Raw genomic sequence first — 72,089 nt, forward strand, 5'->3', positions numbered from 1 at the left:
CACTGAACATTTATTAATTTAATACACATCTTTGTTTTCATAGAGTTTGGTGGGTGATATGCTCAAGGAATTTTATATTGGTCTCTCATATGATTTTCTAATTATAAATTAGTGAATAATTAACAACATCTCATCCTGATTTGCATATTACATGTTCCCAATGCCAATACAAACAAAATTGGACAATTCATTTCATGCTAGAAACTTCTCAATATATGTAAAATTGTTCCTTACAAACTCAGCAGAGCACAAAACACAATCTAGGAGCAAATCAAAGTGGTGACCTCCGGCTTCCCAGTGCTTGACACTAGGTTCGAAACTTAGGGGGTTTCTTTCCTCCCAATGTAGCTACAAAAAAAAAAAAGGGAATGGGGGACTCTGAGGTCAGATTATAGAATACTACGGTAATACAGTCACGTGGTACATCTTGTACACGTGTATAATATAAGTGAATATTTATTGATTCTATTTTCTAAAAATGAGAAACTTTTCATGTGTACATTCTACCATAGTATTCTATAATTTCTCCAGATTTATGGGCAGCAAATCACATGCATGCTTAACATATAACCAAAACAAATTTAATGATTTCAAAATAAATGAAGAAATTTATTTCGGTTCCCACAGTGCTTACCATGGCTTTACTTAAATATTAAAATAAATTAAGAAAAAAAAAAGGAACCACAGTTTGATTTTTGACCAAGATTATGTTATGAATAATAAATATTAAAAATAAAAATGTTTTGTATTTAAAATTGGATTTCACATGCTTGATCTTGGTTTTACCAGATTACAATATTTATTCTTCATTCTTGTGGTCCTTGCAAAAGCTGTAGTCTCCTCCTGATTGAGCGTGGCAGGCAATGCGCTGTTGTTGTTGTTGTTGTCGCCTATGCACATAGTTTAGGGATTGCTTTTATTTATTTATTTATTTTAATTTTTATAAATAGGGATCCCTTTTTATTTGTTCAGTTGGTGAGAGGAATAAATGGACTCCGAAAAATATTTAAAATTAAAATTTAAAAAAAAAAACCACAACACAGGGTGGAAAGTGCTAGCAACGGATATGAAGATGTAACATTAACTGGAACTGTTTGAAATTACATAGCAACCCATAGCAAAATAAATAAATAAATAAATAAAAGAGTACTAGGAATTCATATTCTCCCCTTCTATATATATCACTCAAAAAAGGAAGACCTTAATTACATCCCCTAGATTTTGGATTTAAATTATTATTTGCAAAGGGGAGGCCCTAAGCACATGCGGGCAAGGCGGCCATCAATGGCCTCTGTTCGGTTCATTTTTACACATGATTTTTCATGTTATTCACCCACTATTTTGAGTTAGTTCTTGACATTTTATAGCTTTTTACTTCCTTTTTGTGTTTTCTTAGATTTTACCTTGGTTGGAATGAAAATGAGCTAAAAGTGCATTATTGGTTATAAATTCTGTTTTTGTTCATTTTCGTAGGTCAACTTCTTGGCCTGGGATCAACATGCTCTGGTGCTCGGATGAGGTCATGATCTTCATGAGACTTGTTCCAATGGATGTTAACTACAACATATCCAAATTTGAGCTCCATTGGACAAGTATTGCCTATCCATCCAATCCAACATGTTACCACAGCTCTGGAAATCCGGAATTGTCCAGCTTTTACCTCCATTGTGTCACTTGATTCTTCTTGTTACCATAACACTTGGTAACAAGAAATCACCTTAGTAAAAGAGATATTTTCTGAGGGATAGAGCATATTTTCTAGGACAAAGCTTCATAATGGCAAGGGGACAATGGGCAAAAGCTTTAAGGAAAGTATGAGTTTTATATTATATTTGTGAGCTGGAAATTGATGGGCAATGGAAAGTTAATTGCAATCTGAAGTGGGAGAGGTTTTGAACGTGGGAAAGGAATCCATTACAGAATTTACACAGAGGAGAGCAGATTTTGGAGAGCTTGGAGCTTGGAGAAAGCCAAGGTGCAGCCAAGCTAAGTGGAGAAGAAAGCTTCCACCATTGATGACCTTGAAGCTTTCATCATTTTCTCAAAATCTGTAAACTCTTTCTAATTTTATTTTGAGTTTGTATTTGGAATAAGTATGAGCAACTAAACTCCATAGCTAGGGCTTAGGTTGAAGCCCTAAACATGATTACCTTATTGTTTTGATACTTGAGTGTATGAATTTCTAGATATTGTTGATGAATTCCAATTCACCAAATTAATCTATCCTTGATGTGTGTTTTTCCTTGGTTGGCCATCTTTGAAAGCATGCTTCTTGAGATTGTTGGGATTATGTGTATCTTCATGTTTTCCTAAGCAATAAATGGATGGAGTAAGAACCATCCATGTGAATTGGTTTCTTGAATACCTAATGTAAACACCATGCTATTAGGATTCTTGTGATGTTCATATTCTCTTTGAACTTAATGGGTTCTCCTTGTAATTGAATCGAAGTACGAACCATACCTAGGTTCGGTTATGGGGAGGGCACAAGTATTGTAGCACGAACCATGCACTTTACGTATATTAGAGAGAATCAATGCGTCTTGAGCCACGACCCATGGTCTTGATTGCGAACATCTTCATTAACACGTTTAGAGTTCATCACTTGAGTATTCATGAACATATGTAGAATTGTTTAGGGTGGATTCCGAAACCCTAGTGTTTGTTACATTTTAATTTCACATTGTGATAATTCATCTCTGCCATTCTCATTTAAATTCAAAGTCCATTTACTTTCATGCAATAGAAATAGGTCACTTGAACCAAACCAAAACCCCCCCCCCCCCCCCCCCCCAATGTGTGTGTGAGTTGTGTGTTTGATACGTTGTGTGTCTTGTTTACTGAATTCTGTTTATTTTCATAACTGTTTTGGACTTTTGGTCCGCGCTGTGTTCTTTGTTTTTGTGTGCTGAATCCAACCGTATAAAGAACGTGAATTTTGGATAAACGGTTGGAAAGTTATAGGCAAAACACTGGACAGAGGTCGAAACTGGAAAAACAGAGAAACGAATCTGCCCAAAACGACCGGTCGTTACTGTTCAGGCGACCGGTCGCACATGAATCTGTCCAAAAACGACCGGTCGTCACTGTTCACGGCACTGTTCACTGTTCACGGCACTGTTCGCAGGTGATAAAGTGGTGATAAAATGGCGATAGAAAATGCTGTTTGTGTTTTTGTTTAGTTTTCTTGTGTTGTTTCATTTCTTTTACATTTCTTTACTCTTTTTTAGTTTCCAATTTTCATTTGTGCATTTGTGGTGTGTTAAATTAGTGTTCTTTACGTACTCAAATTAGAACTTATAGGAAGCCGACAAGTTCTTCGTGGGATCGACCCCGTACTTACATAATCTATACTTCATTAGATTCGTGCACTTGCGGGTATTTTTAATTGGTTGTTTGCACATTAATTTGTGTCCTCTTAGGAATGCAACAGCCTCCAAATTGAGAGAGCCCCTAATTTGGATAAACCTCTACTATATACATACATATATTACTTTAAAAAATTGTACTATATATATTAATATTAGGGAGCTTCACTAATGGGTGTTGAAATTATAAAAAAACCCCATATGGAAAACACTTTATAAACACACCCAAAACCCATTTATTAAATAACAAATTGGTATTGAAGTTACTATATATTACAAGGCTGCCACTTATAAGCCCAACAGAAAAAAACTCAAAAGACACCCAAAATCAACCCAACCCAAATTTATAAACAAGCCCAAACATTTTAACCATCTAGAAAACCGTAACTTTTATCCAAAAAAATGGAAAACAAAACCGTAACTTCCAGCAACTTCAATTAACCATCTTTGCCAAACGTCCCTTCAGTCATCGTCTTCATCAAAGCGTCTTCTTCATCTCTCGAAACCGAAACTCCATAACCACAACCAAGCTTGATATACTTTCAAAAACAAACACCACACACTGACCTCACCTACAAAACCAAGACAAAATTTCAGAGAATAATTTCAACAAGAAAACGATTCAAAGGTAAGACATTTACAAACCAAACCTATACTGAAATTTCAGACATTTACTATCATTATTTTAGTCGCTAGTTTACTGAAATTTCTGATTAATGGCTGTAAAGTTCCAATATAGGGTAATAACACTGCTTGTTTCCTCTGAAATCCTATTTCTGATGCACGTCTAGCACTGTAAAGTTCCAGTATAGGGTATTAATACTGCTTGTTTCCTCTGAAATCCTATTTGTAATGCATGTCTACCACTGTAGAGTTCCAGTATGTGGTAATAACACTAGTAGACGTGCATTAGAAATAGGATTTCATAGCAAACAAGCAGTGTTATTACCCTAGACTGGAACTTAACAGTGGTAGACGTGCATTACAAATACGATTTTATAGCAAAAAAGCAGTGTTATTACCCTATACTGGAACTTCACAGTGGTAGATATGCATTAGAAATAGGATTTCATAGCAAACAAGCAGTGTTATTACCCTATACTAGAACTTTACAGTGGTAGATATGCATTAGAAATAGGATTTCATAGCAAACAAGCAGTGTTATTACCCTATACTGGAACTTTACAGTGGTAGATATGCATTAGAAATAGGATTGTAAAGTGGTAGATATGCATTATAAATAGGATTTCATAGCAAAAAAACAGTGTTATTACCCTATACTGGAACTTTACAGTGGTAGATATGCATTAGAAATAGGATTTCATAGCAAACAAGCAGTGTTATTACCCTATACTGGAACTTTACAGTGGTAGACATGCATTAGAAATAGGATTTCATAGCAAACAAGCAGTGTTACTACCCTATACTGGAACTTTACACTGAAAAACAGAAAAAACACGAATATACTCAGATTCAACTGAAAAAGCATACCTCAATTAATATGAAAACCAAATCGAATATCACAAATTTCTAACCACAGCTCAAACAACAAATCCACAACCAAACCGAATATGAAATCAATCCAAATTATAAACAAAAAGAAACTAAAATCACAATTTAAAACTCAAACGAATATCTAAATACAAATTAGAACGAAATCATAAAATCCAATAGCTTGCCTCCAAATCGGCAATAACAAAAATAAACATATAAAATCAAGAAGAATTGGATCTACAATTGCATATACATAAACACCACAATCTAGGGTGTATTGATTAATTTCCAAAACTCCAAAATCTATCATAACCACATACATAAACAGCTAGAGCACGAAAAGTAGATGAAGTTTCATACCTCGATTGACGGAAACAACCGCCGAAGTCGCCGGAAATGACGTCGAAAAACTCGAAATCCACAGACCTTTCCGAGCTCGCAGCAGCGTCGTGAGTGGCTGATGTGGCTGGGCTTTAGCCCAGACTTGATCGTCGGCCCTGGCCGGTCCTTTTCTGACCAGTCTCACGGCTGGCTGTGGCCGGAGCACCAAGATCGCTGGAGAGAGACGGGAGCGAACGCAGAGAGACGAGAGCGAACAGAGAGAGATGAGAGAGAGAGCGCCCAAAATTTTTCAAATAAACTAATTTAATACTAAATGGGTAATAAAGGTATTTCATTTATCTAATTAAATTAAAAAAGGTAACAGCTGTCAGTTTTGGGTTTTTTTTGGGTGTGTTTATATATATTGAATGGTATAGGGTATATTTATAGTTTTATGTCTAGGAATGGGTATTTCACTAAATTTCTATTAATATTATGTTAGGCCGAGTATTGTATATAAAAACAAAAAGCCCAATTATGCACACAAAAACTTAAAAATGGAAACTCATTCACCTAGTTGAATGGCATAAATAAATAAAAAACCAAATTGGATGAGGTAATAAGAAATAAAATACAGGGATGATCTATTTAAGATAGATCGTATAGAGTTGAGGTTTCGACAAAGAAAAAAAAAACAAGTTGTTGAGGTTTCATGAAATCTAGCACTTATGACTCAGTATTAGTGCAAATACTTTCATTGCAACGTGTATGTGTGTGCTTAATATCATTGATGTTCATGATTATTTATATTTTCTATTGCCTCAGCAAAAGAAGCTTTTCAAAGTTGGAGTTGATCAAATCTAACCTTCGATCAACTATGTTATAAGAAAAATTGAATGGTTTAGCTATGTAGAAAACTTGTAGAAAAAGACATTGTAGAAAAACTTGATTATGTAAAATCAATTTATACTTTTGCATCGAAAAATGCAAGACAAGTGATACTTAAGTGATGTATTGATGTATTTTATAATGTTGTTATGTGAATTACATATTGTTAATTTTCTTTTTAAGTAACAATTGTGACTTTGAGTTCATATAATTTTTTTAACTTACCTAAAAAAATCACATAAATATACATAGAAGGTAGAATGCCACATTTTGGTGGTTCGCCTAGGGCCTCCAAAACATTATCCCAGTTAGTGGGAGCCAAAACATAAGTTGACATATCAATAGTAGTAAGACATTGTCGTTTTATTTATAAGCACAAGCCTTCATATCAGCCGAGGTGGTTTTTGGAAGGAATTTTTGGTCATTATTCTTCTCTTGAGTTGTGTAGGTGTGCCACCACCAAGCCACTAAATAGCTTGGAAGGAAAGGGTAAAAGGACTAACATGCAACCCACCAAAGTCATCTCAACAGAAGACACGTGAAACCCATCTCAATGAGCTGTAAAGTTATTCAACATATAAGCATGGTCTTGTCAGTATATTAAATTGTAAAGCTGTTAGACAAGATTAGTGCTTCAAGCTTCCATTTGCTTTCCACTATTATTTGTGTATAAATAGTCTACACTTTTATCAATGAAAAGATAACTTTCACATAATCTTTCGTGGTATCAGAGCCCATGCCTTACGGCAACTCTACTTTCAATTTCTCGATCCTGCTTTAATTTTTTTTTTTTACTCCTTCCTTTTCCTCCTTCTCGTTTCTGCTTCCTTTTTCTATTTCCTTACTCCAAACAATTTCATCATTCTATACACTCATCCATGGCTACCCCTCCCACTTCTCCTCCTACGACCACTGTGTCTTCTCCGTCTCCGACTTCACTTGCCTCTACAGCAGCCAATGTTTCCTCTAGCATGTTTTCTTCTGTCACTGTGCAGAATATTGGCAGTATGGTGCCCATCAAATTGAAACGTGATAATTATCTTCTTTGGAAATCACTCTTTGCTCCAATTTTTCGCCGTTACCGACTCTCCGGTATTGTTGATGGCACTGAGCCATGTCCCTCTGTTTCTATACCAGATTCCACCGGGTCCTCTACCATTCCAAATCTAGCATTTGATACCTGGTACGAAAAGGATCAGAATATTATCATCTGGATCAATTCCACACTCTCTGAAGATCTCATTCCATTTACTGTAGGTATTCAATCTGCTCGAGATTTGTGGCTTAATCTTGAAAAGAGATTTGCTGGTGTCTCTCGCTCTCATGTTCATCATCTCCGATCTAGATTGCAATCGATGCAAAAAGAAACTTCTTCTGTCTCTGAGTACTTACAGCAAATCAAACAACTCTCTGATGCTTTGGCTGCTGCTGGTGCCCCTATTGATGATTCAGACATCATTGCCATTATTCTGAATGGTCTCCCTTCTGAATTTGAATCCTTTATTGATTCTATTGAGCTTCGTCTCACTTCTACGTCTGTTGACGACCTTCATGGCCTTTTACTCAGCAAAGAACTTTCTTTAGCACGAAAGAAGCTTCAGTCTTCTAGTTCTCACTCTGAACCATTTAAAGCCTTTGCCTCTACACAAGGTGCCTCTGCCCCTCTGTTGTCCACTCCTCCCTCCTTTCAAGCTCCTCACACTTACAGTGGCTCTGGTCCTCATTAAGCCTTTGCTGCCACTCACTTTCGTTCTCGTGGTCGTGGCTCTCGACATTTTGGTTCTTCCAAATCTTCCTCTCAATTTCAGGCCCCTCCACGTAATTCATCCTCCACCTATGGTCAAGGTCGTGCACAATATCTCCCATCTCCTCATTATTCATCTGGAGGTAAAACAGTGTGTCAAATTTGCAACTCCTCTGGACATGCAGCAATTGATTGCTATAATCGCATGAATCATGCTTTCCACGGTCGAATTCCTCCTGCCAAATTGTCTGCTATGTGTGCCAATGCTACCTCTGCTCCGTCCTCCAGTACTTGGCTAGTTGACTCTGGTGCTAGCTCTCATATGACCCCTCACTACAATAATCTGCAAACTCCATCAGCTTATAATGGTCAAGAGCAAGTTTTTATTGGTGACGGTCAAGGTCTGCCTATTTCACACTCTGGCACTTCTATCTTGCGTACTAAAACTGCTCATTTTCAGCTTCATAATGTCCTACATATGCCTAAATTAGCCTACAATCTGTTGTCCGTACATAAGTTTGTCACTGATAATCATTGTTCACTAACCTTTCATCCTCATGGTTTTTTTGTTAAGGACCTCGCATCGGGGAGGATGCTTTTTCAGGGCCCTGCTAAGCACGGTCTGTATCACTTCAATCATATTCCGGCATTATTTCGCTCTTCCCATTCTGCTCATGTCGCTTCCACCGCTGCTTTTCCGATTTGGCATCAAAGACTTGGTCATCCCTCCTCTAAAATTTTCCGCAAGTTGCTGTCAGCCCAGCACATCAAGTTGACTGCTTCTGCTCCAAATCATTTCTTTTGTACTCATTGTGCTTTAGGCAAATGTGCACGGTTACCCTTTCCTACTTCAGTTAATGCTTCCTCTGCACCATTGTATTTGGTACACTCAGATGTCTGGGGACCATCAACAACTTCTTCTGTCAATGGCTATCGATACTATGTAATCTTTGTTGATGATCATACCAAGTATTCCTAGTTTTATCCAATTAAAGCAAAATCGGATGTCTTTTCTGTTTTTCAAAATTTTAAGTCTTATGCTGAAAATTTGTTGTCCACCAAAATCAAAATTCTCAGAAGTGATTCCGGGGGTGAATTTACCAGCCATGCTTTTAGTTCCTTTCTTGCTCACCATGGCATCTCTCATCAGTTCAGCTGTCCTCACACTCCTCAGCAAAATGGGTGTGCTGAAAGAAAACATAGGCATTTAGTTGAAACAGCTAGAACTCTTTTAGTTGCTTCACAGGTTCCTCACCAATTCTGGGTTGAAGCATTCTCCACTGCTATTTACCTTATCAACCGCATGCCTACTTCTTCTACCTCCCGCTCTCCTTGGGAATTACTTTTTACCAGACCCCCTGATTACTCTCAACTCAAAGTCTTTGGTTGTGCGTGCTTCCCATGGCTACAACCTTATGTCTCTTCCAAATTGGATCCAAAGAGTAAACCATGTGTCTTCTTAGGGTATAGTTTACAACATAAAGGGTATAGATGTCTTGACCCTTCCACCAACAGAATCTACATCTCCCGTCATGTTCTATTTCATGAAACAGATTTCCCTTTTCATTCTCTCTCTTCTACTTCTCCCTTACCCTCTCCTCCTTCTTCTTTCTCCTCCCCATTTTCCTTAACTTTTCCTACTCCCTTCCCTGCCAATCACACTCCATTATCCAATATTTCTCCTCCTCTCTCTTATCCTACCTTTTCATCCTCCTCGTCCCCTACTCCTGTCATTTCCTCTTCCCCTTCCCCTCCTCCCACTCCTCAATCTTTTCCTTCTTCTCCCTCTCCTGCGCCCCTTCCTCTACCTACTCATCCTATGATTACCAGATCTAAAAATGGTATTTACAAGCCTAAGGCTCTCTCTGCCACCAAACATCCTCTTTCCCCATCCTTAGTTTCAAATGCTGAATTTGTTCCTTCCACTTATACTCAGGCCTCTAAATATCCTCATTGGAGATTGGCAATGCAAGAGGAATTTAATGCCTTGCAAGCGACAGGAACTTGGAGCCTTGTCCCTTCTTCTCCTTCTCACAATCTGGTTGGCTGCAAATGGGTTTTTCGGATAAAAAAGAAGTCAGATGGCAGTATTGACAGGTACAAGGCCCGTCTAGTGGCCAAGGGATATCATCAACAGGCAGGTTTGGATTACTCTGAGACTTTTAGCCTAGTTGCCAAACCAGTCACTATTCGAATTTTGCTCACCTTGGCTGCTTCTCACAATTGGTTTCTAAATCAACTTGACGTTAGTAATGCCTTTCTCCATTGTTTTCTCACTGAGGACGTATTTATGGAACAACCACCTGGTTTTGTCGCTCCAGATAACTCATCTTATGTCTGCAAATTGCATAAGTCCCTCTATGGTCTGAAACAAGCACCCAGGGCCTGGTATGACCAGCTATATACCTCTCTGTTAGGATTCCAAGCCTGTCAATCTGATACTTCTCTTTTTATCCTCAAAGTGCCTCATTTGGTTTTAATTCTTGTATATGTCGATGATATTATCATCACTGGTCCCTCTTCTGCAGCTTGTCAAACAATCATTTCTAAACTTGGCACTCAATTTCCTATTAAGGACTTGGGACCCCTCCATTATTTTTTGGGTCTTGAAGTGCACCAAACTGATCATGGCATTTTCCTCTCTCAGCAAAAATATGCTTTGGAGTTACTCTCCAGGGCCAAGATGGAGGGTGCTAAACCTTGTGCAACTCCTGTTGGTTCTCTCAAGCTTGACCATACTGGTCCTTTATTACAAAATCCTGTGGAATACAGATCTTTGGCAGGTGCACTACAATACTTAACATGGACCAGACCAGATATTTCTTTTGCTGTGAATCAAGTGTGTCAATTCATGCACACTCCAAGGGAATCACATATGCAGGCTGTCAAAAGAATTCTTAGATACCTCAAAGGCACCATTACAGATGGTATGTGGTTCAAGAAAGGTCACTTGGATCTGGTCTCATACTCTGATGCTGACTGGGCAGGGTGCCATTTTGACAGACGATCTACCAGTGGGTATTGTGTGTTCCTTGGCCCAAATCTAATTAGTTGGAGTGCCAAGAAAGAACCCACTGTTGCTAGATCATCTACAGAGGCTGAATACAGATCATTAGCCATTACTGCTGCTGAGCTTACCTGGATATGCAAAGTACTCCTGATATTGGCTTATATTTGAATTCTACACCTCTCTTACGGTGTGATAATATTTCCGCCATCTCTCTCGCTTCCAATCCTGTTTTTCATGCAAGGACCAAACATGTTGAATTGGACTACCACTACATCAGAGAACTGGTTCTCAGTAAAGCTCTCACCGTACAGTATGTCTGCAGTCAAGATCAAATAGCTGATATTCACACTAAAGCTCTTCCTAAGGCACGTTTTCAGCTCTTACGGTCCAAGCTTTCTATTCGATCCCCTCCTCTCAGCTTGAGGGGGTGTAAAAGGACTAACATGCAACCCACCAAAGTCATCTCAACAGAAGACACGTGAAACCCATCTCAATGAGCTGTAAAGTTATTCAACATATAAGCATGGTCTTGTCAGTATATTAAATTGTAAAGCTGTTAGACAAGATTAGTGCTTCAAGCTTCCGTTTGCTTTCCACTATTATTTGTGTATAAATAGTCTACACTTTCATCAATGAAAAGATAACTTTCACATAATCTTTCAAAGGGTTGTATGAATATGTTGCGCTTCTGACTTCTAATCAAATAATTGATCAACTAAGCAAGAAACATCCTCTTGGCTTAGGTTCTTTCACTTCATCGGGCTCGAGAATGGTTAGACTTCGTATAGATGTTTTTGTGATTTTTAGGTTTTTTTTAGTAAGGATGATGCAATTAAATTAAAACATAATTAATTTAAACCATGTGTTTCTTGAAGTTGGTTAGGATGATGCCACGATATTGTTTTCCAAGCCTTGATAACATTCCATAGAGTGTTTCTTGAAGTTGGATCAAGTCCAGTACTTGGCTCATCCATGTAAACAACCTACATTGAATAAGTAACAATTAGATAAATGCAACAAGTAGCAGCAGACTTTTCTATGAAGTTAAACCAAAACATGTAGCCAAATTAAGTATCTTTGACAGAGATCTAGACATTCTATATGGGATTCCCTATCAGTGAAATTGCGGCGCTAAGCCTTCTCTTCATACCTCCACTATACGCCTTGCTTGTTTGCCAGCAACCCCACCACATGAAATAGATTCAGATTCTTCAATTATTCTTCCACTGCCTTTATCAACAAAATTGGGACATGAATTAGGAAAAAGAAAGCTCTTATTCACCAAGCGAATATTGCTAAAATATGAGAATTATGAGAGAATATTTTGTTTGTGGGAATTTTCTGTGTATTCTTCTTCTTATAGGAGGTTATATTTATAATACAACGAAACCTGAATGGGCAAGTAAATAATAAATTCCTAAATTTATTTACTGTAAGAAATCAGGAATAAAGTAAATTAATTACAATTATAATAGGATTTCTTGGTGTGTAAGGAAAGTAAGTCAATAGTCTACAAGTCACGCCAACACTCTCCATCACGTTGGTGCTGTTTGTGCCTAATAAATCACGGCCATGAATTGGCCGAAGGCGCCCCTTTCCTCGGCCTTTGCACTTACTCGTAAAAACTGGAACGCAGCGTTTCGTCAAGATGCTCGGCCTTCTTGAAAACAAAAGAAATAAAATGCTAAGGCATGATTATCTCGGCCTTGATGATAAGCCGAGGCCGAGGCCGAGCAAATTCGGGGCCAGAGGTGTTAAAGTCAAATCATCACGTGATAACAGGGTCCCATGCTTCATTTAATGAAGTAGTGCCTCTGTTTATTACAGCAAACCCATTGGCCACGAATAAATATTTAATGCACGAGAAGATGGGAAGTGACTGAAGTCAGGATTTGGTGATGGGAATCAGAGTGATTAGACGTAGACATTCTCACAAGAATTCTTGCAGCTTGAGAGATTAGGTCACCAGCTATCAGAACAATAAATGCATCTCCACGGCCACTTGCGCAGAAACCACGATCAAGGGCGGCGGCCGAGATTCACCAGGATTCATGGGGTCACACCACCATACTTCACGATCCCAAATGTCGATTAGACTACCCACTTGCTCTAATCAGACTCCACTAGGCAGGGTTTCAGCCTCGATTGCTCCTCCAGGGACTCTTTCTATAAATGCAAGGCTCAAGCTACATTCAAAGGGTTCAAACACCAAACCAAAGCCTCCCACGGAGCAACTTATATTTTTCCTGTAATGCACTTTCAATATTTTACTTGCTTTCCTAGGAGTAGCGTTAGTTTGTAAGGAAAATTCATTCATCAATATATCATACGACCCTTGATTTTCAAGGCGCCGGAGCACCATCCTTGTTATTCGCTCACTCACCCCATACATCATACGACCGTCGCTCACTGAGCAACGCGCCGGAGCACCGCCCTAAACCCACCATCAACACCACCATTCAACGGCCTTGTAGTTCAGGCCGTGAACCTGACGGCCGAGATTAGTTCCTCTCTCGGCCACAATCGTTTGATTAGAAGTCAAGTCCAAACAGGCGCACCATTTCATCACTTAACCATTCTATCCACATCAACCATCTCGACGCACGGTAGACCGTGCTGGCACGCCCGCGCACAACCGCACCGCATCCAAAAGCAGGAAGCCACTTGTTAATGCACATCCCCTCGGCCCGGAACTCCAGGCCGTGAGATTTGCGTGGTAGACAGGTGCAATGATGTTGCCAATGCCCAACTGATCCAATGAATTGTGGAATGCTTTACTGGAAATCGCCTTTGTCAAAATATCTGCCAATTGATCCTCGGATTTCACAAAAGGAAACTAAAATACTTTAGCCTCAAGCTTTTGTTTGATGAAGTGTCAATCCACCTTAACATGTTTAGTACGATAATGCTGAACCAGATTCTGTGCAATGGCTATAGTAGCCTTGTTGTCACAAAAGATATTCATTGTGGATGTAGGTTTATATCCAAGTTCGGTGAGTAACTTTCTTAACCACATAAGTTCACAAATCCCTTTAGTCATGCCTCTGAACTCGGCTTCTGCACTAGATAAAGCTACTACATTTTGTTTCTTGCTCCTCCATGTCACCAAATTACCTCCCACACGAATTTGAAGTAACTCGATGTGGATTTTCTATCTATTACACTACCTGCCCAATCTGCATCTGAATAACCATCAATATTCAGATGAACATGCTTTGAGAACATAAGTCCTTTTCCAGGTGCAGACTTCAAATATCTAAGTATCCGAAGAATTGCATTCATGTGGTCTTCACTTGGAGAGTGCATAAATTGACTGACAAAGCTCACTGCATAAGCAATGTCTAGTCGAGTATGTGACAAATAGATCAATCTTCCCACTAACCTTTGGTATCTTTCTTTGTTAGTTGGAACTTGATCCGGATATTCTCCAAGATGATGCATCTGAACAATAGGAGTGTCCCCAGGTTTGCAATCTAGCATTCCTGTGTCTGTCAACAAGTCCAAGACATATTTCCTTTGAGAGTGAAATATGCCTTGCTGTGATCGAGCCACCTCAATTCCCAAGAAATACTTGAGTCCACCTAGATCCTTCATCTCAAACTCAGTATCCAAAAAGTCTTGTAGTTGTGATATTTCTTGTTTATCATTCCCAGTAATAATCATATCATCAACATAGATTATTAATGCTGTTACCTTCCCTTTTCGATGTTTCAAGAACATAGTATGATTTGAGTTGCTCTGTTTGAAACCATTGTTCTTCATTGCCATGGTGAACCGTCCAAACCATGCACGTGGTAACTGTTTCAATCCATACAATGCTTTTCGTAACCTGCATACTGTTCCAGTCTGAGTAGTATTATATCCAGGAGGATTGTCCATGTACACCTCCTCCATGAGTTTGCCATGTAGAAAAGCATTCTTTACATCAAACTGGTGTAGTGGCCAATCCAAATTAGCTGCAAGGGATAATAAGACTCTGACAGTGTTCAACTTTGCAACTGGTGCAAAGGTTTCTTCATAGTCTATACCATAGGTCTGTGTGTACCCTTTTGCCACAAGTCTTGCCTTATATCGCTCGATAAATCCATCTGCATTGTGTTTTATAGTAAACATCCATCTACATCAAATAGTCTTTTTTCCTCGTGGTATAGTCTCCAATGTCCAAGTTTGATTTTTTTCCAAGAGCTTTCATCTCCTCTTTTATAGCTTGCACCCACTTAGGATCTTTCAATGCTTCAAAGGCCTTGGTTGGAATATAGATAGCGGACAACTGATGCACAAAAGCCTTGAGTGGTTCAGACAGCTTCTCAGTGGATACATAATTTGCAATTGGATACTTGGATGTCTTGCCAATATCAGGTGAATAACGGTTTGGTGGCTTCCCACGATTTTTCCTGAAAGGTAATTGATATCCAATAGATTTATCCTCTAAATGCACAAGTCTAGTAGGAGTAGTTACCTCAAAGATATTCTCAGGAGATTGGTCCGTTGGTACTGTTGAGTGAGAGGGGGGGGGGGGGGGGGGGGGGGTCCTCATCTTGTTGTTCTGGGTTGTCTGTAGGAGTATGACTTGAATCAAAAACAGTTTCGCAAGGGTTAGGCGATCGATCGTTGTTTGGCAGAGAGCATTCGCGCGTGGCAGACTCGGGATGATCAATTGTTATTGTTTCTTGGTCGAGAGCAATCTTCGTGCATAGATGAATATCTGATTCGAGGTTGGGGTCATTGTGGTAGGATCCTGATTTAGGATCGGGTTCAAGGTCTGAGTCTGCATCTTCATTAGTTGAGCCACTGATTGGTGCATAATTACATATCATTTTGTACCCTTCTAACTTATGATTTAGTTATGTTATTGAGTTAAACTTGTGCTTTTAATCCATTTTCTGTTTATCATTCAGTTCATTGGGCCTTAGGTAGCAATTGTGGCTTTGGATAGGAAAAGATGCAAAATGGTGCAAAAAATGAGTAGACTGAGTTAGCAATTTGTTTCGGCCTTAACTTCCTCTTGGCCCAATTAATATGTGGTTGGAAAGAAGAGATTCTAAACTGCAAGATGGACTGCTCAAACGTATCAATTGATGAAGCCAAGCCCAATCCGTGGGCCCATCAAAATGCACACCATGAGTCAATTCCAGTCTATTTTCGGCAGTCAACTTGCAAGGCCCAAAACGTACATTTGTACTACTCAGATGGGAATACATTCTTCATAAAAGTTGTTCCAATGGGTGTCTTTTATGACATATCCAAATTTGAGCCCCATTGGATACATATTGAAACTTCAGGCCTTCCTACACCAAGCCTGGTTCAGAAGAATCTTTTTTTCCAGCAACAAAAAAAAAACCCACATGGGTTGGCAGCAAAAGACAGCCACAATTGAACACCTTTGAAACCCATGTGAAGAAAGCTTGAGGTGCAGCAAAAGAAGTATGGGATGGAATTGATTCCAACCACACTAACATAGACAAGATGAAGTGGGAGTTATGGATTGTATTAAAAGAGGAATGGTGGTGTTGGATTTCATCATGGTGTTCCTCCCTCTTAGCCCTATAAATAGAGAAGTGTTCAAGCTTCAAAAAAACATCCCCAAAGGGGGGAGCTCTCAAACACTTCTCTAGAGCTCACCTCCCTTCTCTCCCTCAAATTCTCTTAGTTTCTCTTTCTAGTTTTCAATTGTTGTAATGAAATCTTTGTGCTAAAATTCTCCTTAAGTTTTTCTTAGTTCCACTTTACTTTTCATTGTTATGTAAATTCTTTTCTTTAGTTTCAAGTTTGATTAGTTTCCAAGTTTCAATTATGGTTTTTGTTCTTATTCATTATGCTTATAAGTTAATATGCTGGTTTGAATGATTGATCACCATTTAGGCTTGCATGTTAGCTATCTTGGTTTGAATTAAGAGTAGACACCATGCTTTAATTCGAATTGAACTATGAATAGGAAGAGTATGTATGGACATTCGACAACAGGGATTAGATACATACTTGGTTGTTTAAAATGTTCTTCTATGCTTAATGGATTCCTAATGCTTAGTTTAGGTTAGATAACAGATGATCAAATTAGGGAATTAGGAATACAAGGTTAGGACCAGACACCATGGCTTAATCATACTTTAGCTAGAATCAATCCATTAATCTAATTGAACTTGGGAACTTATCTGCTTGAGTTATTTTCTTTTCTTTCTTTCTTATTTTATTTATTTTCTTTCTTGTTTTTTTTTTCTGTTTTGTGTAGGAAAACTGAATTGGATTATTCAATCACCAATCCCTGTGGAATCGACCTTGCACTTACATATGCTATACTACCGAACGGCTCGTGCACTTGCGAGTATCACAAGTTGAGAATGCAGCTGAATCCATTTTGGTGCAGCTGAATCGACGCAACAGCCACCTAGGCACTCAACTCGGCTATGGTTGGTTGAGAAGGAGAGGAGGAAGCAGTGGTGCTACTGCCATAAGGATTAGAAGAGTCATCCTCCCCCATGGTGGCGGCTAGGGTTTAGAAACTAGAGGCAGCAATCCAAAGATCGCCGCTCTGATACCATGCTAAAATATGAGAATAGTGAGAGAATATTTGTTTGTGGGAATTTTCTGTGTATTCTTCTCCTTGTAGGAGTTATATTTATAATACAACAAAACCTGAATGGGCAAGTAAATAATAAATTCCTAAATCTATTTACAGTAGGAAATTAGGAATTAAAGTAAATCAATTACAATTATAATAGGATTTCTTGATGTGTAAGGAAAGTAAGTCAATAGTTCACAAGTCACGCCAACAAATATATTCTCTCACAAACACATATAAGAAGAGAACATGTATGTATGTATTGACTCATTGACAAAAGAACATGTATGAACTAACTTACATTCGTTAAGACATAAATTTGGACTTTCTTAAGTCTGCAATAAAACAGTAGGTGCTCCCTTCGTGTCGGGCTTTCCCATAGCATGCTAAAATTTGTCCGGAGAGCATGAAACTAATTAGGCTATAAAGATCTGAAAGAAAGAACCAACAAAAAGAGAAGGGAAAAATCTGCTTCCTAGGCACATCATGCAAGAACTATATCTCTATAGCTTACTCATATTGTGGACAAACTCCCATGCATGTATATATTTCATTCATCTGAGTTACAATGTCTAGGCCATTAACATATGATGTTCCAAAGGGTGGCTTTGTCAGACCAATTATCTATGGAAAGATAGAAGAAACTTTAATTAATAATATTTACATAAAGCAAAAGATAAAAGGTGATCAATTTCCTAACATACAAGAAACTGTATGTAATCATGATGTATCCAGTCAAAACTCGATCTGGGCTGGTCAAACATGTGAGAAACCAATGCTACAAAATTCCCAACCATGATGTATGTAATCAAATCAGTCATCCTACTAACAACATTGATTTTCAATTACCAGAATTCACCCAAACCTCAATTCCTAATTCCCAAATGAAAATACCAAATTTGTTTTTGTTTAGCACAAAACAACACCACAACCACAACTGTAAAGTCGGAATCCTAATTCTCGGATTAAAATACCAATTTTTTTTTTTTAGTGTGGGAGCAAATATTTTTATCTCCAATCACATCACGCCACATAGAAAAGAAGATTATCTCTGAAATTAATTAATTGAACCAATTTATTTGACCAATTAATTAATATGGATAATATCTTAATTATAGGATATTATTTTTATTTAATAAGCAAGGATTTTTGCGAGGATTTTTGCACAAGCATTTGATGATTTCATTGAGAGCACGAGTTATAGTCAACACGTGCTCAAGGAATCCGTTCCTCCTATTTTCCAATCCACTAAAGCCTTCCAAACAATCATGGTTGTAAGCAAGAAAACAAGGGGCAAGACTGCAGTGATGGCCCAATCCACGACGACCCATGTAGGGCCGTCCCTGAGATTTTGAGGGCCTTGTGTGAAACTTAAATTGGGGCCTCACAACCAACAGGAGTTGGTCCTAGTGGAAGGGGCTTGGATCCTTTAAACAAGAGGTCCTGGGTTCGATCCCAGGCGCTTGCGAATAGAGCAGACTTTGTTGGGAGAGGTCCCCGCTTTGCGCCCGACAGTACCTCGAGGGTTAGTCCCCGCAATCGCGCAGGGGATACCTTGGTTTTCACCAAAAAAAATTGGGGCCTCACATAATCTAATACAAAAATGCTATAAATAAAAATTTTCCATAACTTAATGTCATAAATAATTTTTTTTTTTTTATAACTAAAAGTCAATATTTTTTAGAGCTCCTCTTTGAGATTGAGTCAATTCTTTGATTTTTTTTTTTTTCTAAGTCGTTTTGTATATCCAGAAATGTATTTTCTAGTACGTGGCATGTTTAGATTACAAAGAAAAATTCCAAAACCCTATAACCTAGAAGAGAACCCCAGCAAGAAATAGATAAATATTTCTACAAATTATATTCTCATATAACCAATCATCAACATGATAATAATTTAAAAAAAATAAGTCATGTAATATATAGAATAGATTGAAATTTAGATACCTGAATTTGAATTGAGATTTGAATCTGACTATTTGATTTTGAGTGGTCTTTATGAATTTAGGAATTAGGGTTTTCTCTTTTTGGAGTTAAAATTCCTTAAATTGAAAGAATAACAAAAATTGTCAAAGAATTGAAAAAAGAACCAAAGAGATATTAGTGAATGATGATGATTACTTATCAAAAAATCAAAGTTTAAGAGAAAGAAGAAGCCATGAAGTTTTTTTTGTTTTGTTTTGTTTTCAATGAAGAAAGTACTTTTCTTGGAGGAGAAACCTTTTTTATTTTTTATTTTTTATTTTTAAGAATGATAGTTTGGGGGATATATATACTCCTCTTGTAGTTGAGCTTCGATGTTTCCTGGTTTTTAAAGGCTTTCTGTTTTTTTTTTAATTTTAAAATTAATAATTATGTAAAGTTTGTAGTTATAATGCAAAAATAATATTAATAATTATGTGCGGTGGCGCCACTTGCACCACCCCAGGAACGCCCCTAGGCCCATGGCTACCATGATGCCGTGACAATTCCACACCATAGCTGAGATCGTGGCACGCCCTCACGGCACCGCGGCCGCCATTGCTCCTCCTCCTTTTGGTCCTGCAACTAGGAACACCATCTTGACATGCACTGCCGCGCTACAACATCAAGGCCCCTCGGCTAGAACCAGCATGTCACATGCCGGACCCGCAACTGGGACCACCGCACCAGCCTCTGTCGTCGTCATACCATCTCAAGGCCCCGTGGCTGAATCTAGTCACCTTCATAGCACTGCCGCTGAGCATGGTGGAACCTCCCATCAGGATGGGCTCACTACCACCGCTGACTTAGCCTCGATCCAACCAATTAAAAGATAAGCCAAACAAAAGATCCAACCAATCCTCTTTCCATCCAGCTTCCGCGCTAAAATTGATCTTAAGAATCTCGATGGATTTTCTTCACATGTATAGATTCAACTTTTGTTCTAAATTCCTCTTTAGCTCACTCCAATATCTTACATATTTAAATATTTGATATGAAAATATTTTACAAGTTGGCCACAAAAATAAAAAAGGAAAAAGAAACATTTCTACAAAGAGAAGTGTTAATACAAGAAGCATTAAAATTTATAGTTTTCTCTAATATATAAGTTAGCTTTAAAGATTGTATTTTATTGTAAAGCAAACTGATCATTTACCATTTCAGTGTATAAAAGCATGACTTCTTTGTTGTTGTTGGGTATAAAAGCATGACTTGTATGATCTTTTTGTTCATGTGTTATGTGTTGGGGAGGCTAGAATTTCACGAAGACCTCTGAATGAAATACGGAGGTGGTCTAAATAGTCCAGAACAAGTGTGAATCTCAGCTCTGTCAAAGAATCTTGGGGTGCAAGACATCCTATTTGGAAATTTAGGAATTCTGGGTACCCTTTCAAATAAGTTGCAGATTCAACAAAACAATTCAAAATTGCAAAACGTAGTGTAGAAGTCAAAGTGTTATATATGTGAATAATTTGTGATTCACCTAATTCCTTCTTGCCCTTTTAAAGTTAATGCATGCAATTGGATTTTAATAGTTTAACAAAAATCTTCACTATCAACAAAAATTTTCAACGACCGAAAAAAAGATTGTAAATTTTTTTTTTGGGTCGTTCAACAAAAATGTTCAATGACCTAAAAATAGATTGTAAATTATTTTTTACTTTTTGGGAAGAGCCGATTGTTTCTATATATATGTAGAGTCAGCCAAGCAAGCAAGGCAAAGTCAGACCCGATTAAGTAAGGCCCAATATGGTACGACCCATATCTTTGGTCGGCCGTTTAAAGTCTATTTATTAAATTACATTTGTTTTATATACAAATAATACGCAATATTATTATATTTATACCTTAAATTCAAGCCTATTTCTTTTGTGTAATAATATATTTTAAAAGTGAATGTTTTCCTTATAAATAAGATAATTTTTTTTCTTCTTCAAGTTTCTACTTTTTAAGCCCAAGCGTGAGTGCCAAGTTTGAGCAGAAACACAAGTGTCAATGGATGCCGCCAAAGCTTGAAATGATGAAGGTGGACTGGAGCGTAGCGAATAGAGCCCATTCCCACATCTCCCTTGAAAAAAGTCCTTTGGGTTTTGAGGTCCTTTATAAAAAAGAAATCAGGATAAATGGGAAAGTAGCAATTGTTATCCAAAGTAAATTGATGAATAGAAAGTAAACTGGAAGAAGCTGTAGGGCATCGCAGAACATTATTTAATTGAAAGTTGGAGTTGAAAATCAACAATCCCAGTATGAGTAATAGTAAGTCCAAAATCACTACCTATGCCTTCCACTTGATCATTACCATTGTATTCTCGAGGGTTGTTCAAGGTGCCAAGATTATGAGTAATATGAGAGTTTGCACCTGTGTCAATCAACCAAGTGTATTTGGGCGAGGGTTGGTGTTGGACTGAGATGCCATAGCAGAGAGACGACGAGTAGGAACCCACCCTCATAGGCCATGTTCATGCGATTAAAGCAATCAAGGGCCTGATGCCCATTATTTGCACAAATCCGACAGCGACTGTATGAAACAGTAGAAGAGGAAGCATCACCTAAATTACCATTTTGTTGAAATTTGGAATTTGGACGGAACTGACCTCGACCAACAGAATTGGGACTGCTATTGCGATTTGGGGTAAAACCTCTCTCAAACGATCTTCCTCAACCTCCCTAAACCACGAGTAGCAGCAAATGCAGAAACTCCTGCGGTCAGATCAACTTGCAATTGCGCCTGTTCAACTTGATGGCACTCAGCAGTGAGTAAGAGAGCCTCCAAGGCCTCATACATAATCGGAGTGTCCTTGGCATGTGCAGCACAAATGGTGACTTCAAAGGCCGGTCCGACATTGTTCATGATAAAAGTAACAAGGTCAGGATCCATAATAGGGCTTCCAGTGAGTGCAAGATTATCTGCAATCGAGTTGATTTTGTCCAGGTAATTTGAAATGGACAAGTTGCCTTTGGTGGTGCGAAGGAGTTCATTGTGCAGGTGAAGGATACGGTTGTGAGAGGAGGATGCATATCGACATTCCAGAGATAACTAGGATTGATGAGATGTGGGAGACAACGCCACAGTAGACAATACAGACGGAATTAGTGAGTTGTTTATCCAACTCAATATTGTTTGATCTTGCTGGATCCAAGAGAGATAAGAAGGATTGACGACATTTTCGGTAGCACCGGAAAGAGACTTTGGAGGACAAAGGATTGTGCCATCAACATAGCCAAAAAGATCCCAACTACGAAGAATTGGAGAAATTTGAGCCAACCACAGTCGGTAGTTGGAGCGGGTCAATTTGATAGTAATGATGGTGGAAACAGCAGGTGGAGGCTGATGGGGTTAGTTGTTGATGGTAGTCGGAGGATTTTGGTCATTGGTTCTGTTGGTATTGGTAGGAAGGGCAGAGCTATCAGTGTTAATGTGGGGAAAAAAATCATTAGATAATAAAAGCTCTTGATACCATAAAAGACTTAGGAAATGGGAGAAAAGGCTACACCAGTAACTCTGGTGTAAGCACGTATTTATATTACTGTATTGATAACTTACAATTCAAAATACAAGAGCTGTTCCAATAAACAAGGGATTAGGTCAATTACAAAATAACATTATCAGCATATCAACTATTCAAATTCAAATCCACAACTGACTTATCAATATCAATCTGCTCGTGATTTGGACTTGGTCTAATAGAAAGAGCAAGGAAAAATTGTTTTCAAAGCATTTTCTGCTTGTCTTTTTCTTAATGGTTTCATTTGTATTTCTCCGTTTCTGTGATGAGCATTGTTGATCATATGGTATATCTGCTAAATAAACATTGGCTGGAGCTGGTGGAGAGCCAGAAAATCACATGAAAAGACCTGAAATTTTTATATAATAAATTGAACAAGTGTAGGTAAACATCTAGTGTGATGACCTAACATTTTCTAGGTTATAGCATCCATGCCTTGCTCTTTTCTTTTAGTTTTGTGTGGCTGCGTTCTTACTTATAGTCTTATAATCACATTGATGTAACCGCATAAGATTGCGTATTGACTAATACTAATTTGATAATGTTTACTAATGAGAAGTGATCAAACCGGCATTATATTCTGCCATTCTCACTTCATATATGGTGAGGAGATTGATAAACATATTCGGAGAGAGAAGAAAGGTCATACTGGGAACCCTCTCTCCCTCTTTCATTCTTGAGGTAACTGGAAATTGCTAAAATCCTTATTTATGCATATATTTAACTACCTGCAAGCCATACAAATTACTACTCCAGCATGAACAATCATAAGAAGAAGCAAGAAGAACAAGAGAAAGAGGGAAAGAAGAAGTAGAAGCAAAGTAAAAACAAAGGAAGAAGGTACATATATCTGAAATGTAGGGGAAGATATACACCCAAATGTGACAATTATTAGAATAATCAAATCTTGTAATTAAAATTTGTTTGTTTCCTGTTTTTACTTCCATAATTAAGTAACATAAAATCAGACAAAAATATAATAAAAAATTTGTCCACACGGGTACAGCATAAAAAATTGGAAAATAGGAACCATAAATATATGCTAACTCATCATGTCTGCTCACACATGAAACACAGTCAACGGGCCTGCATTTGCAAAAATAAAATTATGCAGGTTATTCTTAATAAACCCTAACACTTTTTGGGTTTATATATGATTTTATATTATCACATGTAAAAAACCCTATTTTTCTTTTTAATTTTTATTAACAAAGTCAATGACTCTGTTTTTAACATTTTATGACACTTATTTCACCACTGCAGTCCAGTTTTCTGTTCTTTTGTATTTTTTTTTTTAAGCCATTCATGAATTGTTTCAGGTGGTCATAACCTTAGAGCATCTCTAATAGACTCTTCAATAGCTTTGAAATGCTAAAATAGGTGAACCACATCATCAAAACCCTTTCTAACATCCTTGTCAAACTCTTCAAGACTGGTAAGTTGACCTTTGCTCTTCAAAACATTTAATTTTACTTTGGAAAAATAAAACCTAGACATTTTTTTTTCAAACAATAAATACATTGATGTTTTTCACATATTTTCATATTATTTATTCTTTTCCATAATATTGCATTAATTGAATTGAAAAGTGAAGAGTGTATTAGGGAACAAAATATTAAAGTAGCAAATAAAGCCTTTTAAATTGCCACGTAGGTCAACGAACTTCAATTTGAAGAATTTGGTTTGCTACTACTGTTGGAGATGCTCTTAAGATGAATGTGTTTTTAGACAACTATTTTCTTAGGATCATAGCGTGCTTGTGTCCTGACTTTCATATTCATCATGGGGTTAAGAATAACCTTCGGGTTATTCTTTTTTCTTTGTACTGATTATCTCGAATTAATAAAAGTTCTACTTAATCAAGAAAAAACACACACACACACACAATAAGTAAGGACTTAATTCGTATTAAGCCCAAAAAGATTACAAAGCGAAATTGGATACATATATATAGTCGACACTTTCTACCCTAAATGTTTGCACGCATAAGTTAGTATATGATTTATTAGCGAAGATGCATGGTTTTATCAATAGAAAATATATAAAATCCCCAAACCAGAAAGACAAAAAAAAAAAACAGAAGGTATTGATCAGATAAGTGAACCAAACCAATAACGAAGAAGCAAAATACCAAATTAAATAACATAACTGAGAATAAGGAAAACTAGAGACTAGATATGCTATTCTGGGTTTGTTTACTATAACAGCTTGAAGCAACTAGCTAAATAAATGGAGCTTTCCTCCATGGCTTAATTAATTCCAAACTCTTTGCTAGGAACTATATAGGAATACCCAATAAGCGTCTTGAACGGAGTTTCAGAAGATTGGCTTTCGCAGGCGAAGGTTGTGGTGGCGGACCAGACAGTACTCTTGAAGGCAGTTCCTCAGGAGACTCTGCTCGATTTGGGCCGGTAGGCACAAGCCTATTGAGATGATAATTTGCAGGATTATCATCCAACTCTGGTGGTTCCTCAGGAGACTCTTCTTGATTTGGGCCAGTAGGTACAACCCTCATTCGATGATAGTTTGCAGGACTATCATCGAACTCTTGTGGTTCCTCAGGAGACTCTTCCTGATTCGGGCCAGTAGGCACAAGCCTCGTGAGATGATAGTTTTCTGGATCATCCAACTTTTTCTGCGGGGGGAGGATGTCATGTAAAGGATTTGGACCGGAAGGAACCTCCCTCAAGAATTGATGATTTGCTGGATCATCAATTTTTTGCTGCGGGGGGAGGATGTGATGTAAAGGATTTGGACCAGAAGGCACTTCCCTCAAGATTTGATGATTTATAGGATCATCCAACTGTGGTGGCAATATGTTACGCAAAGGATTTGGACCGGAAGGCACCTCATTCAAGGTACGATAATTTTTGGCATCATCAACCTTTGGTGGTAATATGTAGTGTAAAGGGTTTGGGCCAGAAAGGACCCGCCTCTTGATCCAATCCTTGAGGAGAGGATGTTGATCAGCACCTTTGATTCGGTATGGAACTGAAGAAACAAGCCTCTTCAGATCAATGTTTGCAGACCCTTGATCACCGAAACAAGAAGAGGACAGCAAGAGAAGAGTGGTGAACAGCACAAACAAGTAGGTCTTAGAAAACTCCATCTCTGATTATTGTTTGACGGCTCTATAAACAGCCAACTACACCTTTTTATAGGGGTTGCTTTACCCTTTTTGAATCTTCTGTGATGCGAATACAAGATTTGCTTACCCTTTTTGTGCTCTAGCTAGGGTTTCAGTCTCCTATATGAATATTGTATTCCGTTGCGGTAATCTTGAGACTTTCCTGTTTCACTTACTTGTATTTATTCCATTCCACAATAGGAAAAACTTGTTTTTAACACATTGTTTGCCCTATTTTTTCTTTCTTCTTTCAAAGTATGGATGGTTATTTTTAACGAGAGTTCGTTTAATAGGCATGCTTTTGTTCTATTTATTGTTACCTATGGTGTAGTAGTTAGCAAATTATCTTCATCATCTGTGGTGTAGGTATAGTTTGAAGGTATGCGTTTCGAACCCCATTCAGTATGTTGTAGGCTTTTCTTTTCTTTTTGTCATTCTATTATATAGCTAGCTTAGATTTTTGGTATTTGTGAGTTTTCTGCGTATGTAGGTTACTAACTTATAAGTTATATCTCCCTATTAACAATGTTATATTTCTGCACTCGTGCATGTTGTCATGTATGTGTTCTTCATTTTTACCTTTTGGTTAGGTAGATTAATTATGTGCATTATATTTAGTTTTTTTTTCATATAATTTTTTTTTTCTGGTCAAATCATTTATTTTTTGATATTGTGTTTGTGAGTTATGAATTATTTTAGCCATAAATGTTCAAAGTTCAAATTCAAAATGCATCAAATAAAGCACTTTTAACTTGTTTCCTTTATTTACCTTCAATGGCAAAATAGTCATAAAAATTAAGTAATAAATGAAAATTGGGTTTTTATTCAATAACTGTAATACGAGGGTTTCCCCCAACATTTTGGTCATTGACTGGGTCTATATTGAAAAGATATGAAACTTGTTTTTTTTTTTTTTTTTTTTGTAGTGTCTTGTTTTGTATATCCATTTTTTTAAATATATTTTTTAAATTGTCATTCTCCATAATTATATACCCTACATGTAGCCATTCCTTTTTTTTTTTTTTTTTTTTTATAAAGAAAAACCTATATATGAAGACAATAATGTGTCTCATATTTTTATAGGTACTATACCCATCAAAGTTAAACCCCCATGATAATATACCTAACAAAAGGTTCAAATTATAAATATACAAATTGAAACTTTTAACCTACATATAAGGTCGTATATATATATATCATCAATTTCTTTTCTATACCTACATATGAGTTATATGAATTTTGCCCAAGTAAATTTGCCTCTTTCAGAGTAACGACACTTATAAGAGAAAATTGTGATACAAAACCCAAGTTTTTCATTAGAGAATGCGGATTCACGTTATTGTGATAAAAAGCCAAAGACTTGTAGAGAACTCTAGAGTTTCAATCTTAATACCTAAGGGATATATAGGTAATATTGAGCTAGGCTATATATATATTGTATTACCTCTTGCTGAGGTGAATACAAAGAGAAGATGAGGGACGTATAGGTAAGAATATACCTTTGGCTAAGGATGTCTATAAAGAAACGATGGAGGAGAAGATTGCAACCAATTGATAAAGAATTTTCAAAATTAACGTTAATTGACCATAATACCAACCAATGAACAAAGTCAATGAATACAATTAAAGGAGGGTGGTACTAGGATACAAAATTTGAGTCCAAAATGAGGTGACATCTGCCACATCCTGTTTTAATTGAAATTGACACATGTACTTAATAGTAATTAATAACGAGTGTTGCTAAACAAATCCTAAAATTAACTGAGTGCACCCTACTACCAAACTATTTATTGAATTACTAATTTATCCTAATATAAAATAACCAAAAAGAATATATTGAATTATGGTTGAGTTGGGGTTACTTCCCAATTACATCAACAAATACAAGATGCAGAATGTCAATTAGCTGACATTAGCTAAAACACGCGCTGAAATTGCCCTCATGAACTCTGATGATGGACAAGAACCTCCTCAAGCTCAAGTTGATTAGCAGATTGAAAATGAATTCCCAACTTAAATTTCTTGCAGCAACAAAGCAATGTTGGGCTGACCTAATTTGGTTCTTCCTCCAAAATTCCTTACTTTTATTGTTTTGTATTACAAAAACCAAGCACCAAGTAATATGAAGACTTCTCTACGTTTAATTAGGGTTGAATATGGTGTACTTATTAAAATTATATTTGTTTCACAATTCAATATATTCTTTTTGGTCATTTTATATTAGGATAAATTAGTAATTCAATAAATAGTTTGATAGTATGGTGTACTTAGTTAATATTATAGTTCATTTAGCAGCACTCAAGAAAAAATAACAAAAACAAAAAAACAAAAGAAACCCCTCCATCTTGGCTTCATTTATACTTAACTTTGGTGACATGAAATTTTGACTCATATAAGTAGGAAAGCTCTTTGAGATTGATCCAGATGGAGATGGCACTGTCTTTGATTTAGTTGACATGATGAATAAAAAAATATAAGTGCTAGCCCACTTGATGTACGATGGTCACGGTGTTAATCTGTGGGTACGACAGGAGGTTGGGTACCTTGATTAATTTTCGGGGGCTTGGGTCTGGGGCTGGGTACGAAGGGATGTGTGTGAGGGAGGGTGTAGAACTTGGAGATGGATGGGTGGTGGAGGAAGGAATGGGCGGGTAGGGGCACGGTGTGGAAGCAGTTGTGGGAGGAGAGGGGGAGTGGGGGCCTCAATAGGTTTTTTTTAAAATATATTTTATTTGTATAAATAAATCTTTTCAATTATTTCATTTGTAAATGTTTATTATTAGTTTTAAAAAATTATTTAAATAGGGTGCATCATGAGGTTTTTTGGTAGTTAAATAGGGTGTACTTAGTTAATTTTATATTTTAATCTAAATATTATAGGGTGTACTCAGTTAATGTTAGAGTTTGTTTAGTGACACTCTTAATAATTTATTTTAACACAAATTAGAAAACTAATTTTAAGTTAACCTAAAGTGACCACTAGCCACCACCAATCCTCAGTTCGTCGAGCCACCCGCAGCACAGCCAGATTGCCCTCACCACTACTGTGGCTCCCCAACCCAGCTGCACCTCCCTTCCAGTGCATCCAATATTATGTGAATAACAAAGAGGGAGGATTGGTGGAGGTAGAACATGTTGTTGTGGAGTGGTCACTTTTAGGTTCACTTAAAAATTATTTTTTAATTTCTGTGTCAAAATAAGTGAATTATGGTTAAGTACATGTATCAATTTTTAACTGAAACATAATGATATGGTAGATGCCACTTCATTTTCGGGACTCAAATTTGGTGTTCCTAACATTATTGTTAGGGAGTTTCACTAAAATACCCAAAATGGGGGCTGAAATTATAAAAATACCCAACACCCAAAACACTTTATAAACATACCCAAAACTCATCATTACACACACTCAAAACCCATTTATAAACATACCCAAAACCCATCATTACACACATACCCAAAACCCATCATGGGTATGTTTCTATGTTTAAATAGTGCTTGGGTATTTTTATAAATACATGTCTAGGATTGGGTATTTTTATAAATATCTATTATTGTTATTGTAATAAAAATTGCCCCATATTCTGATAAGTAGTCATTAATTTTTTGAGAAAAAAACGATAATAGAGTTAATATCAAACCCTAGGCTCATTATCCAACTCAATCCTAAGCACAAAACGAGCCCTAATAGTTCCAAACCAATCCACCACCGTCATCGTAAAACCAATCCAACTAGACAAGAAAAACAACCTCACTGAGCCTTCCTACCATATGGCCATAATCTCAATGGGAATCTACTGACCGTCAAATCAAAGACCCACTTCCTAAATAACTAGAATCTTATGCAATTGGTTTCATATATTAAATCCATTGGGTAGCAATTAATACTGTTAATGGTCCATACCACCACTATGAGCCGAGCCCACTAGAAGACGCCACGTGGCCTTGACAGACTGGGTCACCTAAACATACCGACCCGATCCGTAGAGCGGGATATGACAGATTGGGGGCTTGACCAATGATCGGAGGTATTTCCACTGACCCGATCAGTGTGGCTCCCAATCCCAAAAACTAGTAGGGCATTGATGGAGCAGCCTGACAGAAGGGAAAGGTCGGTCGGTGCACGTCCCATCCTTAGCCAGATGTCACCTTGTCCTTCATTCCCCAGATGGACAAGCTAAAGGAGAAGAGAGAACATTCAATACATCTCCCATTCTTGTTCACCTATCACCTCACCACTTGGTCCCTGATAAGGAAGTAGGTTGATCAGGAACAGAACATTAAATGAAACATAATTCAGGGGATAGAAGATCTTGGGCATTGAAGATCCTGATCATTATCTTCTCCCTATAAATACCCCTCACCAATCTCTGGACAAAGGTAATAAATATTCTCAGGATATAAACCCTACATCTGTCCCTATCTACAAAGAAGGATTGTTCCTGACTTAACCATCGGAGAGGGCTCAACTGGGATGACTCCTCGTTCGCCCTTGTTATGATCCTGATTCTACTTGTGCAGGTCTATCAAGCGATACATAAGGTCCAGGTTATCAATCAAGAAGGGATACCCAGTTTACATTGACGCCGTCTGTGGGAATTATACTTCTTTACGAATAGAAGCTGCATCCCCTCACCCATCTGAGCATCGATGCAAGCAAAACCAAGATATGTTGAGAAATCAACATCTCAGAAAGAAGGCCTCCTCTAACGCGGCTGGGAGAAATGCCCAGACACGAAGAGAGGAGAAACTGAGATCGGGTCGTCTGAAGGGCCTGGAGGAGAAGATGAACCGGATCCTGAAGGGCGTCAAGGACGTGCAGAATCTCAGCAACAGCCTCCGCGGCCTCAATCTATTTTGCCTCGGTCAAACTCACAATGCGTCGCGGCCTCAGTCTGACTTATGTTGTCACCACCCTGAGTCGCGGCCTCAATCTCCGCAACCACCACCTCGGCAGCAGTGTCCGTTGCCACCTCAGTATTGCCACCCTACTCGGCTTGGCCCTCGGTATCCTCAGCCTCATCTCCGAGAAAACCCCAAACCAGAGAAGGACACTTCTCCCCAACCTTCTCAATTAGGTCGAAGTATCCCTCGACTCGTTGAGCGGCAAGTTTCTCCTGGTACTCAGCCGACCTTAGGTAGTCCTTCACCGCATCATCATAACAGGACCGCAGCTCTGATGCAAAGGCTCCAATCTTTCGATTGGCCTTGTCCAGGCTTTTCTGTGCCTTGGACAGTTCTGTTCCTAGGCCACGCTTGTCTGCAGTATGCTTATTCACCGACGATAGCAGCTCGGCATTCTTCTTCATCTCCGCCTCAAGACGACCCCGCGCGAGCTCTAACTCCTCCTCCGCTTTTGCCTTCTCACCAATCGTCCTCTTCAGCTCGGCTAGGGTCACAGCCTGCTCATCTCTTTTGCCTCGGTCAAACTCACAATGCGCAGCTACATTTTGGGTCGCGATGAACAGCTTCATAGTTGCCTGCACAACGGACTCAGTAACAAGCGAAAAAGCGCAAAACCTGTTCAACAAAGGGAAAGACAGAAAACCTTACCCGCAGTTGGTCTTCCATAGCAGACATGGTCATCCCACTATAGCCCATCTCCTCGGTAAACAAGCCCTAGACCACATCCACTTTCAGAATACGCCTCACCGCCTCCTGATACGCCCTAAGTGCTACTCCACTGTCCATCCATGGCTCTAATGGTCCTCCTATGGGATCCACACTCGCCCTCCTCGGTCCCTCTGAGGTGGCGGAGACCATTGGCTTCTTCCCAGTATCTCTCCTCGGCTATTCTTCTGCTCACCTCTTCCCCGAATCTTTGGATATCTGCTCTTCTGCTCACCTCTTTGGCGCTCCTCGGGCATGACTAATAGCTGCACTGGTCCCTTGACTCCGAGCAACTGACATATGGGGAGAAGCCCCCACCCTAGCTGCCTGCAAGCCCCCGGCCACCGTAGCGGGCGAGCCCCCGGTCACCGTAGCAGGTGGACCCTTCTTGGCCATCTTCATGAGCTTGGTCACCATGTTGGGGTCGTTCCTGCTCGGTTTCATTACTGCAGACATCCCACACAAAAGATTAACGCTGAGCAACGTAAAAAAAAAAAAAAAATTAACTTACGTGCAGCACTGATCAGGCCTTTACTAGCAAGGAGTCTATCTGCAGCCCTCTCATTGCTAGGCAGCGACATCACCTGGTTCACCTGCTCCTGCTCGGCGGGCGAGAGGTTGGCTCGGTCCAACTCAACTGCATTACCCATTAGATTTGTCAGCATCAAGTAAAGGAAATAAATGGACAAACAGTCATGTATGCATGTGTATGGATAATAAGCAAACAAAGGCTCAATGGATGAAATCTCGCACGACCGCCCGACCTGGCATTCTGAAGTGCCTCTGTATCCTCGGGAGCCTCAGCTCTGTCCCTTCGGCAAATTCCCACGCACCCGACGCATAGAACCAGTGCGGTTTCCACGTCTTCTAAGAGGAAAGGTTGCTCTCAATTATCTTCCCCACCGCGCTATGGAGATAGCAAAATCCAACCTGGTATGGGCTCCTTTTCAACAGAAAGCAGTGCAGCATCTGGTCTATGGTCGGCTTGGTCCTATGTACTTGTCGCCACAACGCTTGAACACTTACCATTGTCCTGTACACATTGGGGTTCATTGAGTGTGGGGCTACACCGAGTCGACTCATCCATTCTTGCAAAAACAGGGATAATGGCAGACGAACCCCCTGCTTCAGCATGTCTACACATAAGGTCACCCATCCTAAAGGAGGCGTGCTCGGTCTCTCATCCCCCGTAGGCGCCCTCAGTATCACACTGCTCGGTATAGCATACTCCACCTGCAACCGATCCAACTTCTGTTGCGTCATATTGCTTGGATGTTCATCAGCTGACCATATCTCCTCGGTATCAACTCCTGTGCTTGCCTCAGGAACGTCATCCGAGCCTATAGCCACCCTCGTGTCAGCCTCATTGGCTTCTCACCTATCTCCCCTTTGCTCGGGTGGATATGCACCACGTCATCGTCTCCCTCCTCATCCGACCCGATAACGACGACGAGTGCCTCTCCTCGCTCCCCTTGCTCAGTGCCCCTGCCACTCTGGTCGGCACTCTCTGCCTCCTCACCCTCTATTCTTCCTACAGCTCTACGGTACTAGAAAGTCCCTCCGAGGCCGACGGGCATATCCTCGCCCATCTGATTGGCTGCCTCATACATCTCCTCTACTACCTCCGTATCACTCTCATCACCCCTAAATGCCGACCCGCTACTTTACGCCTCCTGCGAGTCGGACATATCTGATCGGCTACACATTTTCACTCCACCACCAAACAGTACGAAGGAAGACCAGGACAAGTCTACGGATCAAATCGTACCAAAACAAGAACACTCGACGAACAAAATCTGTAAACCCAGAAGGAAAGACTCGAGAATTTACAAACTCTCTCTCACATAGTACAAAGAAGGAAGAGGAAGGAAAGAAGAAAAGAGAAGAAAGGAACCTTACTAGAAACAAATGTCAAATTGGGAACGCCTTTTGCACAGCCTTCACGCACCAAAGAATTCGCCCAAAAAACACTCCGGTCAAAAGCTTTCAAAACGGAGGTAATGGCGGAAATGGCGAACTGAGGTGCTGCCCCCTTTTTATACTTAAAATGACCATGTCATCACAACCGTCCATGCCTCGGCTCTTCCTCCAGGATGCGTACACATGGAGACACGCCAGCCCCTATCAGTTGAAGCGACGCAACGTGAACCGACGCGACCTCTCGCAGACCCCAATGTCAACAGCCATTAATGCACCGCCCGCTCAGCCAACCACTACCTGCCACGTTCCGACTCCTCGAGTGCCCTAAATTTCGAAATCTGGCGCCACAACTTATCTTTCAAGGACCCTGATCGGCTGTGGACTTGGGGGCTATACTACCCGACCCCTGGGACGGTTTGAATAATGAGGGCTCGGCTCATCTAAAAAAGGAAAAAGCTAAGCAACTCCCCACCCAAGATCGGCTCCTTGAGTTAAAGAGTTGGGGGGCTACTGTTAATGGTCCATACCACCATTATGAGTCGAGCCCACTAGAAGACGCCACGTGGCCTTGACAGACTGGGTCACCTAAACATACCGACCCGATTCGTAGAGCGGGATATGACAGATTGGGGGCTTGACCAATAATCAGAGGTATTTCCACTGACCCGATCAGTGTGGCTCCCAATCCCAAAAACCAGTAGGGCATTGATGGAGCAACTTGACAGAAGGGAAAGGTCAGTCGGTGCACGTCACATCCTTAGCCAGACGTCACCTTGTCCTTCATTCCCCAGATTGACAAGCTAAAGGAGAAGAGAGAACATTCAATACATCTCCCATTTTTGTTCACCTATCACCTCACCACTTGGTCCCTGACAAGGAAGTAGGTTGATCAGGAACAGAACATTAAATGAAACACAATTCAGGGGATAGAAGATCTTGGGCATTGAAGATCCTGATCATGATCTTCTCCCTATAAATACCCCTCACCAATCTCTGGACAAAGGTAATAAATATTCTCAGGATATAAACCCTACATCTGTCCCTATCTACAAAGAAGGATTGTTCCTGACTTAACCATCGGAGAGGGCTCAACTGGGATGACTCCCAGTTCGCCCTTGTTATGATCCTTATTCTACTTGTGCAGGTCTATCAAGCGATACATAAGGTCCAGGTTATCATTCAAGAAGGGATACCCGGTTTACAAATACAATCACGAAAATGTTCACTTGAATTCAACTCAAGCAAGCTTCTTAAATTTGGTCTAACTTTTCCCGTTCTAAAAGTAATCAAATTTCGTTTTCAATTTCATCAGTTTTCTGCCATCAACTTTATCAATGTATTAGATCTTTATCTCTCTTGGCTGCGAATGCTGTTGAATTTGATCGAGGGGCATACCTCGGTGGGTGATGATGTAGTAGTGGTTATACGTAGTGGTTGTTTTTTTTTTTTTTTGGAGCTTGTGGGGTTAATTGACTAACTATTTAGCTAATGGTATATGTGGCAATATTCTGATAAAAAAAAAAAGTATATGTGGCAATTTTAACAAAACAGTTGGGATTATAGGGCAAATAAGAAAAAAAAAACACAGCTAATTACATAAAGAGTGCTGGTATTTCCACTCACTTGTCCTATTTCCCCACTCACCTTATTTTCAAAATTTAAAAACAAATTTATCCATTTGTAAAATGACTTTTAAGGACTTAAGATTTAAAAAAAAAACCACATATTCTCCTTCATCCTTGTCAAACCCCAACCCTTCCCTTCTTTCCCTTATCCCGACCAAACCCAAATCAAAATTCCATTTCCAACTGGGTCCAATCCAATTCCATCAGATTTCTCCTCACTTTCTGAACCCAAGGGCACATGCTTTTTGTTCCATTTGCTCAGTTTGCTCTTCGTCTTCTTTCTAATTATGACATTTCTCTCCATTATTGTTTTCGTTCGGTGGAGAGACAATGAACATTGAGCTCGATTTTCTTAATTTTTTTTATTTTTAATAATACTTTACAGAGGATCCCACCCAATGGCGGGGTCAGAAAATTCATCAAGGAGGGTCAACCTCAAAAAATAAAATCATTGCATAACAAGATAAATTTATCTAATAATACAAAGTCTTTAGTAATAACTCATAAGTCATTCCAATACATTCACAATCATCCTCGACGAGTTTTCATCTCTTGAAATCTTTTCATAATCACTTCACTATCAATAATGTCAAATGCATCTTTCTCAATATATATGATCAAGCTGTCATTCATCCATATATCTCCCATTTGGTTGTCTGATTTAGCTTTTAGGTTAGTAATTCTTTAATTAAGTTATTAAAAAAAAAGTAAAGAAAAGAAAAAAGGAAAGCTGAGAAGGGTCATATTTTAATAATAAATTATATATAAAGGGTAAATAGTAATGAATGCAAGGTTATTTATGGAATTTCAGAAGGGTCAGCTGACCCTTGTGGGCCTTCATTGGCTCCGCCTCTGATTCCCACCCATTTTGATTGACAGGGGTTGAAGGTTTGAAGCATGCTTTGAATGAAAGTAAGGAGAATTTGCTTGAATTAATAATTAAATGGTGTTTTAGGAATAATGGTGGGTGTAAAAATAGGATTGTGTTTTTTTTCAAATTTCAATGGTGAGTGGGAAGATAGGATTAGGGGTGAAAATAGTAGCACTCTTACATAAATATGAGTCATCAAATCCAAAAACAAATAGGCAAACAAGAATCCATGGACCCATGTTGACGTTGAGCTTTTGGACCTAAGCAAAATTTTCTAAAAGGAAAACTAGAGACTAAATGCTATTCTAGGTTTATTGACTATAACTAGCTAAATAAATGGAGCTTTCCTCCATGGCTTAGGCCCCCCGTTTGGGATTGCTTTTTTTTTTTGGCCAAAAACCTGCTTCACTTTAAAGTTAAGCAGTTTAAAGTGTTTGGTAAAAATAAAATATTCCGATTATTTTAAAAGCAGTGGCCTTTTGACATCAGCTTTTAAAAGTAGGCTATGGGTTGCTTTTCAAAGTTGCTTTCAAAAGAAGCAGAGATGAACTTTTAATGAATTTTTTAAATTCCCAAAATACCATCATTCATTTTAAAAAATGACACCACCTCCACTTCCACATCCGACTCCACCACTTGCAGCACCACATTCACTACCTCCACAACCGCCGCCACCGCCACCGCCACCACCGCCACCGCCACCACCACCACCACCTCCTCCACCACCTCCACCACCACCACCACCTCCTCCAAAACCTCCACATCCACCACCACCTACACAACCATCACCACCACCACCACCATGCTGCAACTGCCACCACCACCTCCACTACCACCACATGATTAGTACATAACACTTTCAACATCATGTCTATTTTAGTCATTATTCAGCTACAATAATTTTATATTAAAATTTACCAAACAATTTTGACACTGCTTTTTGTACTAACATCACTTTAAAAGTATTGTTTACCAAACATGGAGCTGCTTTACTTTACAGCTAATTATTTTTAAAACACAGTAGAAACCACTTTTTTTAAAAGTGACAGCAATCCCAAACTAGGCCTTAGTCTTTCCTTTTATGAATGTGTTGTTTTTTTTCCTTTTTTTTTGGCCAAGATGTATAAGACAAGATTACATGAACTAACTCATTATCATAATTGTAGAACTTAGGATTATAAGTTACATAGTATACAAGCACACCTTTATTGATGGAAAAAAAAAGATCAGATCTTGATATAAAAAACTTCTTTTCTTGATATCTATATATATATATCACATATAGGGCATGAAGCATGTCGAACATCATCAATCTTTTCTCTTGTATTCTTAAGGACATGAAGCATGAAGCATGTCTGACAAACTTATATCAGACAAAAATAAAGGGGTTAAGTGTATGAGAGAACTCCCTAATTTTACTTGGTTGATGTGCATGAATCGATTTACCCATGGTCATTCTAGCTTTTGCCATCCTAGCTTACCATTGTAATTATAGTAATTTTTCCAATACATGAAAAATTGAAGGATCGATGTGATGGTTATTACATCTGGACTGGAAATTTTTTTTCACTATATATATTAATTATTAAATAATTGAAATTATGAGAAACCCTTAATTATCAAAGCTTTGGCAGTTTCGTATTGCCTTTTTTTTCTTTATTCTTTTTAATTGGTTGTATTAGTTAGTCAAGTAAGGATAATATTAAAAGCCCAACCCATTTAACATAGTTAGGTCATTAAATAATACAAATTGACACCAAACAACTGACATGAATTATTTACTCCTATCCAAAATCTAATACAAATACAGTGTACCAAACATGCCTTGACAGTGTATGAGAAACCCCACCCTTCTTTAGTTTAGACTATTACTTATATTAAAAATTAAAAATTAAAAAAAATCAAAGAACTGATTTCTTCAACAACAACAACAACAACAACAACAACAACAACAACAACAACAACAAAAAAAAAAGCAGTAGGCAAAGCAGGATTCTGAATTAGAGTAGGCCGGGCGTGGTAGGTGGGCTGCGGATAGGAGTTGCAGTGGGCTAGAACTTGTGGGATAAGGAATTTAATAAAGATTTTTCTTTTTACTTTTTTGATAAGCATTGGCATCTTCATTCAGGTAATAAATAAATTTTTTTGTAGACATAGCATCTTCATTGTGAAAAGTTGTGAAAACGCATATGCGTGCAACACATGGAATTAATTAACTCATGCTCTTGCTCTTCATGCATGAAATGGATTAAATCCTGCCCGCACCGCATTGTGCAGAGGACGAAAGAGTGGTTTGGGGAGGTTGTCCCACTCATACCAATCCCAACCATCACACAGTTCTGGCTCCACATTTTGGGGCTCTCCATCTCCATGTTCCATCACCGCTCTCATGCAAACGGACGCGTACTGGCATGGCTTGCCTCCCTCTAGGAGCAGCTCGTTTGTTGTGGCTGTCAGAAACTCCATCCTCTTCTTGTCAATGTCTAAACCAGTTTCTTCCTTCAATTCTCTTGCTGCACACTCCTCGAAGCTCTCACCTACATAAACACAAAAATAATATAATTTAGGGTCCATTTGATGACCATTTCAGTTTTCAGTTTTCACCTAGGCAAACACCAATTAGTTAATGACTTGGGATTAGGAAGATGAAAATTAACCCCTGTATTTGTGTATATAATTACGTACCAAGCTCGAGGTGACCACCAGGTAGGGAAAAGGTGAAGTAGCCAAGAGAGCAACAGCGTCGTCCCAACAACACCTTTTCCCCTTTCAACAGGCACACCCCTACAGCCACTGTCGGCGCCGCTGCTGCCTCCGTTTGGTTTCCCATGCTCAATTAATTTCCTTTGAGTTTTTTGCTTTATTTCCTTCGTGTTTTTTGTGTACTGAATGTAGCTTGATTGCCTCGCCTTTTATAGATGGTCTTGAACTGCCTAGGGGCGGAGTTAGGATTTTATATTTGAGGGGGCCAAAATGTTAAACACAAAAAGTTTAGTTGTATATTTTTTTTTGGCCTATTGAGTAAACTATTGCCTACAAAAACACTAAATTGAAATGAGTGGTTTTCTTTCATAAATGTAGTATGACTTTAAAGGGGTTATATAAATTGGGGGGCCAAGGCCACCCTAGCCTTAACACAGCTCCGCCCCTCTGCGTAGTCATTCTTGATCCTTGGACTTTTTCTAGCCAAAGCTTTATTCATCGATGCCGTTTTTATGCCATCTACTCATCTCATGACTGATTTTTTGCTGATAAAATGATCTAATTGCATATGATTAATTAGTCACGTTGGTTATATTTTTAGTAAACATATGGATATAGTATAAACAAATTGTACATGTGAAATGGGAACCCGCCAAAAGGGGAGATTCCTATTAGATGTTGTTGACAATGATAGTTATAGGTCCCCATGCTTGGGTTAGGTTCCACGAAAAAACGTTGTGTTATGTCAATTGCCGTACAATTTCAGGTTTGAGTCAGTCAAGTTTGTTGACACAGCAAACTGTGAATCACGATATCCGTTGAAAACGCAGAACGCAAACAAAACAACAACCCAAATCCACGAATCCAACGTTAAAACACAATATCTTTGTTTTCCACGTTGTCCAAATGCTGCCACGTCGCTTATGAACAGAATATTATATTATTGGACTTGAAAACTTTTTACACTCGGTTTTTAATGTTTTGCTTTAATAGTATTATTGTTTTGTGATTCTATTTTTGGACTTGGAACAAGATGCTTGTGTTATTCTCCGAGTTATTCGTCTTTTCAGTATAGATTATTGGAAAATGCTAGGCATCGCATATCAAATTGTATACTACTCTTTAATAGAGGTGGGTCCTATTGTACTAGTGCGCTTCACTTTTATTTAAATGTATAACATTATTCTATGCCTTTTGAGTACTAATCCAGGCATCTCATCATATCATTAGAGTCTAATTCTTGGAGTTTAGTTGTGAGAAAGGGAAATAAAATAAGATTAGCATGGATAAATGAGGAAAAAAACAAATGTATACTAATATTATATAATGTATAATTATTATAAGCACTTATACTTATATATGCATAACTTTGAATAATGGAAAAAAAAAAACAACAACAAAAAAGTTAAATTATTCTTTGAAAGTTATTTTTGGGGAGTGATTCTCTCAATATCGTCTCATTTTTTTGCTAGCTCATGTCATTTTGAAAAGTTTTTCTCATGTCCGCCATATTGCTATTGGGATTGTTCCCTTTACAATTTTCTTCCTTTGTACTCTTTTGTTCGTTTGATCTATTAAACTTCTAAATCTTTGAGCGCTATAAGTGAGAAAAGTCAAAGATTTGAACACATGAAAGAGGAGTCACAACAAAAAATACAAGAAATTTAATGTTTGAAGGTTTGTGAAGTGACCGAATTCCATAAGACCTAGAATATATAAAAGAGTTCATGAAAGTGCTAAATCATCATACTTAATAACGTGATGTTATATTCGTAAGGCTTGTAATTTAAATGATTAAATATATTATCAATGGGGTCTAGTCCAGTGAAAAAGGGCATTGACTTGCAGACCAGAAGTCTCAAGTTTGAATCCCCATGACATTATAGTTGTGTGTGTGTAAGAGAAATCTCATTCCCCTATAGTTTAGACTATCGCTTATACTAAAAAAATTGAAGTATATTTAGTGGTCGAGTATGTTTATAAGGGCTTGTAATTCAAGTGATTAAGAGAATTTCCTCCAAAGTCGTGTATTCCATTCCCCAATTTTCCTGATATCTTGTATAAAAGAATTTATAAACTAGAAAAAAAAATTGTCTTGATCAAGTTCTAAATTAAATTCGATATGACACGCTTTGCTAGGCAACTACGCATGACCGTATCTTCGATCAACTTAGTGTGTCGTGTTTGCAGCTCCTCAAAAAAGGCTAGGAATGTTCTAGTACTTAATTATCTTGTGTCCAAACCTAAACAACACATTATTATTTGCAGGATTTCATGTCTGACGTCACAACTGTCTTGCATTATTGCATAAACTTCTGTTGAACCACACCCTTTAGGGTCCACTACGAATTTTTTTTCAATGATCCAAACAATCTATTTTTTAAGTCTACATTCATAGATCACCCTTGCAAAAAAATTAGACAAATCGGAAACCATTTCGCTATCCAATTGTGTCCTACAAAATCAATGAACACGGTGCTTCAAGAAAGTACTTAAATTTCAATAATTCAATTGAGCAGTCAAATGATATCGGGTTCTAGTGATTTTTTTGTAGAAATGATCTTTGAATGAATATGTAGACGGTTTGGATTAGTGAAATACAATATGGAGTGGGCCCGGGATCCCTCAATGAAAGCTCTCTCTCTCTCTCTCTCTCTCTCTCTCTCTCTCTCTCTCTCTCTCTCTCTCTCTCTATATATATATATATATATATATATATATACAGTTATTCTCTTATCCGGATGTCTGCACGTTATTATTGTGCGGATTCTATTGTAAATAGGAAGGAAAGCAGAGAGGGGTAGTACAAAATACATGTCGTCCGCACAATAATAACGTCCGGATGTCCGCATAAGAGAATTTATGTATATATATATACACACACATTAAGGCATATAATATTATATGGCAATATTCCAACTTTCTCATTTATTTTATTGCTTGCACTTAGATGCTTTAATGATTTTTAATTTGTCTAATTTTTTGTAAAGATAATCTATGAATGAAGACTTAAAAAATAGACCGGTTGGATCATTGACTTTCGTTTTGTGGTCACAATCTTCTTGACTTTCGTTTTCTTCTTCCTTTTTACTTAAAGTCTCAAGATACAAAATTCAAATCAACAAATTTGGTATCACTTCAAATGATGGATGAGTTTGAATCATAAACAATGGCACAAGAAATTAAATACATCATTAACAATGGGTTGCTTGTTTTGTAGTTTATGTGCCCTCCCTGTTTTGAAGAAATTACACAATACTACCATAGCACTACCAAGCATATGCAGCCCAACTCAAGAAAAAATCGGAAAGACCTTCAAATGTCATTTTTGGCCCAGTAACGCAGATGCTGCCGAATTTGACCTTAAGTTGCCAAAACTTGTATAACTTTCTCTAGAAGACTTGGAATCATGAACCGCAAAATTCTCCAGAAACTAGACTCCCGTATCTTTCCAATGATGTATGGCTCATTGTCTGGTTCTTCTTGAGCAAGTACAGTCCAATTCGGGAAGTTGACTGATCTGCAGACACCGATGAGCTAACTTGTCTCCAAAATGCATTTAATGAGTCTCAAGCTTATTACACTGAAACAAACACAAAACTTATTAAAAGCACAAGTTTAACTCAAAAACATAACCAAATCATAAGTTAGAAGGATACAAAATGATATGTAATTATGCACCGATCAGGCGTCAATATTCCGTAAAGACCAGTACACACAGTATCATCTCTATATGTAGGGAATGGCAAGGTCTCAAGTCATTAAGTGTGGAGATACATCGATATGTGTGTAGGTGCTTGAAGAAGAACAAGTACACTGAACGTGATCCAACACATGAGTTACAGCATGGAAGTCCTTACTCACATGTCAAGCTGGAACTCATAAATTGCAATGCTGCAAACTAATCCTTAGACCTGAGGCATCATAGATGTTTTGTGGCTATGTTGATAATCTTTGAGGGCACTATACGGTCATGTTGAATTAGGCATAGCTTAATGGTGCTCATCAGGATTCTTAATAGAGTCATGGAAGCAAATGAATGGACAACAAGGAATCTCTACTCTTAGTAAATGAGAGAGAATACTCCTTGGTTTGAGGATGACATTCTCTCTACTCTCTATTTTTTTTAAATAAAAACTTTATTTCTATCATTATTGATTATTATTTCAAATTTCAAATTATTTTATTTTATTTTTACATGGAAATGACCAATTTGCCCTCATATTTAACAGCAAATTGGATGAAATGTTGAGGATTTAGACGGTGATCGGTTCATAATTGTATATCATTTTGTACCCTTCTAGCTTATGATTTGGTTATGCTTTTGAGTTAAACTTGTGCTTTTAATCCTTTTTGTGTTTATCTTTCAGCTTTAGGTAACAATGATGGCTTTGGATATGAAATGATGTAATCCATGTATGTTAAAGCCTGATTTGGATAAAGGGATGAAGAGCTTAAAAGACAAACTCATTTTGGCTACAGCCCCCTGCCAGTCCAGTTCCGTAGGTCATATTGCAAGCTTTGTTTCAGCAACCTACACAGCTCGGATGAGGCAGCATCCTTCATGAAAGTTGTTCCAATGGGTGTGTACTATTACATATCCAAAATTCAGCCCCATTGGATAAATATGGAGTCTGTTACCTAGAAAACACAGAGCCATGCTCAGGATGGATTTTATCAGCGCGCAAAATGAGTTAGCAATTTGTTTTGGCCTTAACTTCCTCCTCCGACCTTGGATTGGCCCAAATGATATATGGCTGGAACGAAGACATTCTGAACTTCAAGTTTGAGTGCTTAAAGTCTTAATTTGCTTAAGGGAAGCCCAATTCGTAAGCCCTTGAAGTTTCTGGTCATGCTGACCTCAGGATGAGCTATTGTTTCTGGTTGGAAGCTTGGTCATGGTGAGCTAGGCATGAGCTATTGAGCTGGTTGGAAGCTTGGTCATGGTGACATGAAGATGAGCTAGGGCTGCTGGTGGGATTTATTGGTGAAGTGCATCAACCAATTCAGATTTTATAATGCAAGTGTTGTATGCATTAGTGAAGTGCATCAACCAATTCATCTTTTATAATGCAAGTGTTGTATGCATTAGCCATATTGAATTCAGATTTATCACTCCCCTCTCCCTATAAATACCACATCCATTCCACATTCAAGACAACAAATCCTAGGATTCACAACCCCACAATTCACTCCAACCATCCTCAAACACTCTCAAAATCCCAAACACTCCAACAATCACCAAAACAACTCCAGCAAACCTCTCTTCCATTTCCCTACGAATTTCATCTTCCTTAGCCATCACCACTCACTCAAACTCATCCCAAATCACCTCCATATCCTTCATACATCTTTCTAGAAGTGGGGAAGCTCTTGGAGAAGCATTAGAAGTGGAGAAGCACTTGGAGAAGCCTTGGACACCATAAGAACTTCATAAAAAGGGTTTTTCTACTCTTATTGCATTCATTATGTTTTCTCATTTCTGTTCAAGTCTCTTTTCCATTATGAGTAGCTAAATCCATAACTAGGGCTTCGATGTAACCTAACATGAATATTCTGGGTTTATAAGTTTGGAGTTTCAAGTTTGATTCATGATTCATGTTCTTATTCATTATGCTTATAAGTTAACATGCTTGTTTGAATGATTGATCACCATTAGAACTTGTTTGTTAACTATCTTGGTTTGAATTAAGAGTATACACCATGCTTTAATTCGAATTGAACTATGAATAGGAAGAGTATGTATGGACATTCGACAACAGGGATTAGATACATACTTGGTTGTTTAAAATGTTCTTCTATGCTTAATGGGTTCCTAATGCTTAATTTTAGGTTAGACAACAAATGATCAAATTAGGGAATTAGGAACACAAGGTTAGGACCAAACACCATGGCCTAATCATACTTTAGCTAGAATCAATCTTTGAATCTGAATTAGACTTGTTACTTGAATCTTTATAACCCAGAATTGAATTGTTATGGTGATTCGAATGCCCTAGTCTCAAAATCTGTTTTCCAACTCTTAAAACCACTCTTTGTTACATTTGTTTACTTGTTTTTGTTTGAAATTTCATTTTGCTTCTTTTGTTCAACAATCACAACCACTCTTGTTTTAAATTCTGTTTTAGACATAACCTCCTACTTTCTTGAATTTGGGAATCTAAGTACATAACTAGTTTTAACTTCTCAGTCTTCGTGGGTACGACCTCGTACTTGTCTTGCTATACTACTAATTGCCCCGTACAATTGCGAGTTAACATAATATTAACAACAGACGGCAAGGGGGAAATTGGCGAAAAAACGTTCATATCCTTAATTTTCTATAAATAAATAAGTAGATGGGGTAAATCGAAAGTTAGGTACAAGTTCAGAGGGCAAATCACCAGTTAACCCATAATTATTTATTTAATTCTGTTTGGATTTGATTTTATGTTTTGGCGCAACATCATCTTTGCTTGAATCAAAATATTGCTCAGCCAAATACCAACCAAACTCACAGCCGTCATGTCTTTTGCATAATTCTTCAATGGCCTCTTTGGAGCAAAAGTTTTAGGTAACTTTTATTGAAATAATTTCTTGGGGAGTCCTTACTTGGTTAGGATTTTTGGTTCCTTATTTAGTTAGAATTTTGGTTCCTTACTATAATAGGTTTTTGGTTACATACCAATTTATTTATTCCTATTGTAATTGAGATATATTTCCGATTGTAATTTAGAAATATTTCATATTGTATTTAGGGTTGTACTTCCCTATAAATAGCTCCAAATTGAAGAAGAATAAATATATAAGCATAACTAAATATTTGTTCTACTTTGTTTGACTCAGAGAAGAGAATTGGATTGATGGAAGCAAAGGTAGGGGACAAGGTTACTGAAGATATCATATACGAAATCTTGCTAAGGTTACCTGTCAAATCTCTACTTCGGTTCACGGCAGTGTGTAAGTCATGGAATTGTATGATCAAAAGCTCTACCTTCATCACCCATCATCTCATTCAAAACGAAGACGTTCAACTCCTCCTTCACGACCCTGAATATGGGATGTACTCATTGTACAAGGATGACGACAACGATGATGGCCGTGCATCATCTACGCTTAGAGAGTATACCAATCTTGACAATCCGTACGACTTTTATGACGAAGGCCTAGGGTGGCCATCCAAGTTTGTCGGAACTTGTAAGGGGCTCGTGTGCCTTGCTGCGGAAGACATTGACTTTACCACATTAGTTTGGAACCCTAGCATCAGAAAGTTTGTGGTTTTGCCCAAGTCTGGGGTTACCTTTTGTCATGAATATGATGATCTACAAGCAAGCTGTGGCTTTGGCTACGACAGGCGTGCCAATGACTATAAGGTCTTACGAAGAGTGTCTTCTTTTCGAGGAAACAAATTTATCTCATGTCAATATGAGATCTGGTCGTTAGCCAAGGGCTCTTGGAAGACACTCAATACTGCTGCTGATCCTGAGGAAAGTGACATTATGCTCCGGCCCCGGCACTTTTTTGTTAGTAATCCGCCTGCTTTTGTCAATGGTGCTCTGCATTGGACTCAAGCCAGAGCGCACACCGGGAACATTTCCCTTCTGTCATTTGATATATCCGATGAAGTATTCGGCAAGATAGCCATACCACCAGAAGCTTCAGCACAAACAATTAACCATCTTTCTCAAGGACATTTCATGGTTGCAAGGTACAGAGAGTCCCTTGCATATTTTGAAACCTCTCGGGAGCGGAAAGGAAGTGTTGGTTGGGGTTGCCTTCTTCACATTCACATGTGGGTGTTGGAAGAGTATGGTGTGGCCAAATCATGGGCTAAACTATTTGCAATATGCCTGGATCTGGATCTAGGCGTTTCTAGACTGATTGGTTGTAGAAAAAGTGGTGAAGAAGTTGTGCTCAGAATTATGGATGACGACGGTGAATATCGGTCTGTGAACCCTAAGACCAAGCGAGTTAAGAAACTTCGAATTGAAGGACAATGGAACTATGAGGTCATGGATGCTTTAACAGAGAGCGTCGTCTTGCTTGACCAGCCTAATTTATTTACCATTGTTGACGAGGCGTTGCAAGGCGTGACGAGGCGGACGAGGCGCTGCTGTGTAGTATCCAAGCGGCTGCACGTGGAAGAAGAAGAGTTTTCACTTTTAGCATTTTAAAAAGGGCTTGTCTAATATAGGTCCCTACATTTTCTATTTCCTAGTTATATACCTATCACTCTATAAATCTATGTGTAAAATTCAATTTCAAATTTAAATGACCAGTAGGATATAAGAGGTCATAGTATTCCTATGTTTTTACATCGTTGCCACCAAACTTCATATTTTATTTATAATTTATTTTAAACATTTCATTAACTGCCATAATTGTAATTAATATTCCCCATTAATAGCATATCAGTCACCCCATTTCTTTTGGTTGCCATTCTCTCTAACATATCGCCCCCTAAAATTGTAACCCCAAAAAAAAAAAATTATGTAAATTACATATCCAGTAGGTACATTATTTACCCATAGAAAATATAGGTAAATTATTACTATATACCTATAAATGCATATAGGTAAATTATTTACCCATAGTATTTTTATTTTTTTGATAAAGGATTTATCTTTGTTTGTTGTATATTAATTTACCTACCTAGAGGCATAGGTAGCTAAGAAAAAATGTAGCACCTTAAAGAAAAAGAGAAGATTATTTTGGCAATTAAAGCTAGGCTATGTTTCACCTTGCCTGGTTGCTTTGTCCTTTTCCGATCAATTAGATCAAATATGAACATGGGTTCATGATGAGGAGCAAAAGAAAAAGAACAAAGAAAATCAACTTTGGCCTTTATTCTGTGAGAGATGTGTGTAACAGAGCTTAACAAAAGTATGATTTAGCAATCTAAACTGAACAGAAAATAAATAGAAAAGTAAACTACCGGCTGCAACAATATTGCTTCTTGAGGACAAGTTGGAAATTGCATCAGACCAACTCCAACCATTAGGAGCCCATAGCATCCTAGAGACACAATGAAATATATTGGTAGCTGGGAAGAAGGTAGAAACAAGGCATAGTAAGCATCATATAACATGAATAAGTAAAAAGGTGTTGACATAAACCAACGAAAATAAAAATAACTCACCAACCAAGCATGACTCTACGTGGGATAATTGATGCCTGCAAGAGACCAATCCACAAGGCAGGGATGGCCACCAACAATGTCATAATTTTCACAATATGGTTCATTGATTTATATTGAAGAGTTCCCACTCCTTTGTAAGTTACAAATTGTTGGCGAGTCCTTACTTAGTTAGGATTTTGGTTCCTTACTATGTTAGGATTTTAGTTACTTACCTATTTGTCTAGTCCAATTATAATTAAGATTTATTTCCTATTGTAATTTAGATTTATTTTCTATTGTAATTTAGATTTACTTTCTATTTTATTTAGGGTTGTACTTATATAAATACCTCCATATTGGAGAAGAATAAAAATATGAGCGTATCTTAGCATAACTGAATATTTGCCCTACTTTGTTTGACACAAATAACATAAGTGAAAAAAAAAAACCACAGGTGGACTACTATCATATCTTGCTTGATAACATAAAATGTCTTTCAAGTGTGCTAATTAAGCAACAAAAGAATTGTTACCAAGAACACATGGCAATGCACGTCTGCAGTGGATTTATAAAGGGGGAGAGGTACCGCTGTGCTATAAGAGCCGGAGGTCCCACACTCTCTCACTGGTCACTCAACCACATATTTAAATTAAAGTATGAGAACAATTCAATCATTATCCTGCTCAAGCCAGGACAAGATGGGAGAAAACAGATGAATCTGCATTTGCACTGTAAAAATGTAAACTTTGTGCAATCGTTGATCAATAGCTGCCATCAGAAGGGATAGATCATATTATCCTCTTCTAAAACTTAATATGCAAAATGGTGGGGTGTGTGGGGTGAGTTGGATTGGGGTGAACAAAGAGAAGTGCGGGGTTTAAATAGAAAATCTCTTTTATATTCTTACCACGATATGAAACTTGTTTCGAACATCTTATTGGACGATGTGTTAGGAAGTGAGGAGAACAGCACTAATAATGCATCCAATCACCACGACATCAGAGCCTTGAATTCCTCATCCTCATATCACTCTACTGATCATACGTGATTTCAGGAATTATATCAATCTCTTGTAATCTTTGTTATCTTGTTACCTTCTAGGACTAATATTACCATATGTGTTGTATCAATAGTCAAACTGTAATTGTATAAAGCAAGCATGAATAGAAATCAATAGTCATCGAGCTATTCCCCAAATATCTGCTCTGTTCTAATTCTTCTTCACTGCTCTAATTTTTCTCTATGGTATCAGAGCCCATCTAGGCTAAAGCCACTCGATCCTAGATTCTATGACTCCCACTCAGTCTTCTTCTATTTCCTCTTCTGTAGACTCCCTAATCTCACAAAAAAAAAATCATCCACAACCATGACCAACCAAACATCATCACTCCCTACCTCATTCAATATTTCTCATCTTTTCTCCACACCCATGGATCGTAATAACTATTTGTGCTGGAAGTCTCTATTTCAGGATATCCTAGAGATTCATGACCTCGAGGAAGTTGTGAAAAGTCATGTACGACCTGACAAGAAAGTAGCAGATGGCTCCATCAATCCCGCCTACTCCAAAGACAAGCTTGTGTTGAGTTGGATCAAGGCCACATCATCCCCACAAATCAAAACTCTCCTTATTCCTTGTACGACAGCATCAGAAGCATGGTCTCTCCTTGATAAGAGACTCTCTCCTCTCTCTAAGACTTATGTTCGTACCCTGCGAGATCAAATAGTACGGACCTTGAAGAAAGAATCAGAAAAAAACGGTTGCTGAGTACTTGATGCATGCCAAATCCCTCTATGATTCTCTTGTTGCGGCTGGATCTCAAATGACAGATGAAGAGCTTATCGAGTATATTCTCGATGGCCTAGGTCACGACTATAAGGAGTTCACAACATCCCTTCACCTCCGCTCCTCGCTTTCTTTTGATCAAGAAGATGTCTTCTGTTTCCCTTTCCTCAGGGATGGCTCTAGCAGCAGATCGATCGACAAATCGGCATGAAAATTCAGATAGAAGGCAATACAATAATAACCACCCAAACAACTATTATCAAGGACAAGGACGTGGGCGTGGACGAGGTCGAGGGTGGTATTCAAATCGTGACAGAAACTGGAGTAATGGTAACAATTACAGAGACCACAATTGGAACCTGAACAGTCAGAGAGGAAGCTGGAATAAATCAAACACTGATCAGCAGCGTGGGAATTCATCATCAGCGAATTATTCACATCAGGTCTCATCGGATAATCATCCTCCATTGCTCCCAACACCGGTTCAGGACCCTTGAGAGGGCTGTGATCTGTTAGTTTTTTCTTCTTGTTTTGTCTTGGCTTCAGCCTTCTTGTAACCCAAAAAAAAAAACACAAACTTATTTTTAATATATTTCTGTTTTTTTTACTTTCCTTATTTTATATACCCACTTTTTATAGTTGTAAGACGTGAAGTGCTATGGCTTAAGGGGTTTCCATGGTGAAGACGTGAAGTGCGAACCCAAATCTCTTGTACAACACAATGGTTCTTCGCTTTCACTTTTTCTGTTCATTGGATTTCATTGATCATTCAAAAGTATTTTGGATTATGGTAAATGGATTTTTTTAAAGGAAATCACCATTCTTTTTTGGTGAGTACAGAATTGTTGAGTTTATCTGTCACTTAACTCTCTGATTGTTAATTCTCTTTTGTCTATATTCGAATTGTTTACATTAAGAATTTTGTTGTTAGAAATATAAAATAGCTAAAATGAAAGATGCCCATGTTACAAAAAGGAAGAAAAATGGTTCTATATATGGGTGGAAATTCCTTAAAGCATATGCTTGGTTGGAGTTTAGTTGTTTTTTTTATACCAAAGTTAGGAAGGGGGAGCGGATTTTCTCACACACAAACTGCCGAAGTGTCATTGAGGTTTGAACTTAAGATCACTTGTTTACATGTCAAGGCCTTTCTCCACTAAGCTAGGCCCCATTAAACTTGGTTGGAGCTTAGTTGATGGAGACACATTTCTCCGAGGAATTTGGTTGCAAATTCTAAATTGTATATTCAATAACTATTTAAGAAATAAAGAACATATATTGCAATATGTTTTTCGTAACTTTTATGCACTTGGATTTTGATCCGTTCTCTTTTTCATTAATACAACAAAAAATCATTTGAGAAGCGAAGGATGAGAATGAAAAAATGCAGGAAACAAAGATATTGAGACAGAGATAGAAAAGAGAGTTGAGAGAAAGAGAAACAGTTTGACAAAAATGCCCTTTAAAAAAAGGTCAAATTGACCAAATTTAACAGAAATTATAACGGAATTGATGTCACGGACCACATTTATGTGGAATACAAATGTTTGAGGATGACATATTCTTATGGATGTCAAACTTCATTGGTATTCTCATTTGGACTTCGTCGCCAGTACCTTTCAAAGAGAGCCGTTAAGAGCCCCCCCCCCCCCCCCCCCCCCTTTTTTTTTCTTTTTCTTTTTCCATTGATCAATTTTGAAGTTTAGGGATCAAAATGATAAGTTTCGCATAATTCAGGACCATTAGTGTAAAATCCCTTTTTCAGAAGAAGGATGAAGCACCGTTATTTAGATGGCCGTACTAGAGTACCATACAATAATTTTTCTTTTATAAGATTCAAACAACCATCTCACACTAAAGTGATTGTGTCTAAACGCAAAAAAGTGGTCTAAAAACTTGTGTTATATAAGTCCAAAGGGACCTACCTACATTCAAGTTCCAATTGTAAGTAAATATACAAATAAAATTGGATTACTACGATATCAGTTTAAAATTCTTTACACCTTAACTATAGCATGGACATATGCAGAAAAAATTCATTGCTTCAATATGTTCAAATTCAAGGGTGGATATTAGCAATCTGAGTCAAATTCAAGTTCCAATTATATGCATATGTAAATCATTCGAAGATGCGTTTCGATGGAAAAGAGCAACAATAAAAAAAACAAGAAGAAACTAGAAAGAAGAGGACGTCAGAAAAGGAAACTACAGAATAAATTTGTTCTTACCTTAATCCAATTTTATTGACTATAAGGCACAACATCAAATATGGAAACCCCTTTGGATTAATATGGAGCTAGCTAGCTAGCCTCCATGGCTTAATTCCCAACTCCATGTGCATTTGTGGGGAGTTTGCCAGGAGACTCTGCGCCATTTGGGCCCGAAGGAACAAGTCTCAGTAGATCATAAATATTTGAAGAACCACCAAACTTACGAAAACCTAAATATTTCCTGTCCCTATAATTAATACTAATAGGTGTCTCTGGATTGTGTTTAGGGTTTGGAGCTTCAGGTACCTTCCTCTTGCTCCTGTAGTTCTTCAGGACTGGGTTGTGTAAAGGGTTTGGAGCTTCAGAGGTACTCTCTTGCTCCAATAGTTCGTCAAGATGAGACGACAGTTTAAGATCAGCAGATTTTGTGGATTGTTTGATAGGAGATGAAGAAACAAGCCTCTGGAAATCACCAAAAACATAGGGTAGTGAGAGAAAAATGGATAATAATACAAAGAAGAAAACCTTAGATAATTCCATTTTTTGTTGTTTGGTGGTCTCTATAGAACATCTAACTACACCTTCTTATAGGATTTCTTATGCATGAATTTTCTGTAAATAAAAATATCACAACAAATCTCCAGTGACGCCCAGGATTCACGTAATCTCTAAGAAATATTTATCGAGATTTTCTCTGCAATTAATCTTCTTTAGGTATTTACCTATATGATTCATATTTATGTATGGTTGACCAGGTACCTCGATTTTTATTTATTTGATACCATCTTCTTCTTTTGATTATACCCTCCAGTAAAAGTAATATTTTTTCTTAGAGCAAAATCGAAGAAAGATAAACCAGCAAAATCAAAGGATACAATTAATAGAGAAAATATGGAAATTAATCAATCAAAAAGTCCACGCATTATTCCATATTACACTTTTTTTCCTTTTCCAGACACTATTCATGTGAATAGCCTGCCCTAGCAATATATTTTTTGCTTTTTCACCTATATATTGCCATGACAATCCAAGGGAAATTACTATTCAAATGGGATTAATTTAATTTTTATGTAATTTATTAATATAAAAAAATTGCTAGGTATGTATAAAAAAAGGTTCCGAATTTTTTGGTCATTTTTCAGAATTTTTTTCGATGTTTTTAAGTTTTTTTCTTCACTAACGTCAGCTCCCTCAAGCAAGAGCTTGGTCTGTTCTTGCCTTCGGGCCTGCCTAATCTTTGTGGAGCTCACCATCTGCCCTGGCTGGATTTGTGCGGTGGAGTGGATTTCTTCAACTTGGGGGGCCTTTTGCCCATGTTGAAGTTTGCGGTGAAAGTGCTCTTAGGATATCTTTTCATATCCACAATGCCCTTTGGGTCCAAATTCTTAAGGCCCAATGCCCTTTGGGTCCAAATTCTTAAGGCTCGATACTTCCTTGATTGTTGTTTATTGAAAGCAACGAAAAGGGCTAGTGGACGGTGAGCAGGGATCTCGCTTCTATTGGGTCGAGAAATCATTGAGTAAGGATCTCGCTGGAAAATTGGGAATGAAAGATAGGTGGAGGTATGGAATGATCGGTGGTTGAATACTAGGTCTCAGAAAAATCTCCTCATCTAGACGTCTAATCGTTTCTCCCCTAATGGTCCACAACCTAATTAATGATGACACTAGATCTTGGAACATTTCACATATCGAACCATTTATTCCAGCGTGCGAGGCAGCTATGATAAGATCTATGCCTACTAGTTCTCCTAATACGGTTGATCGCCTTGTGTGGCCAGCTGTGAAGTCTGGCTCCTACATTGTCAAGTTCGGATATCATGCTACTATTTATTCTAGTCAGCGTCATCATTGTGATGGAGACAACAACTTCCATGCGGTGTGTGATGTGATGTGGAAGATTATTTGGGGTGCACGGCCCTTCCCAAAATTAAAAACTTCATGTGGATAGCTATCTCAAATTCTTCACCCACGGGTTTGCTTAGGAGAAAATTGGCAAATTCTCGCCTGTGCAAGCTCTGTGGTGAGTATCTAGAGACGATGTGTTTGGAGTTCTTGGAAACAGCCATGCCATGCTCTGAAAACAGCCATTCTGATGCTTTAGCAAGGTTAGCTTCGGCCTTAAAACAGGGCATCGGCCGCAACATCCACATGGAGTTCCTGGAAAAACCCAGCCCTCAAACACCAACCATTTGCACCATTGACCACAGCCCCACTTGGATGGACCCCATCCTTCAGTTTTCACAAAACCAGACACTGCCTGCCGACCCTGCCGAAGTAAGGCGTGTTCGCTATCGCTATACTCGACACCTAATCATTAATGGCGCTCTATAAAAACGCAGCTTTAGCCTCCCCTACCTTCGGTGTCTGATTCCAGAAGAAGGTAACTTTGTCCTTCGGGAGATCCATGAGGGCATTTACGGCAACCACTCAAGCGGCCGCTCACTAGCTCACAAGGCCATTCGGCAGGGCTACTTTTGGCCCTCACTTCACACCAATGCCTAGGCTTTCACCCAGAAGTGCGACAAATGCCAGTGGTTTGCCAACATCCCACAGCTCCCGCTCAAACCATTGACTGCCATGGTCAATCCTTGGCCATTCGACCAATAGGGACTGGATCTCATCGGACTTATGCATGAGGGCAAAGGCCAGGTCAAATACGCAGTTGTCGCTGTGGACTACTTCACCAAGTGGGCTGAGGCCGAAGCCTTAGCTACCATCACTGCACCTCGCATCGAAACATTCGTCTGGCAAAATATCGTATGTCGCTTCAGCATCCTCCAAACAATTGTCACAGACAACAGAAGGCAATTCGACAACATAAAGTTCAAGCAATTCTGCTCCAACCTCAAGATCCGCCTCTGTTTCGCATCCCTAGCCCACCCATAATCCAATGACCAAGTTGAGGCTGTGAACAAAATTATTAAGAAGACCCTGAAGACCAAACTTGACAAGGCCAAGGGTTGCTGGCCAGAATTGCTCCCCGAGGTTCTCTGGTCATACCGCACCACCTTCCATATCTCCACAGAAGAAATGCCTTTCTCCTTTAATTTGGTACTGAAGCCGTGGCCCCGATCGAAATTGGTCAGCCCACATACCGAACCTCCACTTATGACGCTGAAGCCAACAATGGGCAGTTGGCCCTAAACCTTGACCTGATCGAGGAACTTTGTGACTAGGCAAGCATGCGTAACTTCTACTACAAGCAACGTGTCGCCAGGTACTACGACTCTCGAGTGAAACCTTGTGCCTTCAAGCTGGGCGATTGGGTCATGCGCAAGGTTTCTTTGGCCACCAAAAACTCTACCGAGGGTACCTTGGGACTGATCGGTTCATAATTGTATATCATTTTGTATCCTTCTAGCTTATGATTTGGTTATGTTTTTGAGTTAAACTTGTGCTTTTAATCCTTTTTGTGTTTATCTTTCAGTTCATTGAGCTTTAGGTAATAATGAGGGCTTTGGATAGTAAATGATGCAATCCATGCATGTTAGGGCCTAATTTGGATGAATGGATGAAGAGCTTAAAGACAAACTCAATTTTGGCTACAGTCCCCTGCCAGCCCAGTTTCGTAGGTCATATTGCAAGCTTTGTTTCAGCAACCTACATAGCTCGGATGAGGCCACATTCTTCATGAAAGTTGCTCCAATTGGTGTGTACTATAACATATCCAAAATTCAGCCCCATTGGATAAATCTGGAGTCCGTTACCTAGCAAACACAGAACCATGCTCAGGATGGATCTTATCAGCGCGGAAAATGAGTTAGCAATTTGTTTCGGCCTTAACTTCTTCCTCCGACCTTGGATTGGCCCAAATAACATATGGCTGGAAACAAGACATTCTGAACTTCAAGTTTGAGTGCTTAAAGTCTTAATTTGCTTAAGGGAAGCCCAATTCGCAAGCCCTTGAAGTTGCTGGTCATGCTGACCTCAGGATGAGCTATTATTTCTGGTTGGAAGCTTGGTCATGGTGACATGAAGATGAGCTAGGGCTGCTGGTGGGATTTATTAGTGAAGTCCATCAACCATTTCAGATTTTATAATGGAAGTGTTGTATGCATTAGTGAAGTGCATCAACCATTTCAGATTTTATAAAACAAAGTGTTGTATGCATTAGCCATACTTAATTCAGATTTTCAGCTTCCTTAGGCCTATATATAGTGAGGTTTCCCAAGCTTGTAAACACACCCCAAGGGGGGGAGCTCTCAAACACTTCTCTAGAGCTCCCTTCCCTTCTCTCCCTCAAATTCTCTTAGTTTCTCTTTCTAGTTTTCAATTGTTATAATGAGATCTTTGTGCTGAAATTCTCCTTAAGTTTTTCCAAGTTCTACTTAATTTTCATTGTTATGTAAATTCTTTTCTTTAGTTTCAAGTTTGATTCGTTTCCAAGTTTCAATTATGATTTTTGTTCTTATTCATTATGCTTATAAGTTAATATGCTAGTTTGAATGATTGATCACCATTTAGGCTTGCATGTTAGCTATCTTGGTTTGAATTAAGAGTAGACACCATGCTTTAATTCGAATTGAACTATGAATAGGAAGAGTATGTATGGACATTCGACAACAGGGATTAGATACATGCTTGGTTGTTTAAATTGTTCTTCTATGCTTAATGGGTTCCTAATGCTTAATTTTAGGTTAGACAACAAATGATCAAATTAGGGAATTAGGAACACAAGGTTATGACCACACACCATGGCTTAATCATACTTTAGCTAGAATCAATCCATTAATCTAATTGAACTTGGGAACTTATCTACTTGAGTTAGTTATTTTCTTTCTTCCTTGTTTTATTTATTTCCTTTCTTTTTCATTTCTGTTTTGTGTAGGGAAAATGAATTGGATCATTCAATCACCAATCCTCGTGGGATCGACCTCGCACTTACATATGCTATACTACCAAACGGCTCGTGCACTTGCGAGTATCACAAGTTGAGGATGCAACTGAATCCATTTTGGTGCAGCTGTATCTACGCAACAAGTTTTTGGCGCCGTTGCCGGGGATTGGCAACATAGTTTGGTTCTATTTCTTTTCCCTACTTGTTTTATTTTTATTTTTCATTTTCATGTTTTTCTAGACAATTTCAAATTTTAAAGTTAATGACGTTAATGGACAAGTTGTGTTTATAGTCCAATAGAAAAAGACAATTGCCCAACAAGCAAGAGAACTGGGTTTAAGTCCCAGCTTACACAACCCATTGGTGCTTGTTGCTTTGAAGCATGGAATTGGATGTGTGTTGATTTTCCTTTTCATTTTAGTTTTTATTTCCTAATCCTTTTAATTCCATTTCAAGTTTGTGTGTTTGTTTTAGCAATTTATGATAGCTTAATAAAAATGGAGAGAGATGGCAACCTCAATCATAAGAATGGGAAGTGTGGAGCAATGGGAGAAGTCGCGACCTCCAAGTGCATCACATTCGACCTAATCGCTTCAAGGGGGAGCATTTCAATCCTTTCTCTTCTTTGAATTCTGTTTATTTCCGTAGTTGTTTTTGCCTTTTGGTCTGCGCTAAGTTCTTTGTTTTTCTATGCTGAATCCAACCATATAAAGAACGTAAAATTTGGACTTACGGTTGGAAAGTTATAGCCTAAAAACTGAACAGAGGTCGAAGCTGAAAAACATAGAAACGAATCTGTCCAAATGGTGATAAACGGGTGATAGAAAGTGCTGTTTGTGTTTTTCTTTGGTTTATTGGTTTGTTTCTTTTAGTACAACAATTTATGTTGTTTGTTTGAATTTGTTTAGAGTACTTAGTTCATTTTCGTTTATGGTTTGTTGTTCCATTTTATCTTTATTTGTTTTTGTTTCTTATCTTAAAAATTTTAAAAAGATTTTTCATATGAGCTGACTTATGGTAACTCCAGTGAGCACTTCCGTCAATACAGTGTCTAGGAGTTCTATAGGCGACACCTTCCGTGTCTAAGAAGTTTGGGTTTTAAGCGGGACCATTGTGACCCCTCCAACCTTCCCGGATCCCCTGGCTGTGTTTTCTGAGGCCCTTAACTGGTCATCCATGAGTTGCTTGTATATTCGTGTGTTTTTAAATTAAGTTTTTTTTTTTTTTTTTTATATTTTTTTTTTTTATTTTTTTATTTTCTTTGTTTTCTTTTCTGTTAAGTCTTTGTTTTTGTTTTGTTAAGTTAGTTTATGTATTTATTTACGTGGTATGGTTAGTTAGTTAGTTTTTTTTCTCTGAGTGTTAAAAACAAACTTTATTTCAATTCAAACATTGCATAAAAAAAAAAAAAAAACAAAAAAAACAAAAAAAACAAAAACAAAAAAAACAAAATAACAAAATAACAACATCATCATCATCTTCATCATCATCTTCTTCATCTTCTTCATCTCCATCATCATCATGGCTTGCCTCTATTTTCTCGCACTTGTAGAATCTGCAGCAACTCCACATGGTCCTCATTTTTTCTCTGCAGTGCTTCCACGTGCTGATTGGCACAGTAGAGCCGCTTCTGCAAGTCCGCCACCATAGCCTTCAAGGAAACTATTTCCTCGCTCATCGCGGCACACTCCCTTGTCCTCGCCAGTAATCGCATGCCCAAATTGGTAGCGGAGACCGCGTGGAGCACAGTTAAATTGTGGGACTCCTCTACCGCTGCCTTATCAGACCTCTGTGCCACATGCAGATGATCTGTCGGAGTGAGCTTGCTGCTAATCATGCCTCCTAGCAGCACTGCTTTGTTCGACAGTGCCTCAGAAAAGTTCGGTATTTCCTCAGCAAAGTTTGAGGCCGTGCCGTGATGATATGAAGAGTTTGGAAAGACAGTGTTTGGAGGAGCCCTTGTCTGGGCATTCGGTGGTGCAAGTGAGAGCTCAAGGTTGAGATCATCAAGGTGAGTGCATGAGGATGCCATTTGTTTTGCTTCTGAATTTTTTGATGTTTTTCCTTGAGTTTGCAGGAAGAAATGCTGGGTATCATCCGCTTGCAGAGGTGTGGTTTAAATAGACATATGCTGATGAGAGAGAGCCAACACCATTTCGGATTTCCCGGGCATGCTCGACCTAATCGCTTCAAGGGGGAGCACCTTTACTTTACTTTTCTTTTTTTTTTCCTCCGTGTTTTCTGGTGTTTAATGTTTTTGCCCGTTACTTTCATTTTCTAGAGCTTTGTGTTTTTGCTTTTCCCTTTCGGCTATCATCTTTAGTTTATTTTAGTTAGGGAAATGTGTTTTCTTTTCCGTTTGTCGTCTTTGTTTTATTTTAGTTGGGAAGTGTGTTTTCTTTTTCTTTTTCTTTCTGCAACCTTACTCTTTTATTTCCGAAACAAAATAACGAAAATACAAAAACAATAAAATAAAATAAAAACATCAATAATGCAGTAGAAGTCATTTCTTCACAGTGCTCGGTGTCTCGACCATTGGAGCTTTGAGTTTGGCCCTCTGGCTGTCCTCTTCCTGGGCTTCATGCACAGCCTCTTGGGGCTCACCACTTGAGCTCCCAAAGATCGCAATCTTAGCTTGAGCGTAACTACTCTCACGATCTGCTTGCTTGCGTTTACCCGGTCGGTCTAGGTCCTCCAGCTGTTTTCGCATGTCGCGAGAGTACAACTCTACCATCTTTGATAGGTTTCTATTCTCGTCCCGCAATACTTCTAGCTGGTGTCGATTCACCTCCACTATCCTTGACCTCTCCCTTTTCAAGCTTTTTATAGCAGTCTGACACTCCTCAACCATACTTCGCTCCGCCGCCAACTGACCTTTCAGCACCTCTACCTCATGGGACTTCGCAAGTAGGCGATGACCCAAACTTGCGACTGTTGCCGTACTCTGCACGCTCAGTGCCAGGGCATCGCTCACGACCCGGTTGTCATCCCTTGTCCCCAGAACACGTATATCTTTAGGAGTCACTAAATTTCTGCCAACTCCAATGGCAACATCGTTGTCCAGGAGTATTGAGTCATTGACAGTCACATGCCCCCGTGAGGAGGCAAAGTAGGGCATCCATACTGCTGCCGCTGCTTGGCCTCGTGTCTGAGTCGGTGGAGTTAGGTTGAGATCCAACGAAAATGGGTAGTTAGAGGCCATTTGATTTCTCACTCTCTTTTCTTCTTTCTTTCTTTTCTCTTTTGTGTGTTTTTACCCTTTCTTTTTACCTTTTATAGACTTAGTCTGCTAAACCCTAGCCGCTGCGGTTCTGAGTTCTGTGCGGCCCTTACCGCTTATCTCTATATGTCGCCGCACCCGTTTCCCAACCCCCTTAATTGCATTTTCACCTTTCACCACCTTCTAGTGAAAAAGTCGTCCCGCTTCACCCAAGAAGCCAATAATTCTGGCTTGGGGGATGTGACTGCTGCCTCTGCACGCCGACACGTCCCTCACCCCTTTCACCCGTGACTCCCCAGGAACCAAGGCATCAGGGACCACGCTCTTCCCTTTCAGAAATCACACTCTTTGCGCTCCCAATGCACATTTTTTTTTTAAATTAAAAAAAATAAAAATAAAAAATAAAAAATAAACGTCTGGGCTTCGGATTTTATTGTGGGTCGGGTTTTCACCGTTGTTTAGGTTTCAAGGTGGGTTAACTTTCTTTTGGGTTGGGCTTTTAATTGTTTGGGTTTTGGTTTGTGTAAGACTGTTTAGGGCTTTTTGTTTCGACTGTTTTACTGTTTCATTTCTTTTTATTTGTTTGTTTGTTTTGTAATTTTTATTTTGTAATTATTTTATTTTATTTTATTTTTTTTTTTTGTTTTATTTATTTATTTATTTGCTTTAAAACCTTCAATTGTTATGTTTGACATTGCTTGTGCCTAAATTTTAAACATTGAGGACAATGTTCATTTCTAGGTTTGGGGGTATTGGAGTTTAGCATGTAAATTTGGTTTTTCCTTAATTTATTTTTTTATTTTTTTATTTGCTTGTTTTTATTTTTATTTTATTTTGTTAAGTCTTGCTTTTATTTTGATTTTGATTTTGATTTTGATTTTATTCACTTTCCGAACACATTTGATGAGATTGTGATAAATGTTTGCATGACTTAAATGAAAATTGAATTTTATTTATTATTTATTTTGTTTTCCTTGTAAATTTTTATTGTAAAAAAAAAATTAATTAATTAATTAATTTGGCATCGTTCTAGCATGACATGTTCGAAACCTTCTTTGCACTTGCCATTTGTTTCATAATTTTCCAATTAAAGGATTTGCATGACCCAAATAATTGTATCAAGCATAAATTAGACTTATATAACCATATAATGTGAGCTTTTGAGCCTTGTGCTTCATTTCATGAGTGTTATACACATACTCTTATTTTCTTGTCATCAAAGTTGTTGTTTGATCTCATTATTCATTGATTTGGTTGATCACTTAAAAGTCATTCATTCTTATGCAATTTGACTTCATGACATTTTAAGAAGTGATATATTAAGGCCTTCTTTGGATCGTTTGTGCCTTTCAAGCTAACCTTATGCATGCTTAAGCATGATTTTCCATTGTTTACCATTTTGAGCCTACATGTAAACCTTTTCTTTCATTTTACCAATTATATTTCCTCACCTTAGCCCGAAAAACAAATATTTACCTTTCTAAGGAATTCATGAGCTCTAATTCGGATGTGTTTTTCAAGCTAAGTTTGGGAAGGGATTTTACATCAAAAAAAAAAAAAAAAAAAAAAATCACACAATTGGTGAAAGAAAAGAGAAAGTTGTGATTAAGTGGCGGTTGTTTGAAAATTCATTTTTGGGCCTTCAAAATAATTTGGTGTTTGGAAAGGAGTTTGAATCAATGTAAATGAAGGTATAAGGAGTTTTGATCATGTAAAAGAAAAAAAAATCTAATCGTGATGATTCGAAGTCTTGTAAACAATTGTTTTATGCTCTTACATTGCGAGTTCCTTGGACTTTGTATTATCCATACCTTTCATTTCTTACTCACCTTACACCCTTGGCCCCATTACAACCTATACTAAAGACCTAAATTGATCTTAAATGTCATGTGGTTAAATTGCATCCATTTTTCTACTTTTAAGTGTTTGGCATCCTTCTTGAGATCATATTAATGCAAGTTCTTCATTTTCCTATTTTGAGTTAAGTCCCTTATGATTTAACTCTAATCTCATGTTCATAATTGAGTGTTGCATTGTAGCCCTCTTCTGAGTGATTCATTTGTAAGAGGACAACTTCGGTGAGATTTGAAGTAGCATTTGTGCTTGGTATGATTTTTGAAATTGTGTGGAAACTAAGATTGGGGAATTTGTTGCATTTGGCTATCACACTACTACACTTTGAGCATATTATGTTTTGAACTTTGCCGCTTTGTGAATAATGTCTAAAATTGAGCTTTTATTGTCAAAACGTTTAAGTCATGTGCATGAGTCATTTCTCTTCACAAAATGTTCGGAAAGATTGTTTTGAGTTTTTATTTTGATTTTGTTTTTTTTGTTTTTTGTGTTTTGTGTTTTATTTTTATTTTTATGTTTGTTTTTTGGTTTTGGTTTTGCTTAAGAACTAACAAATCTAATAAGTTTTCTAACCATTTTGTTTTGTAGAGTTAGAAAAACGTTTGTGGGTATCGTAACTGTTAAACCCTCAGGAGACACAACTCCTCCTACTAGGGATGCCTAGAGGTTTAAAGGCTTGTTGCATTCGCTCAATGCAATCGAGTTACCTACGAAAGTGGTCTAGTTAACTTCTTGTTTGTTTTTATCTTTGTTTTCCTTTTGTTTTGCTCGAGGACTAGCAAAATCTAGGTTTGGGGGTATTTGATCGGTTCATAATTGTATATCATTTTGTATCCTTCTAGCTTATGATTTGGTTATGTTTTTGAGTTAAACTTGTGCTTTTAATCCTTTTTGTGTTTATCTTTCAGTTCATTGAGCTTTAGGTAATAATGAGGGCTTTGGATAGTAAATGATGCAATCCATGCATGTTAGGGCCTAATTTGGATGAATGGATGAAGAGCTTAAAGACAAACTCAATTTTGGCTACAGTCCCCTGCCAGCCCAGTTTCGTAGGTCATATTGCAAGCTTTTTTTCAGCAACCTACATAGCTCGGATGAGGCCACATTCTTCATGAAAGTTGCTCCAATTGGTGTGTACTATAACATATCCAAAATTCAGCCCCATTGGATAAATCTGGAGTCCGTTACCTAGCAAACACAGAACCATGCTCAGGATGGATCTTATCAGCGCGGAAAATGAGTTAGCAATTTGTTTCGGCCTTAACTTCTTCCTCCGACCTTGGATTGGCCCAAATAACATATGGCTGGAAACAAGACATTCTGAACTTCAAGTTTGAGTGCTTAAAGTCTTAATTTGCTTAAGGGAAGCCCAATTCGCAAGCCCTTGAAGTTGCTGGTCATGCTGACCTCAGGATGAGCTATTATTTCTGGTTGGAAGCTTGGTCATGGTGACATGAAGATGAGCTAGGGCTGCTGGTGGGATTTATTAGTGAAGTGCATCAACCATTTCAGATTTTATAATGGAAGTGTTGTATGCATTAGTGAAGTGCATCAACCATTTCAGATTTTATAAAACAAAGTGTTGTATGCATTAGCCATACTTAATTCAGATTTTCAGCTTCCTTAGGCCTATATATAGTGAGGTTTCCCAAGCTTGTAAACACACCCCAAGGGGGGGAGCTCTCAAACACTTCTCTAGAGCTCCCTTCCCTTCTCTCCCTCAAATTCTCTTAGTTTCTCTTTCTAGTTTTCAATTGTTATAATGAGATCTTTGTGCTGAAATTCTCCTTAAGTTTTTCCAAGTTCTACTTAATTTTCATTGTTATGTAAATTCTTTTCTTTAGTTTCAAGTTTGATTCGTTTCCAAGTTTCAATTATGATTTTTGTTCTTATTCATTATGCTTATAAGTTAATATGCTAGTTTGAATGATTGATCACCATTTAGGCTTGCATGTTAGCTATCTTGGTTTGAATTAAGAGTAGACACCATGCTTTAATTCGAATTGAACTATGAATAGGAAGAGTATGTATGGACATTCGACAACAGGGATTAGATACATGCTTGGTTGTTTAAATTGTTCTTCTATGCTTAATGGGTTCCTAATGCTTAATTTTAGGTTAGACAACAAATGATCAAATTAGGGAATTAGGAACACAAGGTTATGACCACACACCATGGCTTAATCATACTTTAGCTAGAATCAATCCATTAATCTAATTGAACTTGGGAACTTATCTACTTGAGTTAGTTATTTTCTTTCTTCCTTGTTTTATTTATTTCCTTTCTTTTTCATTTCTGTTTTGTGTAGGGAAAATGAATTGGATCATTCAATCACCAATCCTCGTGGGATCGACCTCGCACTTACATATGCTATACTACCAAACGGCTCGTGCACTTGCGAGTATCACAAGTTGAGGATGCAACTGAATCCATTTTGGTGCAGCTGTATCTACGCAACAGGGACCTACATGGGAAGGCCCTTATGAAGTTACCAAGTTCTGCTGCCCAGGCACCTATTAGCTCCGCGATTCCAATGGAAAAGTTCTACCTCATCCTTGGAACGCTGATCACCTCAAGTACTACCATAAGTGATCATGGGGAGATTTTTATTTGGTTTCCAAGTAAGACTCTCTGTTTCCCCATGCCATGGCACTTATCTTAGGCCTTAGGCTGACACACTATGTACTTTTTGCCTTTCGGCATCTATCCTTTCGGCATCTTACTTCAGCTATCAATCGCATATTATTACTTTGCAAACACAATGGGTATTATGAGCAAATATGTCTAATAACATAGAAATAAAGGCAACCTTGCCCCATAGCAAGGTAAAATGTTTATAAAAAATCAAAGGTAAACATCACTATTACAAAAATAAGCAAAATACATAAAAAGTCCTCAAGCTTCGGAAGGCGGCGCCTCCGCGGCGGCAAACTCAGGGGCAGTGATGGCAGTCTCCTCCACTGGTGAAGCAACTGCAGCAGCATCGACAGTAGGACTACCCGAAGGAGGCTTACCATTCGTATCGAAGTTGATCTCAAGCAAAGGAACTTCACCAAGGTCTCCTCCCAGTGAATTTGCTCATCCACCAACCGGTCCAGGATATAACTGTTCAACTCCTCTAAAGTTTGGTACGACTCGACCGCTTCAGCTCAGGCAGCAGCTATCTCTTCGGCCTTCTTCTGTTCCGCCTCGGCGAACGCCCACTCAGAAGACGCCAACTTCTCCTTCAGCTCATCCAACTCCCTGGCTAGCGCTGCCTTCTGCAAAAGCAGGGCGTTCCTCTCTAAGATAGCCTCTTGCACCTCCATTATCTTACTTTAGGCCATCTCCTCGCGCCTTTTCATCCTCTCGATCTCCTTATCTACCTTAGCCAGATTGATGTACATCTTGCCAAAGGCCTACAAAACAAAGCACTATCAGTACAAGAAAAACAAGCATAGCAAGAAGAAATTTTTACATACATAACTTACGGATCGTCTTCTGTGCCCGCTCTGCAAAGGAGGAGGTCAGCGTCCTCGCCAAGGTCTCGGGGTCACTCTTGATGCCTTCCAGGAAGACGTTGATGTTCGGTTCATTTTTACACATGATTTTTCATGTTATTCACCTATTATTTTGAGTTAGTTCTTGACATTTTATAGCTTTTTACTTCCTTTTTGTGTTTTCTTAGATTTTACCTTGGTTAGAATGAAAATGAGCTAAAAGTGCATTATTGGTTATAAATTCTGTTTTTGTTCATTTTCGTAGGTCAACTTCTTGGCCCGGGATCAACATGCTCTGGTACTCGGATGAGGTGAAGATCTTCATGAAACTTGTTCCAATGGATGTTAACTACAACATATCCAAATTTGAGCTTCATTGGACAAGTATTGCCTATCCAGCCAATCCAGAATGTTACCACAGCTCTGGAAATCCGAAGTGCTCCAGCTTTTACCTCCATATTGTTATCTTGATTCTTCTTGTTACCATAACACTTGGTAACAAGAAATTTACCTTAGTGAAAGAGATATTTTCTGAGGCAAAGAGCATATTTTCAAGGACAAAGCTTCATCATGGCAAGGGGACAAAGTTTGAAGCTTTAACAAAAGGTGGAGTTTTATATATTAAAAGTGAGCTGGAAATCATGGGCTAAAGGAAGAAGAATGTGCAATCTGCAAAGCTGATGACAATTCCTTCATTCTACAATATAGAACGTGGGGGTTTTAATTCATTCTATCATTCAAAACTTTGCAGAGATTTTGAGAGCTAGAGAGCAAGAAGGAGGAGAGCAAGGAGCAACTAAGGGGAGGGAAGAATGGCATAACAATTAGAGAGAACCTTGGGGAGCCTTGAGGCAAGGATCCAAGGGGTTGAAGATGCATTCTCTTTCTCCTCTTTGTTCTTAGTTTCTTTCATTTTATTTGTTTCTTGTAATTTCTTAGTCTCAATGTAACTTCTTATTTAGCTAGGGCTTAGGTTGAAGCCCTAAACATGAAAACCTTATTGTTTTGATGCTTGAGTGTATGAATTTCTAGATATTGTTGATGAATTCCAATTCACCAAATTAATCTATCCTTGATGTATGTTCTTTTTTGATTGATCACCTTTGAAAGCATGCTTCTTGAGGTTGTTGGGATTATGTGTATCTTCATGTTATCCTAAGCAATAAATGGATGAAGTAAGAATCATCCATGTGAATTGGTTTCTTGAATACCTAATGTAAACACCATGCTATTAGGGTTCTTGTGGTGTTCATATTCTCTTTGAGCTTAATGGGTTTTTCTTGTAATTGAATCAAAGTACTAAGCACACCTAGATTCGGTTATAGGGAAGGCACAAGCATTGTAGCACTCGTACTGCACTTTACGTATATTAGAGAGAATCAATGCGTCTTGAGCCACTCGTACTGGTCTTGATTGCGAACATCTTCAACAACACGTTTAGAGTTCATCACTTGAGTATTCATGAACTTGGGTAGAATTGTTTAGGGTGGATTCCGAAACCCTAGTGTTTGTTACATCTTGATTCCACTCTTTGATAATTCATCTCTGCCTTTCTTATTCAATTTTAAAGTCCATTTACTTTCATGCAATAGAAATAGGTCACTTGAACCAAACCAAACCCCCCCCCCCAATGTGTGTGTGAGTTGTGTGTTTGTTACGTTGTGTGTTTTGTTTACTGAATTCTGTTTATTTTCGTAACTGTTTTGGACTTTTGGTCCGCATTGTGTTCTTCGTTTTTGTGTGCTGAATCCACCTGTATAAAGAACGTAAATTTTGGATAAACGGTTGGAAAGTTATAGGCAAAACACTGGACAGAGGTCGAAACTGGAAAAACAGAGAAACGAATCTGCCCAAAAACGACCGGTCGTCACTGTTCAGGCGACCGGTCGCACGTGAATCTGCCCAAAAACGACCGGTCATCACTGTTCACGACCGGTCATCACTGTTCATTTTCACTGTTCATGGCACTGTTCACAGGTGATAAATAGGTGATAAAAGGGTGATAGAAAGTGCTGTTTCTGTTTTTCTTTGGTTTTTTGTGTTGTTTCATTTCTTTTACATTTCTTTACTCTTTTTTAGTTTCCAATTTGCATTTGTGGATTTGTGGTGTGTTAAATAAGTGTTCTTTACGTACTCAAATTAGAACTTATAGGAAGCCGACAAGTTCTTCGTGGGATCGACCCCGTACTTACATAATCTATACTTCATTAGATTCGTGCACTTGCGGATATTTTTAATTGGTTGTTTGCACATTAATTTGTGTCCTTTTAGGAATGCAACAGTTGACTAGGGGCACCTCCTGCCGGTGCATGCCCATGCTCACCTCCTTCATCCATCCCCATGACATCCTGGTGGGCCTCCTCCAGAGCTCTTCTCTTCCCCCACCAAAGCTTCAAAGATGAGCCCCTCATCATCATCTCAAGGGCGCTTCCTAGTAGCCTGCCTACTACCCTCTTTCTTAGCTCTTCTCGGCCGAGACCCCTTCTCCCTTTTCTCCTTCAACCGCCTCTGCTTTTCAGTTTCGTCAATATGCACAACTACCTTCGTCGTTCCTTTGACCACACCTACCACTGCACATCAAAAAGCCAAGTTAGTCACAACCACAAAAACAAAGGGAAGTTGAAGCAAAAGAAGGCAACAAAAAAAAAAAAAACAATAATATCTCAGATACTTACTACCTTACAAGAGTCCAGACTCTAGAAGATTCTTCAGTCTGACTAAATTTCTATACTCCCGATCGGTCTCTTTTAGCAACAATCTCACCTTCTCCACTTCGTCTTCCTTCTCCTTTGAGATTAGCCCCCACTTCACCAAACCTGCAACAAAAGATTACATACCAATCAAACCTCCGTACTTGCAATTGCAAACACAAATGGAGAACCAAGAATGCCTACAGTTAAAACACAACAAAACAACAAACAGTCTTGAAGGATGGGACCAAGGACCTATAGACTGGAAATGGCTAGGAATATGTTTGGCAACCGTCTTCCCCGACAGACACTCCCAGTCACCATAGACCAGACACCACATGTTCCTCCAAGATTTTTGAGAAGAAGGCAAGTGACTAATGAAGTAACCTCTCTCTTTCGCCTTTCGGCAATTGGCTTGTACCCAGCCAAAGTTTCCCAACTGCCTAGAAACTTAATAGAGATACATAAACTGCTCAAACGTTGGCTCCCCCAACTTCGCCAACCACCAAGCAATATATAACCCATGTAGTAAAATCCAAAAATTGGGATTGTACTGCCTAGGTGCATACCCCAATTTAGCCAACATCATCTGTACCCACGGATGAAAAGGTAATCTCAGGCCATGCTTATACATATCCGTAAAAATGAGCCCACATCCCTCTGGAGGATATGTCACCACATCCACTGTAGTAGGTATCCTTAACCCCACCGAAGGTGGAACACTATAATTTGACCGAAGCTCCGCCAGTTTTTCCTCTGTCAATTTATTATTCCTTGGCAAGGGGACACCAACTCGTACTTCTAACCCTTCCGAAGCAGAAGCCACGGCTACCTCCATAGATCCTGATGGCTCAGCCTGATTGCTCAAGGCCACCTCTGTTGTATGAGGCAAGGCCAAAACCCGATCAACTACAGCCTCTAACACATTGTAATTTCTCTGCATCTCCCTATACTCAGCCTCTTGCAAATCTACTGATGGCTCCCCCCTCACCCTCGAGTCCCACCATCCTACTCTCTATCGCAACTTCTACCACATGCTCTGATTGAGAACTCTCACCTTCAGAACACACATACAGGCTCGACTCATCACTTTCAGTATCTTCCCCACCAAAGGCAGGGGGGTCCTAACTTTCTTTATCAAAACTCTCAGACATCTACAATATGCAGAAACAAGAAAAAGGAACCAATCCACATGCAAAAAGGATCGAAACACAAAAACGCAAAAAGGGATGGCACACCTAAATGTTCTTAGCCCTACGAACGACATTCAACAAGTTCATATCCATATTCAAGGTGTTCATCCTAATATTCAACATGTTCATGCCAAGCAGGACATTTCAATTCAAAAATTCAAGGGAAATGAGGTCTAACCTTGTTTGCACCACCACGGAATGGAAGCCGGAAATCGCACCACTACGAGTACCACGCCGGAAATCTTTGCCTGAAATCTCCTCATCTACTTCTCACTCTCTAGAAAATTTTCTCTCAAACCACAAGTGTTTTCCCTTCTTCCCCCAAGAGTTCTATTTATAAAGACTCAAGGGTACCGACACCTCGATTTATGCAAAAACCCTAGTACCGTCTCACCTTACTTCTCAAATTTCGTATACCTGCTCTAAACAATTTGAAATTCAAATTTAAAAAAAAAATGGTGGTTGGAACTAGCCTTGCCAAATGGCAAGGCCTATGCAGAAAGAAATGAAGAGGTCACAATACTCTACCCTTGCGAAGGACACCTCTGTTAGTCTTCTCTCGAACGACCCACGTCAAACGATGGGCAAGGAGGCCTCTAAATCTTCAAAGAAACACCCTTGCTAAAAGGCAAGGGTCGTGCAGAAGCCACAGAGGCGTCACAAAAAAATTCTAGCCAGCCTTACTGTTCGGTACACAACGCAAAAATTCCAGCGCCGAAGGCCCAGCTTCACACCTTACCGAACGGCAGGGATCGTGCCCAATTGAATGAAGGCTCACAGGTGGCTTCCAAACACTCCTGGTTACTGAAGATAAACGGCGTAAGGACTCCCCATACTTACCTTCTCAAACCCTATAGCCTACCCTTGCCGAAGGCTTAGGCGCACCCCAAGCCCAATTAGCCTTCCCTGCCAAAGCCCAAGTTTTCTCCCTCTTAACCAAGGCCCGACTCCAACTTATGCCAAAACTCGAACAAACACTAGGGACCCCCTTGGACCCAGCTACAAATGCCAAGCCCAAAATGCTCAAAATTTTAACCATGCCGAACTGCAAGGATTATGCGCAAGCCTTAAAAACCCCAAGCCCACCATTAACCACCTGCCGAAGGTCTAATTGTGCAAAAAAATAAATAATAAAAAAACCCCTTCCAATTCAGCCTTGTCGAACGGCAGGGCTTGTGCTGCCGAACTGGTGGGGCTCAAAATCAGGCGGTGGGTCTAAAGGGCTCCAAGTCAGACCTGTGCTTGCCGAAGGGGGGACTCTGCAAACTTGCCGAACGGCAAGAGCTATGCTGAACTAATCTCACGACCTAACTTTCTACCTTACAAAAACCCTAGTAAAAAAGCCAAGCTCTTACCGACACTTAAAAAAAACCACACAAGATCCTTCTACCCAAATTGGCCCAAGCTTTTTGCCAAAAGCCCAAGCCTAACGGCCTCCCATGCCTAAGTCCAAGTGGCCGGGCCCCCAACGTCTTCACTAGCTACCTAAAAAAAAAAAAAAAAAAAGTGTCGAACCAGCCTTGCCTCAGGGACTCGTTCCGCAAAATTTTTTGCTAAGGCCAACACTCATCCCTAGCCCAAGCAAATCCCCAGCCTCCTTGTCGAACGGTAGGGCTCGTGTAGAAGCCCTAAAAGACTCACAAAACTAACCTTGCCAAAAGATTTGAGTTGAAGAACTAGTGGGCTCACGCAGGGTGGTCCTTTCAAATCACTCGTGCCAAAGGCCTAATGGGCTTACACAACTCCTACCATGGCTTCAAAAAATTGGCGCAACTTCTAGCTTGCCAACTTGGGGGACTAGAGAATGCCCTACGACTCCCACTGAATCAGGAATGCTCGGTCATGATTATACAAAAATCTCACAAGTTCCCAACCCATAAGTTACTTCTTGACCGCGAACTTGGAGGACTATTGTTTACACCATAATCAACCGAGCATATCCAGCATTAAAATGACTAGCACAAAGGCAGACACGTCTTCTCCCCCAAAGGGACACACATACAAATCCCTAGAAAGTGACTGACGTCATCACCTTCCGACATGCCGAAGGAAGACACTCTTCCGAAGTGGCAGCCACCTGCCGAAGCTCCCGACTGCCAAACCTAATCTCCAAGGACACGTGTCACCAACACAGCAACTTGCACAAAGTCCCACATCGAAACTTTGTGCAAGACTCCCATTTTCACCTCCCTATAAATAGGGAACAGTACCCGAGTAAAAAGGGTAACTATTTTCTCATCTTTACTATTACTCTGCCAAAATTACCACATATAAGCTGACTTAAGCATCGGAGAGCCTTCGGCTGGCACCACACCGGTGTCCGAAGCTTCACGACTGCTTCTTCCTCCTTGTCTTCTGTAGGTTCTCAAAATACCGAAGGTCCTCACCTTCTCCCCTGCTGAAGATCCAATACTCCCTATCTAAGTTGACCCTCCCAAAAAGAGCATCAACATGATGAAACACCTTCTCCTTCTCTATCCTTAGACACGTGTTGTTTGGTTCGAGGGTCCTCTGGGGTATAGACTGAGAAATAGATATATCCCTAAGCTGGACATTTAGTTTTTAGATCTTCTAAAAGGTTATCTGTGGGTTTCTTCTCATTGGGGTGTTCTTTCGTTGTATTTTTCTTGCTTTTATTGGCTTGTTTTGTTTCTATGCCACTTTGTTTTGGCTGGGTGGTGTTGCTCTCCCCTGTTTGGGGTTGTTCATGAGCTTTTTTTAATGAAAGTATCTTTTGACCAAAAAAATAAAAGAGGTCAAAATTGTAGCATTTGCATTTGGAAAGACTTATAGCCAAATTTCGAACATGTTAAAGACTTATAGCATTTTTTTTTTCCTCATTTCTAGAATTTTAACCATTAGAAGTGAGTTTGAGCACTATTTGAAGGGTCTCGAGAGGGTCTCGAGTGGCTACATTTCTGCATCTTGAAAGAAAAGGCTAAAAATCCTATGTGAAGAAAAAGAGAGTAGTTCTGCAAATTTCCAAAAGTCTTAATTAGGATGGTCCAAAGAG

General features: G+C 38.7%; 2 protein-coding genes, 1 long non-coding RNA gene and 1 pseudogene across 3 annotated transcripts; 2 read left to right on the forward strand and 2 right to left on the reverse strand.

Annotated features, from left to right (window-relative positions):
* Window positions 1-8,089: 8,089 nt before the first annotated feature.
* Window positions 8,090-8,703, forward strand: LOC148297490 (uncharacterized). Its single transcript, XR_015833069.1, has 2 exons — window positions 8,090-8,216; window positions 8,390-8,703. It is a non-coding gene; the product is annotated as an uncharacterized LOC148297490 (long non-coding RNA).
* A 29,258-nt stretch (window positions 8,704-37,961) lies between these two features.
* Window positions 37,962-38,939, reverse strand: LOC110752137 (geranyl diphosphate phosphohydrolase-like). Its single transcript, XM_021952742.2, has 2 exons — window positions 38,690-38,939; window positions 37,962-38,541 (listed from the first exon to the last, which is right to left on the reverse strand). Exons 1-2 carry the CDS (start codon window positions 38,832-38,834, stop codon window positions 38,237-38,239), a joined length of 450 nt encoding a protein of 149 aa, XP_021808434.2. The 5' UTR covers window positions 38,835-38,939; the 3' UTR covers window positions 37,962-38,236.
* Window positions 38,940-45,549: 6,610 nt separating this feature from the next.
* LOC110752126 (F-box/kelch-repeat protein At3g23880-like) lies at window positions 45,550-46,860 on the forward strand. The gene has a single exon (XM_021952729.2). The coding sequence runs from the start codon at window positions 45,550-45,552 to the stop codon at window positions 46,858-46,860; it is 1,311 nt and encodes a 436-aa protein (XP_021808421.2).
* A 716-nt stretch (window positions 46,861-47,576) lies between these two features.
* Window positions 47,577-47,941, reverse strand: LOC110752128 (dolichol-phosphate mannose synthase subunit 3 pseudogene; annotated as a pseudogene).
* Between the last annotated feature and the right edge of the window lie 24,148 nt (window positions 47,942-72,089).

This window comes from Prunus avium, chromosome 1 (genome assembly GCF_965620075.1).
Source record: "Prunus avium chromosome 1, drPruAviu1.hap1.1, whole genome shotgun sequence".
Lineage (NCBI taxonomy): Eukaryota > Viridiplantae > Streptophyta > Magnoliopsida > Rosales > Rosaceae > Prunus > Prunus avium.

Bases quoted from the DNA above. Each gene is read 5' to 3' on its own strand.
- LOC110752126 (XM_021952729.2), top strand. From the start codon at position 45,550: ATGGAAGCAAAGGTAGGGGACAAGGTTACTGAAGATATCATATACGAA.
- LOC110752137 (XM_021952742.2), bottom strand. From the start codon at position 38,834: ATGGGAAACCAAACGGAGGCAGCAGCGGCGCCGACAGTGGCTGTAGGG. The intron at 38,542-38,689 runs GTACGTAATTAT...GTGTTTATGTAG, and splicing joins TGGTGGTCACCTCGAGCTTG to GTGAGAGCTTCGAGGAGTGT.